Here is a 72,089-nt window from a genome sequence, read left to right on the forward strand (position 1 = left end):
CAATCGATGTTTCCTCCATACATCGACAGCCAATCCATACCCAGAATTACATCCAAACCTTGTGATTCCAAAATGATCAAATCCGAGGGAAACACAAGCCTACCTATACTCAATGGCACTTGAAAACATCCTTGGCTGGCCATATACTCCGCTCCTGGCGAGCTTACTAGCATAGGTGTTCTAAGAACTTTGGTGGACAAGTTATACTTATCCACAAATCCCCTTGATATGTATGATGCGATGCACCTGTATCGAAAAGAACGATTGCAGTAAATGACTTAACCAAAAACTTACCGATTACTGCATCCGGCTGCTCTTCAACCTCCTCCACGTTAACATGGTTCACCTGTCCCCTGTTGAAAGGGTTCGGCTTCTTCCCAGAGCTTCCATTGCCATTTCCATTCTGGGATTCAGGATATTCATTGGCATAATGTCCGGTCTTCTGGCACTTGAAGCAAGTGACTTGGCTCAGGTCTCTCTTGGCTGGGGTTGATGGGTTGGTACGGTTATGGCTGTTGCTTCCTCCATTCCCATTACCATTCTTGGTGCCATTATGATTGTGCGAGCTACCTCCTCCATGGGTATGCTGAAAATGTCCTCCCGGTCTAGGGGTAAAACATGGCTTCTGCTGAGCTCCAGAATTGTACTTCCCTTGTCCATACTTCCTCTTGTGATTCTCAATCTGCTGCTGCTTCCCTTCAATCATGAGAGCATGATCTACCAACTCCTGCTAGTTGTTGAAGGTTGCTACCATCAATTTCATGCTCAACTCATCATTCAGTCCTTCCAGAAACTTCTCCTGCTTAGCTGCATCCGTAGCAACGTCATCTGGGGCATAACGTGCTAGCTTACTAAAGTCCTCCACATACTGGCCAACTGTCCACCCTTCTTGGCGCAAGTTGCGAAACTCTCGCTTCTTCATGGCCATAGCTCCTGCTGAAACATGGACAGTATGGAAAGCCTGCTGGAACTGGTCCCATGTGAAAGTGTCGATAGGGAAAGTGGCGGTGAAATTCTCCCACCATGATGTTGCGGGTCCTTCAAGCTGATGTGCGGCAAACTTCACCTTTTCCGCATATGTGCATCCTGCTGTGGCCAACTCCCTTGCTGTCTTGCGGAGCCAATCATTTGCTTCTATCGGCTCGGTGCTACTGGAAAACACTGGCGGATTCAGCCTAAGAAAACGGGCTAAGTGATCAACAGGTGGTGGTGGTGGTGGTGGGTTGTTGTTGTTGTTCCCCTGATTCTGATTCTGGACTAGCAACTGCATCAATGTGTTCTGCTGCTGGATCAACTGGGTGAGCTCCGGTGGGAAGGTAAATCCGGGGTCACGTCTCGGAGGCATCTGAGGGTTTAGAAAAGATGAGATTTAAGAATAGAGAGGGGTCTAGAGAGAAAACACTACCCATATGCACATGAGGCAAAAGCAAACAATTCACTTCATTCAATCAAACAAGGGCATACAATCGATCTAACTATCGCAAAAGTGCTCGGACTACTATATTTACATGGTGGACTACTACTACTGATGGGGTGGTCTACTAGAAATATTCTCCGGTTGCAGACTCCATGATATTTGCTCCAGCTTCATCAACATAGTCATCATTGCTATCATCTGGATCCGAGTCGGTGTCGTCGATGATGATGTAGTCTTCAGGGCGAATCTCCTTGGGCTCTTCGTCTTCTTCTACTGGTGTAGGGCCTCCCATAAATATTCCTATCTTCTTGATCAGGTCGTCATTCTTCTCCACTAGTACTTTGATTTCCTCTTCATAATCTTCACGTGTAGCCTTGAGTTCTTCCTCCAGTTCCTTGATTCTTGTCCTCGCCTTCTTCAGATCTATCATGTCGGCGCACATCTGGTTCTTCTAACGTTGAATGTGCTGGTTTAACTCCTGGATAAAAGCTGCAATTGATCTATCCTTCCTGGTGCTGATCATCTCCCAGTGCTCATCTCGGCGCCCACAAATCTGGTAGATAGTATCCTTAAGATCATTGCGGTAAACTTCTCCAATGCGTCCCATGGCGATGTGAGCTGCCATGCTCTTTCCTAGACTCCATGTTGGTGCATCAAAGGAAAACTCTATGGGTTCAGTGACTGGTGATAACCCACAAGTATAGGGGATTGCAACAACTTTCGAGGGTAGAGTATTCAACTCAAATTTATTGATTCAACACAAGGGGAGCCAAAGAATATTCTCAAGTATTAGCAGCTGAGTTGTCAAGTCAACCACACCTGGAAACTTAGTATCTGCAGCAAAGTGTTTAGTAGCAAAGTAATATGATAGTAGTGGTAGCGGCAACAAAAGTAAAGACAACAAAAGTAATGTTTTCGGTATTTTGTAGTGATTGTAACAGTAGCAGTGGAAAAGTAAATAAGTGAGAACCAGTATATGGAAAACTCGTAGGCACCGGATCAATGATGGATAATTATGCCGGATGCGGTTCATCATGTAACAGTCATAACATAGGGTGACACAGAACTAGCTCCAATTCATCAATGTAATGTAGGCATGTATTTCGTATATAGCCATACGTGCTTATGGAAAAGAACTTGCATGACATCTTTTGTCCTACCCTCCCGTGGCAGTAGGGTTCTATTGGAAACTTAGGGATATTAAGGCCTCCTTTTAATAGAGAACCGGAACAAAGCATTAGCACATAGTGAATACATGAACTCCTCCAACTATGGTCATCACCGGGAGTGGTCCCGATTATTGTCACTTCGGGGTTGTCGGATCATAACACATAGTAGGTGACTATAGACTTGCAAGATAGGATCAAGAACTCACATATATTCATGAAAACATAATAGGTTCAGATCTGAAATCATGTCACTCGGGCCCTAGTGACAAGCATTAAGCATAGCAAATTCATAACAACATCAATCTCGGAACATAATGGATACTAGGGATCAAACCCTAACAAAACTAACTCGATTACATGATAAATCTCATCCAATCCATCACCATCCAGCAAGCCTACAATGGAATTACTCACGCACGACGGTGAGCATCAGGAAATTGGTGATGGAGGATGGTTGATGATAACGACGGCGACGAATCCCCCTCTCCGGAGCCCCGAACGGACTCCAGATCAGCCCTCCCGAGAGGTTTTAGGGCTTGGCGGTGGCTCCGTATCATAAAACACGATGATTTCTTCTCTCCTATTTTTTTCTCTCCGAAAGCGAATATATAGAGTTGGAGTTGGCGTCGGAGGGTTTCCAGGGGGCCCACGAGGTAGGGGGCGCGCCCCCCACCCTCGTGAGAAGGGTGTGGGCCCCCTGGTCTTCATCTTTGGCAAGGATTTTTTATTGTTTTTTCTAAGATGTTCCGTGGAGTTTCAGGTCATTCCGAGAATATTTGTTTTCTGCACATAAAACAACACCATGGCAATTCTGCTGAAAACATCGTCAGTCCGGGATAGTTCCATTCAAATCATACAAGTTAGAGTCCAATACAAGGTCAAAAGTGTTTGGAAAAGTAGATACGACGGAGAGGTACCAACTCCCCCAAGCTTAAACCCTTGCTTGTCCTCAAGCAATTCAGTTGACAAACTGAAAGAAAGAAATAAAAACTTTTACAAACTCTGTTTGATCTTGTTGTTGTAACTATGTCAAGCCAGCATTCAAGTTTTCATCATAGATCATAACTAACCACTTTTGCAATAATTCTCAGGTCTCATAATTACTCATATCAATAGCATAATCAACTAGCAAGTCATAATAATAAATCTCGGATGACAACACTTTCTCAAAACAATCATAATATGATATAACAAGATGGTATCTCGCTAGCCCTTTCTGAGACCGCAAAACATAAATGCAGAGCACCTTTAAAGATAAAGGACTGACTAGACATTGTAATTCATGGTAAAAGAGATCCAATCATAGTCACACCCAACGTAAATTAATAGTGATGAATACAAATGACAGCTGTGCTCTCCAGCTAGTGCTTTTTAATAAGAGGGTGATGACTCAACATAAAAGTAAATGGATAGGCCCTTTGCAGAGGGAAGCAGGGATTTGTAGAGGTGCCAGAGCTCGGTTTTGCAATAGATATAAATCGTATTTTGAGCGATATACTTTCATTGTCAACATAACAACTAAGAGATGGCGATATCTTCCATGCTACACACATTATAGGCGGTTCCCAAACAGAATGGTAAAGTTTATACTCCCCTCCACCAACAAACATCAATCCATGGCTTGCTCGAAACAACGAGTGCCTCCAACATACATCAGGTCCCAGGGGGAGTTTTGTTTGCAATTAATTTTGATTTAGTTTGCATAAAGCATGGGACTAGGCATCCCGGTGACCAGCCATTTTCTCGTGAGTGAGGAGCGGAGTCCACTCCTCTTGAGAATAACCCGCCTAACACGGAAGATAAGGACAGCCTTGGTTGATACATGAGCTATTCGAGCATACAAAACAGAATGTTTATTTGAGGTTTAGAGTTTGGCACATACAAATTTACTTGGAACGGCAGGTAGATACCGCATATAGGAAGGTATAGTGGACTCATCTGGAATAACTTTGGGGTTTAAGGGATTGGATGCACAAGCAGTATTCCCACTTAGTACGAGTGAAGGCTAGCAAAAGACTGGGAAGCGACCAACTAGAGAGCGACAACAGACATGTACATGCATTAAAATTAATAAACATTGGATGCAAGCATGAGTAGGATATAATCCACCATGAACATAAATATCGTGAAGGCTATGTTGATTTGTTTCAACTACATGCGTGAACATGTACCAAGTCAAGTCACTTAAATCATTCAAAGGAGGATACCACCCCATCATACCACATCATTACCATCTTAATAGCATGTTGGCACGCAAGGTAAACCATTATAACTCATAGCTAATCAAGCATGGCACAAGCAACTATGATCTCTAATTGTCATTGCAAACATGTTTATTCATAATAAGTTGAATCAAGAACGAGGGACTCATCATATTTACAAAAACAAAAGAGGTCGAGTTGATACCAGCTTTTCTCATCTTAGTCAGTCCATCATATATCATCATAATTGCCTTTCACTTGCACGACCGAATGGTGTGAATAATAATAAGAGTGTGCGTGCATTGGACTAAGCTGGAATCTGCGAGCATTCAATAAACAGGAGAAGACAAGGCAATATGGGCTCTTGGGTTAATTCAACAATAATGCATATAGGAGCCACTTTAACAATTTAATTATGGTCTTCTCCTATTGACCCCCAAAGAAAAGAAAAGAAATAAAAACTATTTACACGGGAAAGCTCCCAACAAGTAAAAGAAGAACGGGAAATATTTTTGGGTTTTCTTTTTAATTATTACTACTACAGCAGAAAAATAAACTATTACTAAGTTTTTTGGGTTTTTCTTAAGGTTTAACAAACACACAAGAAGAAAGCAGGAAAAGGAAAATAAACTAGCATGGATGATACAATGAAAAAGTATGAGCACCGACATCTAGCAATGAGTGTGTGTGAACATAAATGTAATGTCGGTGAGAAATACGTACTCCCCCAAGCTTAGCCTTTTGGCCTAAGTTGGTCTATGGCCACGGCTGGCCTGGCTGATATCCATAATAATAGTTGTTGGGGTCGTACTATGATGAGAAAGAGTTGGGATCATACTGTTGTGCAGCGTTATCGCCTGTTGAGCTGCGGCGTGGAGTCGAGCTGCCTCCGCTCTCCTCTCATACTCTTCTGCCTCCTCTCTGGTAATAACATATCTTCCTTTTGTCTGTAAATCAAAGAAGGCAGGAGCAGGGAGAGTAATACGGAAGACACGTCGTTTATCAAAAATTAAACGATATAAGAGAGGCGATTCAGGCCTCTCGACAAACTGGTGCGAAGCCATAGAGTTATAATATAAATATGCAGGAGGCAACTCCGTATCACCCTCACGAATGTCTATCTCAAGAAAATGAGCTAAGCGGGTTGCATAAATTCCTCCAAAGAAATCTCCATTATGTCTATTATGATGCAACCTACGAGCTACAGTGGCTCCCATATGATAAGATTGGTCTCCTAACACAGCACTCCTAAGAATGCTAAGGTCAGGGACACACATGTGACATGCTTCATCCTTAGCATTTATGCATCTACCGATGAAGAGAGCAAAATAATGCATAGCAGGAGAGTGAATGCTTCCTATGGTAGCCTGCGTTATATCTCTAGATTCCCCCACAGTTATACTAGCAAGAAAATTTCTAAATTCAGATTTAGGGGGATCCCTGACACTACCCCATGATGGAAGTTTGCAAGCAGAAGTGAAATCCTCTAAGTCCATGGTATAAGATTTGTCATAGGGATCAAACATGACTGAAGGAGAATTACGCGAAGATGAATACTCAAACCTCCTCACAAATGAACTTGTGAGATCATGATACTGGGGGCATTTGTTAGCCTCAAAATCCTCAAGACTGGCATTGCGCAAATATGCTTTGAATTCTTATTTAATTCCCGCACGGTCCGTAAAATTTTCCGACGGCCATTCGCAAGGCCGTACTGGAGCGTCTCTTGGTGGATCCTCGTCAGGATCGCGCATAGCAATCCTGGGTCCTTGCTTCTTAGAGGAACCACCTTTGAATATCTTCCTAAGCATATTGTTTTTCTTTGAAAAATTCTAAAAATTTTAGTAACTTCAAAAAAAGTGAACCAAACTCAATAATATTGATAGAAACAACTCCTACAAGTGCCTAGAGCCTATATCATGCATCAGAACTACTTATAACCATATAAATTTGACATGCAAGCTCAAGAACATGGTCACCTATGCAACACAAATTTGCAAAGAATAAAGCACTAGAACAAAAACTAATTGGACCAATGGAGGATTCACATACCAAGGAACAATCTCCCAAAGAGTTTTGCGAGAGGTGCTTTGAGCAAGGAGATCGAAAATCACAGCAAAAGTGGCTGGAACTCGTGCTTGAGTCGGTTTTTCGGGTTTGTGTGAGACAGAGGAAGAAGATGGGTGCTGGGAAAAGTGGAGGAGGGCCACCGTGGGCCCACGAGGCAGGGGGTGCGCCCTAGAGGGGGGGCGCCCACCACCCTTGTGGCCAGGTGGCAGCTCCTCCCGCGGTAATTTTTGCATAGTAAATCCTCAAATATTCCCGAAAAAATCATATTAAATTGGCATGTCATTGTGAGGACTTTTATTTTCGGTATATTTTTATATTGCACGGATAAGTCAGGAAACAGACAGAAAAATACTATTTTTACTTTATTTCTACTAATTAATAGAAAATATAGAGAGGGTACATAAGGTTGTGCTTCTAGTTTCATCCATCTCATGCTCATCAAAAAGAATCCACTAACAAGGTTGATCAAGTCTTGTTAACAAACTCATTCTGATAATCATGAAACCGGAGAAATTTCGAATAACACTAAGTTACCTCAACGGGGATATGCACATCCCCAATAATAAGTATATGTAGCGACCCGACCTCAGACGGTCAAGTCTCTGTGCTTAAGTGTCATCCCTCGATCGGTATGCTGACACACACAGTACTCGAGGATTTATAACAGAGGTAAATCACATGTAAAAAGTAACATAAATACTATTACCTCAATCCAAATAGTGGAAGTAACAAGGTTGTGGATTCCCATCAACACCAACGGCAAAGTTGAGTGTAGAAATCGTAACCCTAACGTATCACTTACTCGTCGTAAGAAATCCTGTAACATGAGACATTGCAGCCACAAAGGGTCAGTACATTGAATGTACTGGCAAATTCACACCATAGAGAATGATGAACAATGGCTATCACTACATGCATATATGGCTGATGGAAAAGCTCTATGGTTATATGTTTTTGCGAAAAGCAAATTTTTCCCTACTGCAAAGGAATAAATTTTATTTAACTATCATGGTGGTTGTTGAACATTGAGAATGGTTGACAACATTCTCAATCCCAATTAAGTAACATCATTAAACCCAACAAAATTAATTTAAAGTAACATGATGAGATTCACATGATAATCCAAGTACTAGATACTCAAGATGTTCATAACCGGGGACACGGCTAACCATGATTAGTTTATACACTCTGCAGAGGTTTGCGCACTTTTCCCCACAAGACTCGATCTCCTCCGTTGGATTTCTCGCACTACATGGTGTTTGAGAAACGGATGACCAAGACATAGTCTTTCAGAAGCGTTTGCACCTTACGATGGGTAGACCGTACCACCTACAACCCCTACATCTGCTAGTCTACCACTGTAAGAGTTCACACGACTTAATCAACTATGCTAGAGCCCATAATAGCTTGTGGCTGCACACGGAAGTTTCTAGTATGAATAATCTCATGATCCCTTTGAGCCTGGGTGGCAGTCCATAAAAAAACTGGCAATCCTGGAATACACAGGTGCCTAGATAGGCAATCGCTGGAATACCCAGGTACCTCAATCCACCCAGATGTGTGTTAAAGTTGCCACCTTAAGTAAACCATTAATTAACAATCTCACATATGTCATGAAATACTCTCAAACCCAATCCACGTATACGAGCATAGCATGGCAATATAAGCATAACATAATAGTAACTCCCAAGGTCTGAATGCAGGGCAGTAGGTTCCTACCTCATCAACTACTTCCCAATACCCACATGTTATCAATCCTACTCATGCAATGTTTGAGGGTGAAACTAATGCATAAAAACTGGGTATGAAAGGGATATGATCAAATTTGAACTTGCCTGCAATGTTGATGAACATGATTCGCACTCAAAACTCTTGATAGTTCTACTCGTCAAACTCCGGTCAATCTATCGTAAGCAAGCAATAGTAACCACACATAAGCAATCACTCAGAAGATCGGGAAGAACAAAAAAGACAGTTCAGAAAACATCAAAATCAAGCAAATAACTATTGCAACATAAAACAATTTCTAACAGTACCAAAATTATATGAATTTGGCCTTATCAGAAAGTTTAGGTCAAGAGCTTCAATTTGCAAAAAGAATCGACTAAATCGGAGTTATAAAACTCAAGTTATGATCAAAAGAAGTTTGAATATAAATTTGAACAAAATTCGAAATTTGAAAATTTCAAAAAATTGATGTGACAGGTTCACTGGATAGGTAAAAACAAGAAGAAGCTATAGGTGTTGGTTTCATCTAATTTGGATGAACGAGTAAACAGTTATGGCTATTTGAAAAATCAGGGACAAGCTGTTTTACGGTAGAAAAATAGCTACGGCTAGGGTCTAATGTATAAATACGTAGACTAATTGATAATCTAATTATTTTATCGTATTAGTCTAAAAATAATAAACTACGGAAGTATAAGAAGAAAAAAAGAAAAATACCTTTATAAGGCAGAGAAAAGACGATTTTGAAGAGAAGAGACAATTTCCAGAGGTCGCGCAGGAGAGGAGAAATATATTTTTCTTAAATGAATGTAGTCAAACCAAAATATTGATTTAACCCGAATCGTATGATTTTTGGAGGCTCTATGGGTCTATATTTATTGATGGAAAAGAGGCTAATGGGTCAAAGGCTAGGCAATGTGGAACTAAACGTAGACGAAAATATACGAAACAGAGAAGAAAAGAGGCGGATGGGCCTAAAGGCCTTCGGCCGGCCGCGCACGCTGCGGCTGCAGTTTTTTTTAACAAAATTCGGCCTAAAAGTGAAAAGGCTAGCTGGGCCTCGCCCATTAAGAGAGAGAAAAACAATGGGGCGCCAGAAGCTACTATATTGCGCATGTAGGCGATAAATAAATATGGGCCGCATGTACAGTTTTTTTAAATAGAAACAGAAGGAAAACTGAATAAAAAATGAAATAAAATTTTTATATAGGCATATTATATATCAAAAAATTTAGAAAAAGATTTTCTACGACATGAACATTTTTCTAGCATTAAATAAAATACACACAAATTCTAATAATTCCAAGAGTGCTCCTCCTCTAATAAGATCCAACAAAAATCATTTTAAAAATACCTAAATGAAATCAAATTTATTTCTCTCCAATTTTCTGTTGTAGGGAATCATGTTACCCTATTTTCCATATATTTTATTTTGGAGAAAAATAATTTGAATAAAACTCGAATAACTTCAAATTGAAAATAATTTTAAAAGGACTTTGAATTTAATTCTTCTAAAACTTCCAACCCATATTTCATATATTTTGAAGAATTCATATTATCTTCTCTCATGAAAATCATCAAGTTGCATGAAGTTTATGAATTGGAAATATTTCCGAATGAAATTCAAATCTTTTCGAAACCGTTTTCATTTAAATAAATGGAAGAAGTCATGTCATCTTCTCTCCAGGGTTTTGTGGTGAAAATAATTTGAATTCACGGAGATCATAAATGCAAAAATGAAAGTTTGGGAAAGTCCTTTTATTCCCTCTCATTTAACTTTCAAAAAGTTTGAATTCACTCACTTTAAGTCAATCAATCAAACAACCAATCAAATCTATCTATTTAATATAACATTCCAAAATTTAGAATTTTGGGATGTTACAAACCTACCACCCTTAAAAGGAATCTCGTCCTCGAGATTTGGAGAGGCTAGAAAGAAATAGGTTAGGTTCGGGGTCTTCTCAAAATCCATGGATCGTCTCCGGGGTCTCGGGTGCTACCACCCTTAGAAAGATTGTTACGGTCCCATCAATACTCATATACTCCATCCTTATTCTTGACAGGGCCGGTCTTCTCAGATCTTCAGTATAATTCCTTTCTCTAGGCTCTTCCGGTAATGGCATAACCTTTTCCTCAATTCTTTTGTCCTTTCATCTTGGTAAGGTTATTCCGAGACTGGGTCTTCTTACCTGACGGGTCTGGCGCCAGTACTAAACAACTAATCGATATCTCATGGTGGTCAACAATTTATGGCTTCTCCTGCAGGAAATGGGTCTGGGTTGATCCTCACCGTATAACCTACGATTGGCAAAAGCTGCCTTATACAAGGGAAAAATTGCTATACCATTCTAAGGTTTAAACAGGATTTTGATCGTCGTCTCTCTACTATAGGTAAGTCACTCAGATTTACCATCCCATATAGCAAGGCGAATAATAAGAGTAAGTCGGTATGGTGATCAATCCATCCCGCACCCAAATCATTACCTTGTATATACTTTAGTGAATCTCGCATTCTAACACTCGGTCGTCCTCACAAGCATTGCAGAATTTCTCTTGTCGACGAACCAAGTTCGGATAAATCCATAGATTCTGCAAGCCAAACAACCATCTATCGTTCCTTCACAACTCTCAGGTTTTGCGTAACTCCTATAAGATCATTTGTCAATAAAATCGTAACTTCTTTCAGGGTTTTTCCTTCAGCAAGAATGTGCTTGCTTCTTGGAAGGTCCTGGGGCCTGTGGGTTATGGCCCATCTCATCACTTGTAGTCCTTTGAACTTATTTTCGGGCAACTGATCATTATTCCAACTTCCAACTTGCTAGTATTCTTAAATCCATCCAATTGTACTGTCTTCCTTCCTTCTATTGGCACCAAACTAGGACATGATTACTCAGACTCATCATGGAGTTTCCATTGATCCATATTTCCGACATCATACCTCCTTTATATCCAATAGTAATTTATCTATTCATCCTCGTGGGATATCCCTAATACCGAGATAAAAACTTATACTTATGAAGTCCATATTCACTTCGTGGAACATCATTATCCTTTCCAGGGTCAAGCGTCCTTACAGGGGAATATTGGCTATCTCTGCATGGCACTTCTTCAACTGGGAAACGTGAAACACATCATGAACTCCTGATAGTCCTTCGGGTGACTCCAACTTGTTGGCCACTTCTCCCATACGCTCCAAAACTCAGTATGGTCCTACAAATCTCGAGGCTAACTGTCCCTTAACTCAAAATCGTTTAACTCCTCGCAGAGGGGACACACGAAGACATGCTCTGTCTCCAATTTCATAGACTACCTCCTTGAGTTTTTGAGTCTACATAACTCTTCTGCCTGGACTGAGCTACCTTCAGTCTATCTCGAATAAACTTAACATTCTCTTCTGACTCCTTGATCACATTTGGTCCAAACAACTGACGGTCTCCAACTTCATCCCACACACTCTTGGGGTATCACACATATCGAGACAAAACCCGTATTCATTTTGTCCGAAATCCAGTCAGTGGAGTATCCTTATCTTTTCCAGGGGTCAACAGTTCTTACAGGGTACTACCACCCTTAAAATGCACAAATCTTCCATAGACCATATTTCTCATATCCTCAGAAATGGTCAAAATCCTTCTTCATAGAGTAACAACTCATAAAATCCATATCAGTTCCAACGATGCTAACTTTATTCACTCTCAATTGATTACAATCTCTCGCTTTTCCATTACATGTCTCAACTCAACACCTCAATATAAAAGAAAATGTTCTCTCTTCTACTACTCCATTTCTTTTGTTGCAAACTCAACTATCTAGCACAACTTTCCTTCTCCTTGGGGCATTCTCTGGCAAAGTGCCCTGCTCCATTACAACTAAAACATATTACTTCTGAAAAGTATCAAGGTTTCCTTTTTGGGCAACTGTTGAGGTAGTGCCCTGACTCCTTACACCTGTAACAGGTGATACGACTCAGGTCCCTCCTGGGCTCCAATCGGTTTCTCTTCCTGGACTTTTCCATTCCAATCAGGGCTTCTATTTCTTATGGGTCATACTCTACTTCCTCCGTCGGGAATTCTACTAGATCCCTATTCATACAATTCTAGGAGATGTGTCCTTCTTCTCCACATGAATAGCATGACTTGGTGCAGGGTTTAATTGGTTCTTCTTTGGGTGTGTCCCCGACATCTTCCTTCATCACGGGTTCTTCTAAAATTTCCATAAGGGCTCCTTTCTGTACTTCTTTCTTCTGCTGGATAGTTCTTTGTACCATAGGGTAAATGTGATACTGAGCAGGGTGGTGGGTAGTCCCTTCACACAAGAAACAAGTAATCTGCCTAGTTGGGCATTATTCAGCTGGGTGACTTTCTTCACAATTAGGGCATTCATCCTTGTGTTCTTTATGGGTGTGTCCTATTTCTCCACAAATCTTGCATGCACAAGGTTTCTTCATATCCTTTCCATAAGGCTTCAACTTCTGGGACACAAGATGAGATCTTTGTAGAGTCAACTTAAATTCTCTCCAAGTGGTTACTCCTTGCAATCCATTCATGGTTTGGTATATCCTCCACCAAGTAGCAGCACCTCTTTATAAGCACTGAAAAGCATGCTGGGTCATATCCTTTCCGACTACAGGGTTATTCTTCATGTGATCCTCCATGTTCTGAATCCATCGGTTCGTGTCCAATTGACTCATCGGTCCAGAAACTACAAGCTCATCTCCATTCATCCTCTATTGGGTCCAAGGGTTTTGGGGTGAGATGAGAGAGAGGGAGAGGGACACAATAAAGACAATGGTTTTGAAAAGACAGATTTTATCTGTGGCTGTCGGAAAAACATCAAACAAATGACATCTCACGAACATCGTATCTAACGTAGGTATATAACAGGGGTTTGGTCTTCTAGAGGTCAATAAATCTTCAATGTCTCCAAACTCTTCAAGCCTTGTTCATGCCTCCAATGGCTTCTTCCGATCATGCTTGTCTTTCTCAAGTTCTTTTGCCAGATCAACTCTATTGACGCGAAGTCTCTCGTGACCTCCTTTAATATTCTGGAGTTGTGTCCCAAACTTTTAGGCTTCATCATCCTTGGCATGAACCATGTCCTACTGTCCTTCAGTTCCCGACGAATCTCCGGTATCTCGAGGTTTTGCTCCTCCAGCTTGGCTACTTCAGCTTCTTGGACCTAAGTTCTCCATGAAATGCTCCTTGTCAAAATACGGCTTCCTGAAGGTCCATCTTAAACTTCTTGATGTACTACTCCAGATCCTAGTGATACACCGGCTAAGGTTAAAACTTCATCTTTTGCTGATAGGTGCTCCATCAGCCTTCTACCATCCAATCCTTCCGAAGAAATGCCTGCTTAACTCAGCCCTGTGACAAATAGCATAAGCGGGCGATGACATCACGGATAACCGTGTTTCTGCTCTTGTCATTTCCATGAGCTATCATTCCATAGTTGATATCTCCTGCCTTAGGGTTTTCTTGACAAAACTTTGAGTTCTCATGCTCCATGTTCCGGTCTTTCTCCGATACACCTTGATCTCGGGTATTGACGGCTTCCATAGTCTGAAAAATTCCAATAGGGTAGCCTTCCTAGGTCATACAAATCTAGAAATTCTACAGGGCCTTCAAATTCTCCTAGTCTTCGGAGTCTTCAACCGTTGCAGTTTCCATTATTATAATGCACGATAAAATCCTCTTCATTCCGAAATGATCTTGGTTGTCTGATATCTTGTACTTCCTGGAGTGGTCTCATCAGTTGAAACTTCGTGTGGTCAAAAAAGAGGGAAAGGGTATTTGGTCTCACTAAAAGGGAATATTTGAATAAGCTCAGAAGAGAAGAGAGGTAAAAGATCCTTTTGAAAAGAAAGTTGTAGAGAAAATATTTCCTATGGGCTTGCCAGTTTCTAGGGGTCACGTCCTACAGTCAACATGTGCTCTGATACCATCTTGTAGCGACCCGACCTCAGACGGTCAAGTCTCTGTGCTTAAGTGTCATCCTTTGATCGGTATGCTAACACACACAGTACTTGAGGATTTATAACAGAGGTAAATCACATGTAAAAAGTAACATAAATACTATTACCTCAATCCAAATAGCAGAAGTAACAAGGTTGTGGATTCCCATCAACACCAACGGCAAAGTTGAGTGTAGAAATCGTAACCCTAACGTATCACTTACTCATCGTAAAAAATCCTGCAACATGAGACGTTGCAGCCACAAAGGGTCAGTACATTGAATGTACTGGCAAATTCACACCATAGAGAATGATGAAAATGGCTATCACTACATGCATATATGGCTGGTGGAAAAGCTCTATGGTTATATGTTTTTGCGAAAAGCCAATTTTTTCCTACTGCAAAGGAATAAATTTTATTTAACTATCATGGTGGTTGTTGAACATTGAGAATGGTTGACAGCATTCTCAATCCCAATTAAGTAACATCATTAAACCCAACAAAATTAATTTAAAGTAACATGATGAGATTCACATGATAATCCAAGTACTAGATACTCAAGATGTCCATAACCGGGGACACGGCTAACCATGATTACTTTATACACTCTGCAGAGGTTTGCACACTTTTCCCCACAAGACTCGATCTCCTCCGTTGGATTTCTTGCACTACATGGTGTTTGAGAAACGGATGACCGAGACATAGTCTTTCAGAAGCGTTTGCACCTTATGATGGGTAGACCGTACCACCTACAACCCCTACATCTGCTAGTCTACCACTGTAAGAGTTCACACGACTTAATCAACTATGCTAGAGCCCATAATAGCTTGTGGCTGCACACGGAAGTTTCTAGTATGAATAATCTCATGATCCCTTTGAGCCTGGGTGGCGGTCCATAAAAAACAGGCAATCCTGGAATACCCAGGTTCCTAGACAGGCAATCGCTGGAATACCCAGGTACCTCAATCCACCCAGATGTGTGTTAAAGTTGCCACCTTAATTAAACCATTAATTAACAATCTCACATCTGTCATGAAATACTCTCAAACCCAATCCATGTCTACGAGCATAGCATGGCAATATAAGCATAACGTAATAGTAACTCCCAAGGTTTGAATGCAGGGCAGTAGGTTCCTACCTCATCAACTACTTCCCAAGACCCACATGTTATCAATCCTACTCATGCAATGTTTGAGGGTGAAACTAATGCATAAAAACTGGGTATGAAAGGGATATGATCAAAATGTGAACTTGCCTGCAATGTTGATGAAGATGATTCGCACTCAAAACTCTTGATAGTTCTACTCGTCACAGTCCGGTCAATCTATTGTAAGCAAGCAATAGTAACCACACATAAGCAATCACTCAGAAGATCGGGAAGAACGAAAAAAGACAGTTCGAAAAATATCAAAATCAAGCAAATAACTCTTGCAACATAAAACAATTTCTAACAGTACCAACATTATATGAATTTGGCCTTATCAAAAAGTTTAGGTCAAGAGCTTCGATTTGCAAAAAGAATCGACTAAATCGGAGTTATAAAACTCAAGTTATGATCAAAAGAAGTTTGAATATAAATCTGAACAAAATTCAAAATTTGAAAATTACAAAAAGTTGATGTGACAGGTTCACTGGATAGGTAAAAACAAGACGAAGCTATAGGCGTTGGTTTCATCTAATTTAGATGAACGAGTAAAAAGTTATGGCTATTTGAAAAATCAGGGCCAAGCTGTTTTAGGAAGAAAAATAGCTACGGCTAGAGTCTAATGTATAAATACGTAGACTAATTGATAATCTAATTATTTTATTGTATTAGTCTAAAAATAATAAACTACGGAAATATAAGGAAAAAAAACAAAGAAAGATACCTTTATAAGGCAGAGAAAAAACGACTTTGAAGAGAAGAGACAATTTTCAGAGGTCGCGCCGGAGAGGAGAAATATATTTTTCTTAAATAAATCTAGTCAAACCAAAATATTGATTTAACCCGAATCAGATGATTTTTGGAGGCTCTATGGGTCCATATTTATTGGTGGAAAAAAGGCTTTTGGATCAAAGGCTAGGCAATATGGGACTAAACATAGACGAAAATATACGAAGCAGAGAAGAAAAGAGGCGGATGGGCCTAAAGGCCTTCGGCCGGCCGCGCACGCTGCGGCTGTAGTTTTTTTTAACAAAATTCAGCCTAAAAATGAAAAGGCTGGCTGGGCCTGGCCCATTAAGAGAGAAAAAACAATGGGGCGCCACAAGCTACTATATTGCACATGTACGCGATAAATAAATATGGGCCGCATGTACAGTTTTTTTTAAATAGAACAGAAGGAAAACCGAATAACAAAAATAAAATAAAAATTTTATATAGGCACATTATATATCAAAAAATTTAGAAAAAGATTTTCTACGACATGAACATTTTTCTAGCATTAAATAAAATACACACAAATTCTAATAATTCCAACAGTGCTCCTGCTCTAATAAGATCCAACAAAAATCATTTTAAAAATACCAAAATGAAATCAAATTTATTTCTCTCCAATTTTCTGTTGTAGGGAATCATGTTACCCTATTTTCCATATATTTTATTTTTGGAGAAAAATAATTTGAATAAAACTTGAATAACTTCAAATTGAAAATAATTTCAAAAGGACTTTGAATTTAATTATTTTAAAACTTCCAACCAATATTTCATATATTTTGAAGAAGTCATATTATCTTCTCTCGTGAAAATCATCGAGTTGCATGAAGTTTATGAATTGGAAATATTTCCGAATGAAATTCAAATCTTTTCGAAACCCTTTTCATTTAAATAAATGGAAGAAGTCGTGTCATCTTCTCTCTAGGGTTTTGTGGTGAAAAGAATTTGAATTCATGGAGATCATAAATGCAAAAATGAAAGTTTGGGAAAGTCCTTTTATTCCCTCTCATTTAACTTTCAAAAAGTTCAAATTCACTCACTTTCAGTCAATCAATCAATCAAATCTATCTATTTAATATAACATTCCAAAATTTAGAATTTTGGGATGTTACAGTATATCATATTTCTTCTTGACAGTAGGAAGAGGAAATTCGAAACCTCCAATTATAATCGATGGAATTTTTCCAATGGAGTTGATACTATGAACTTGAGGTTGTTTCCTCGGAAAGTGTACCGTATGCTCATTACCATTAACATGAAAAGTGACATTACCTTTGTTGCAATCAATAACAGCCCCTGCAGTATTAAGAAAAAGTCTTCCAAGAATAATAGACATACTATCATCCTCGGGAATATCAAGAATAACAAAGTCCGTTAAAATAGTAACGTTTGCAACCACAACAGGCACATCCTCACAAATACCGACAGGTATAGCAGTTGATTTATCAGCCATTTGCAAAGATATTTCGATAGGTGTCAGCTTATTCAAGTCAAGTCTACGATATAAAGAGAGAGGTATAACACTAACACCAGCTCCAAGATCACATAAAGCAGTTTTAATATAATTTCTTTTAATGGAGGAAGGTATAGTAGGTACTCCGGAATCTCCAAGTTTCTTTGGTATTCCACCCTTAAAAGTATAATTAGCAAGCATGGTGGAAATCTCAGCTTCCGGTATCTTTATTTTATTAGTAATAATATCCTTCATATATTTAGCATAAGGATTTTTTTTGTGCACATCAGTTAATCGCATACGCAAAAAGATAGGCCTAATCATTTCAGCAAAGCGCTCAAAATCCTCATCATCCTTTTTCTTGGATGGTTTTGGAGGAAAAGGCATGGGTTTCTAAACCCAAGGTTCCCTTTCTTTACCATGTTTCCTAACAACAAAGTCTCTTTTATCATAACGTTGATTCTTTGATTGTGGGTTATCAAGATCAATAGCACGTTCAATTTCCACATCAGTGTCCTTACTAGGTTGAGCATCATCATGAACATCATTATTAACATTTTCATTAGGTTCATGTTCATTACCAGATTGTGTTTCAGCATCAGACATAGATATATCATTTGGATTATCAGTTAGTTCAGCAATAGGTTCACTAGACGTTTGCATAGTTCTATCATTTTTCTTTTTCTTCTTTTTAGAAGAACTAGGAACATCAATATTATTTCTCTGAGAATCTTGCTCGATTCTCTTAGGGTGGCCTTCAGGATACAAAGGTTCCTGAGTCATTCTACCAGTTCTAGTAGCCACTCTAACAGCATAATCATTTTTCTTACTATTCATTTCATCAAGCACTTCTTTTTGAGCTTTAAGCACTTGTTCTACTTGAGTGGTAACCATAGAGGCATGTTTGCTAACAAGTTTAAGTTCACCTTTAATATCAGCCATATAATCACCCAACCATCTAATCATATAAGCATTTTCTTTTAATTGTCTACCAAAATAAGCATTGAAGTTGTCTTGCTTATACATAAAGTTATCAAACTCATCCAAGCACTGACTAGCAATTTTAGTAGGAGGGACTTCAGCTTTATTATATCTATAGAGAGAATTTACCTTTATTGCATGTGTTGGGATATCGGGGTCAGGAGGTTCTTCAATAAATAAAGAATTGAGATCATAAGTTTCTTCAATAGGCGGTATATTAAGACCATGTATTTCTTCAATAGGAGGTAAATTCTTAATGTCTTTAGCTTTAATACCTTTCCCTTTCATAGATTTCTTTGCCTCTTGCATATCTTCGGGGCTGAGAAATAGAACACCTGTCTTCTTCAGAGTTAGTTTAGGAATAGACTCAGTAATTGGAGCAGGAGCTGGCTCAGGAACTGGCTTAGGAGGTGGCTCAGGAGGTGCCCAATTATTTTCATTTGTCAACATATTATTCAATATAATTTCAGCTTCATCCGGTGTTCTTTCCCTGAAAAGAGAATCAGCACAGCTATCCAGGTAATCTCTGGAAGCATCGGTTAGTCCATTATAAAAGATATCAAGTATTTCGGGTTTTTAAGAGGATGATCAGGCAAAGCATTAAGTAACTTGAGAAGCCTCCCCCAAGCTTGTGGGAGACTCTCTTCTTTAATTTGCACAAAGTTGTATATTTCCCTCAAAGCAGCTTGTTTCTTATGAGCAGGGAAATATTTAGCAGAGAAGTAATAAATCATATCCTGGGGACTACGCACACAACCAGGATCAAGAGAATTAAACCATATCTTAGCATCACCCTTTAATGAGAACAGAAATATTTTGAGTATATAAAAGTAACGCGATCTCTCATCATTAGTGAACAGGGCAGCTATATCATTTAACTTAGAAAGATGTGCCACAACAGTTTCAGATTCATAGCCATAAAACGGATCAGATTCCACCTAAGTAATTATATCAGGATCAACAAAGAATTCATAATCCTTATCAGGAACACATATAGGTGAAGTAGCAAAAGCAGGGTCGGGTCTCATTTTATCTCTAAGTGATTCTTTGTTCCATTTAATTAATAACCTCTTAAGCTCATATCTATCTTTGCAAGCAAAAATAGCGGCAGAAGATTCCATATCAAAAAGATAGCCCTCAGGAATAACATGCACATTTTCATCATCACTATCATCATCGTATTCAGATTCAATAATTTCTTTTTCTCTAGCCCTAGCAATTTGTTCATCAAGAAATTCACTAAGGGGCACAATAGTATCAGGCATAGAAGCAGTTTCATCATAAGTATCATGCATAGCAGAAGCGGCATCATCAATAACATGCGACATATCAGAATGAATAGCAGAAGCAGGTGTAGGTGTCGCTAGCTTACTCATAACAGAAGGTGAATCGAGTGCAGAGCTAGATGGCAGTTCCTTACCTCCCCTCGTAGTTGAGGGATAGATCTTGGTTTTTGGATCTCTCAAGTTCTTCATAATGATAAGCAGATATATATCCCAAGTGACTCAAAGAATAGAGCTATGCTCCCCGGCAACGGTGCCAGAAATTAGTCTTGATAACCCACAAGTATAGGGGATCGCAACAGCTTTCGAGGGTAGAGTATTCAACCCAAATTTATTGATTCGACACAAGGGAAGCCAAAGAATATTCCCAAGTATTAGCACCTGAGTTGTCAATTCAACCACACCTGGAAACTTAGTATCTGCAGCAAAGTGTTTAGTAGCAAAGTAATATGATAGTAGTGGTAGCGGCAACAAAAGTAAAGACAGCAAAAGTAATGCTTTTGGTATTTTGTAGTGATTGTAACAGTAGCAGCGGAAAAGTAAATAAGCGAGAACCAGTATATGGAAAACTCGTAGGCACCGGATCAGTGATGGATAATTATGTCGGATGCGGTTCATCATGTAACAGTCATAACATAGGGTGACACAGAACTAGCTCCAATTCATCAATGTAATGTAGGCATGTATTCCGTATATAGTCATACGTGCTTATGGAAAAGAACTTGCATGACATCTTTTGTCCTACCCTCCCGTGGCAGCGGGTCCTATTGGAAACTTAGGGATATTAAGGCCTCCTTTTAATAGAGAACCGGAACAAAGCATTAGCACATAGTGAATACATGAACTCCTCAAACTATGGTCATCACCAGGAGTGGTCCCGATTATTGTCACTTCGGGGTTACCGGACCATAACACATAGTAGGTGACTATAGACTTGCAAGATAGGATCAAGAACTCACATATATTCATGAAAACATAATAGGTTCAGATCTAAAATCATGGCACTCGGGCCGTAGTGACAAGCATTAAGCATAGCAAAGTCACAGCAACATCAATCTCAGAACATAATGGATACTAGGGATCAAACCCTAACAAAACTAACTCGATTACATGATAAATCTCATCCAACCCATCATCGTCCAGCAAGCCTACGATGGAATTATTCACGCACGGCGGTGAGCATCATGAAATTGGTGATGGAGGATGGTTGATGATGACGACGGCGACGAATCCCCCTCTCTGGAGCCCCGAACGGACTCCAGATCAGCCCTCCCGAGAGGTTTTAGGGCTTGGAGGTAGCTCCGTATCGTAAAACGCGATGATTTCTTCTCTCCTATTTTTTTCTCTCCGAAAGCGAATATATAGAGTTGGAGTTGGCGTCGGAGGGTTTCCAAGGGGGCCACGAGGTAGGGGGCATGCTCTAGGGGGGCGCCCCCCACCCTCGTGAGAAGGGTGTGGGCCCCCTGGTCTTCATCTTTGGCAAGGATTTTTTATTGTTTTTTCTAAGATGTTCCGTGGAGTTTCAGGTCATTCCGAGAATATTTGTTTTCTGCACATAAAACAACACCATGGCAATTCTGCTGAAAACAGCGTCAGTCCGGGTTAGTTCCATTCAAATCATACAAGTTAGAGTCCAAAACAAGGGCAAAAGTGTTTGGAAAAGTAGATACGATGGAGACGTATCAACTGGCATGAACGTCCTTCCTGGAACTTGAACTTGAATCAACCAGCGCTCTTCTTCACGTAAAGTGGCGTTGTAAGTCCCGGTGAAGCTTGGTACTCCTATGTTTAGATATCTAGTGACTTCCTCCAAGTGACGTCCAAAGGGTGTATCTTCATCCGGTTGCGTGAACTAGTTCCTTGCATCCACCATCCTAAAAGAGTAGAAAAGATGAGAAGTCAGAATGAGAAGAGAGAGTAGTGATCTAGGGCTTTAGCTTAGTGGTCGTGTCCTACATTCAGTGTGTGCTCTGATACCATCTTGTAGCGACTCGACCTCAAACGGTCCAATCTCTGTGCTCAGGTGTCATCCCTGGATCAGTAATGCTGACACCACACAGTACTTGAAGGATTTATAACAGAGTAGCAATCACACACTTATTACATCGAGTGTCTCAAAAGAGAACTTACTACAATAAATATGGCTTAAGGCCATCTAATAACGATAACAGCAGACGGCTTGGAAGATAAGTGAGTCCATCAACTCCAACGGCATCATTGAGTATAGAACCACGACCTAAAAGCACCTTACTTGTCGTCTGAGAAGTCTACAACATGAACGTTGTAGCCCGAAACGGGTCAGCACATGGAATATGCTGGCAATGTAACACATAGAGAGCAATGAAAGAATAAGGCTATTATATATGCATATTTGGCTGGTGGAAAGCTCTATGGTTACAGTTTTGCGTAAAGCCAATTTTTCCCTACTGCAAAGGAATAAATTTTATTTAACTATCAAGGTATTTGTTAAACATTGACAGTGTAGACACGCTCTCAATCCCAATTAAACATCAACATTACAAACCCAACAAATTAATTAGAGTAACATGATGAGATTCACATGATAATCCAAGTACTAGATACTCAAGATGTCCATCACCAGGGACACGGCTAACCATGATTAGTTTATACACTCTATAGAGGTTTGCGCACTTTTCCTCACAAGACTCGATCTCCTCCGTTGGGATTCTCGCACTACATGGTGTTTGAGAAACGGATGACCGAGACATAGTGTTTCAGAAGCGCTAACACCTTACGATCGGGTAGACCGTTACACCTACTTTCTCCTACATCTGCTAGTCTACCACTGGAAGAGTTCGCACAACTTAGTCAAGTATGCTAGAGCCCATAGTAGCTTGTGGCTGCACACGGAAGTTTCTAGTATGAAATAATCTCATGATCCCTTTGAGCCTGGGTGGCGGTCCAAAAGAAAACAGGCAATCACTGGAAGACCCAGGTGCCTCAATCCACCCAGATGTGTATTTAAGTTGCCACCTTAGATAAACCATTAATTTAACAAACTCACATCTGTCATGGATTTCACTCACCCAATCCATGTCTACTAGCATAGCATGGCATAATAAGCAAACATAGAAGTAACTCCCAAAGGTTTGATAATAAACAGGTAATAGGTACTACCTCAACTACTTCCCAAACCCACAATTTAATTTGATCCTAAACATGCAATGTGTGAGGGTTGATCTAATGCAATAAAAACTGGGTAGTAGGAGGTATGATCAAAGTGTTACTTGCCTTGCTGATGATCCGCAAAACCTAGCGATTCGAAGTAGCAAGCGGCGCACTCCGGATACTCTATCGCAAACAAACAAGCATACAATAAGTACTGATCTAATGCACAGGTAAAACTCAAATAAGAGATCTAACCAGAAAGTCCAACTTAAGAACTTCGGTTGGCAAACAGAATCAAATCGAACGAAGCAACAAAAGACAAACGGCAAAAGAAACAGGCTTCGTTTACTATTCTGGATCTAGGGCAATTTTTACAGAGGCAAAATCTTGTTTGAGTTGGTTAAACGGAAAGAGGGTTTCGAGACAAAACTCCAGGCGCTTGAATCGCCTGATTCCGATAAACGAGCGAAAAGTTACACTAGAACAAAAATCGGATCAGGAATCGCGATCAGAAAAATCGCGGATTTAATCCAAGAAAAAGAAAAACGACGAACAGATTAACGAACGAACGCTCGTTATCTGGTTCTAAATGATGAACGTGTTCGTTAAAACGAACGAACGAGCGAACGCTCGCTAATTAAATAAACCGAAAAAACCGATCTATCGAAAAAAATGGATCTAAAAAACCCGACGAAAAAACCGAACAGTTTTTCTAAAAAACGGCGGCGGGGCAACCTCGGCATGCGGGTTCGGCGACGGCGGCTCCGGCGGCGACGGCGGCGCGGGCGACGGGTGGCGGCGGCGCGGGCGGCGGCGGCGCTATGGTTGGGCGGCTCGGGCGGCTAGGGTTGGGCGGCTCGGGCTGGGGCCTTGACTTATAAAGGCCGGCCGGGCCGAGTGTCCTGGTCGGACACGGCCCGGTAGGTCGGTTCGACTTTTTTTTAAACATTACGCTTAGAAAAAAACAAAAGGAACACTAAACGGACTCCAAAAATCTCGAAGTAAATTTTCCCCGGCTTCTAAAATCAAGCCGCACAGGATGAACATTTATTTGGGGCCTAAATGCAATTTTGAAAAACGTGCATTTTTCCTAAATTCAAATAAAATAGCAAATAAAACTAAAATAAAATCTTATTTGATTTTACTATTAAATCCTCAATATTTTTTTTATTTTGGGAAAGTCATTTTATTCCCTCTCTCATATTTTCGTAATAGAAATAATTGAAGATAAAATAAATAAAATCAAATGATCCTATTCCCAAAATTTGAGAAAACTCAAATATGAAAATGACGAAATCCCCAACTCTCTCCGAGGGTCCTTGAGTTGCGTGAAATTTCTAGGATCAAGCAAAATGCAATAAAATATGATATGAAGTGATGATCTATTGTTACATGAAGTTGGCAAGTCCCGTAGCATGCACGTATGGTAAACGTTGTGTGACAAATTTGAAGCATGGGGTGTGCTTTGATTGCTTTCCTTATGAGTGGCGGTCGGGGACAAGCGATGGTCTTCTCCTACCAATATATCCCCCTAGGAGCATGCGCCTAGTGCTTGGTTTTGATGACTTGTAGATTTTTGCAATAAGTATGTGAGTTCTTTATGACTAACGTTGAGTCCATGGATTATACGCACTCTCCCCCTTCCATCATTGCTAGCCTCTTCGGTACCGTGCATTGCCCTTTCTCACCTTGAGAGTTGGTGCAAACGTCACCGGTGCATCCAAACCCCGTGATATGATACGCTCTATCACACATAAGCCTCCTTATATCTTCCTCAAAACAGCCACCATACCTACCTATTATGGCATTTCCATAGCCATTCCGAGATATATTGCCATGCAACTTTCCACCGTTCCATTTATTATGACACGCATCATCATTGTCATATTGCTTTGCATGATCATGTAGTTGACATCGTATTTGTGGCAAAGCAACCATGCTTAATTTTTCATACATGTCACTCTTGATTCATCGCAATCCCGGTACACCGCCGGAGGCATTCACATAGAGTCATATTTTGTTCTAAATATCGAGTTGTAATTCTTGAGTTGTAAGTAAATAAAAGTGTGATGATCATCATTAGAGGATTGTCCCATGTGAGGAAAGAATGATGGAGACTATGATTCCCCCACAAGTCGGTATGAGACTCCAGACAAAAAAAGAGGCCATAAAAAAGAGAAAAGAAGGCCCAAATAAAAAAATGAGAGAAAAGGAGAGAAGGGACAATGTTACTATCCTTTTTCCACACTTGTGCTTCAAAGTAGCACCATTATCTTCGTGATAGAGAGTCTCTTATTTTGTCACTTTCATATACTAGTGGGAATTTTTCATTATATATCTTGGCTTGTATATTCCGATGATGGGCTTCCTCAAATGCCCTAGGTCTTCGTGAGCAAGCAAGTTGGATGCACACCCACTTAGTTTCTTTGATGAGCTTTCATATATTTATAGCTCTAGTGCATCCGTTGCATGGCAATCCCTACTCCTTGCATTGACATCAATCGGTGGGCATCTCCATAGCCCATTGATTAGTCACGTCAATGTGATACTTTCTCCCTTTTTGTCTTCTCACACAACCTCAATCATCATATTATATTCCACCCATAGTGTTATGTCCATGGCTCACGCTCATATATTGCGTAGAAGTTGAAAGAGTTTGAAAAGGCTAAGTATGAAACAATTGCTTGGCTTGTCATTGGGGTTGTGCATGATGGGAGCATTTTGTGTGACGAAAATGAAGCATGGCCAAACTATATGACTTTGTAGGGATAAGTTTTCTTTGCTATGGTATTTTGATAAGACATAATTGCTTGATTAGCATACTTGGAGTATTAGTATTTTTATCTCAAAAATAAACTTTTATCTTGAATCTTTCGGATCTGAACATTCATGCCACAATAGAGAAAAATACATTGAAGAACATGCTAGAAAGCATTGCACATAAAAAATTATGTTTTTATCATTTACCTACTCGAGGATGAGCAGGAATTAAGCTTGGGGATGCTGATACATCTCCAACGTATCTATAATTTTTTATTGTTCCATGCTTTTATATTATCTGTTTTTGGATGTTAATGGGCTTTATTTTACACTTTTATATTATTTTTGGGACTAACATATTAACCCAAGGCCCAATGCAAATTGCTGTTTTTTGCGTATTTCAGTGTTTCGCAGAAAAGGAATATCAAACGGAGTCCAAACGGAATGAAACCTTCGAGAGCGTGATTTTTGGAACAAACGTGATCCAGAGGACTTGGAGTGGACGTCAAGAAACCTACGAGGATTCCATGAGGCAGGGGGCGCGCCTACCCCCTGGGCATGCCCTCCCCCCTCGTGGGTCAACCGACCTACTTCTTCCTCCTATATATGTTCACATACCCTGAAAACATCCAGGAGCACCATGAAACACTATTTCCACCGGCGCAACCTTTTGTACCCAAGAGATCCCATCTTAGGGGCCTTTTCCGGATCTCCGCCGGAGGGGGAATTGATCACGGAGGGCCTCTACATCAACTCCATGGCCCCTCCGATGATGTGTGAGTAGTTTAATTCAGACCTTCAGGTCCATAGTTATTAGCTAGATGGCTTCTTCTCTCTCTTTGCATCTCAATACAAAGTTATCCTCGATCTTCTTGGAGATCTATTCGATGTAACTCTTTTTGTGGTGTGTTTGTCAAGATCCGATGAATTTTGGGTTTATGACCAAGTCTATCTATGAACAATATTTGATTCTTCTCTAAAATCTTTTATGCATGATTGGTTATCTTTGCAAGTCTCTTCGAATTATCAGTTTGGTTCAGCCTACTAGATTCATCTTTCTTGCAATGAGAGAAGTGCTTAGCTTTGGGTTCAATATTGCGGTGCTCGATCCCAGTGACAGAAAGGGAAACGACACGTATTGTATTGTTGCCATCGAGAATAAAAAGATGGGATTTATATCATATTGCTTGAGTTTATCCCTCTACATCATGTCATCTTACCTAAGGCGTTACTCTGTTCTTATGAACTTAATACTCTAGATGCATGCTGGATAGCAGTCGATGTGTGGAGTAATAGTAGTAGATGCAGGCAGGAGTCGGTCTACTTGTCACGGAGGTGATGCCTATATACATGATCATGCCTAGATATTCTCATAATTATTCGCTTTTCTATCAATTGCTCGACAGTAATTCGTTCACCCACCGTAATACTTATGCTATCTTGAGAGAAGCCACAAGTGAAACCTATGGCCCCGGGGTCTATTCTCCATCATATAAGTTTCCAGTCTATCTTACTTTGCAATCTTTACTTTAAATAGATATCATAAAACACCAAAAATATTTATCTTATCATTATTATCTCTATCAGATCTCACTCTCGTAAGTGATCGTGAAGGGATTGACAACCCCTTTATCGCATTGGTTGCGATGTTCTTATTTGTTTGTGTAGGTACGAGGGACTTGTGTGTGGCCTCCTACTAGATTGATACCTTGGTTCTCAAAAACTTAGGGAAATACTTATGCTACTTTGCTGCATCACCCTTTCCTCTTCTAGGGAAAACCAACGCAATGCTCAAGAGGTAGCATAGAGCAACTTTATGATCACCCAGTAATGTTGTGACGTTTGATAGCACAAAAGGTATTCCTCTGGTATCTAGGAGTTGCATAATCTCATAGTCGAAGGAATAAGTATTTGACATGAAGAAAGCTGTAGCAATAAACTGAACAATCATTATGGTAAGCTAATGGATGGGTCTTGTCCATCACATCATTCTCCTAATGATGTGATCACGTTATCAAATGACAACACATGTCTATGGTTAGGAAACCTTAACCATCTTTAATCAATGAGCTAGTCTAGTAGAGGCTCAGTAGGGACACAGTATTTGTTCATGTATCCACACATGTATTAAGGTTTCCGATCAACACAATTGTAGCATGAACAATAATCCTTTACCATGAATAAGGAAATATAAAATAACAACTTTATTATTGCCTCTAGGGCATATTTCTTTCATATATATGTGGGAGGGGGCTCCACACAATGCCATGACAATCTCTTAGCCGTGTGCGGTGCCCCTCTCCACAGTTTCGTACCTTGGTCATATTTTTGGAGTGCTTAGGCGAAGCCCTGCGGAGATAGCTGATACGTCTCCAACATATTTACAATTTTTTATTGTTCCATGCTATTATATTATCTATTTTGGATGTTTTATATGCATTAATATGCTATTTTATATTATTTTTGCGGCTAACCTATTAATCTAGAGCCCAGTGCCAGTTCCTGTTTTTGAGTTTCGCAGAAAAGGAATACCAAACGGAGTCCAGATGGAATAAAACCTTCGCGATGCTTTTTCTTGGACCAGAAGACAACCATGAGACTTGGAGATGAAGTCTGAAGAGCCACTAGCGGCCACAAGGACGGAGGGCGCGCCTAGGGGGGTAGGGCACGCCCCCACCCTTGTGGGCCCCTTGTGCAGCTCATGACTTAATTCTTTCACCTATATATTCCCACATATCCCCAAACTACCAGAGGCATCCACCAAAACACTTATCCACCGCCGCAACCTTCTGTACCCTTGAGATCCCATCTAGGGACCTTTTCCGGCACCCTGCTGGAGGGGGATTCGATCACGGAGGGCTTCTACATCAAATCTATTGCCCTTCCGATGAAGCGTGAGTAGTTTACCACAGACCTACAGGTCCATAGCTAGTAGCTAGATGGCTTCTTCTCTCTCTTTGGTTCTCAATACCATGTTCTCCTCGATGTTCTTGCGGATCTATTCGATGTAATACTTTTTTGCCTTGTGTTTGTCGAGATCCAATGAATTGTGGATTTATGATCAGCTTATCTGTGAATATTATTTGAATATTCTCTAAATTCTTTTATGCATGATTTGATATCTTTGTAATTCTCTTCGAACTATCGTTTTGGTTTGGCCAACTAGATTGGTTTTCTTGCAATGGGAGAAGTGCTTAGCTTTGGGTTCAATCTTGCAGTGTCCTTTCCCAGTGACAGTAGGGGCAGCAAGGCATGCATGTATTGTATTGTTGCCATCGAGCATAAAAGATGGGGTTTTCATCATATTGCTTGAGTTAATTCCTCTACATCATGTCATCTTACTTAATGCATTACTCCATTTTTTATGAACTTAATACTCTAGATGCATGCTGGATAGCGGTCGATGTGTGGAGTAATAGTAGTACATGCAGAATCGTTTCGGTCTAATTGACACGGACGTGATGTCTATATTCATGATCATTGCCTTAGATATCGTCATAACTTTGCGCTTTTCTATCAATTGCTCGGTAGTAATTTGTTCGCCCACCTATTATTTGCTATCTTGAGAGAAGCCTCTAGTGAAACATATGGCCCCCGGGTCTATTTTCCATCATATAAGTTTCCGATTTACTATTTTTCATCATATTAGTTTCTGATCTACTATTTTGCAATCTTTTACTTTCCGATCTATAAACCAAAAATACCAAAAATATTTACTTTACCGTTTATCTATCTCTATCAGATCTCACTTTTGCAAGTAACCGTGAAGGGATTGACATCCCCTTTATCGTGTTGGGTCCAAGTTGTTTGATTGTTTGTGCACGTATTCGGTGACTTGTGTGTTGTCTCCTACTCGATTGATACCTTGGTTCTAAAACGGAGGGGAATACTTATCTCTAATTTGCTGCATTACCCTTTCCTCTTCAAGGGAAAAACCAACGCAAGCTTAAGAAGTAAAAGGAAGAATTTCTGGCGCCGTTGCCGGGGAGATCTACGCCAAGTCAAGGCATACCAAGTACCCATCATAAGCTCTCATCTCTTGCATTACATTATTCGCCATTCGCCTCTCATTTTCCCCTTCCCCACTTCTAAAACGATTTTCGAAAAGATTTTCCTTTTCTTCGCCCCTTCTTCCGTCTGTCTTCTTCGTTCGCTTTTGGTTTGCTCGTTTGCTAGGTTGGTTTGTTGCAATCATGTATGAATCTGGGGAGGTTATCGTTGAAATATTGAGTAAAAACTTGAATCTTGTTCTTTGGATCATGAAACTAAAACTCCTCCTAATTACAAAACAAAAATCTTTCATGTGGGGGACGGTAATATTATTGGGAAGAGTGTTATCCAATAATTCTTTGATTGTATGGGATCTATGCCTATTAATAAAAGATCTATTCTTCTTGATACAAACTGTTATGCGGATGCCATTGTTATGCTTGTTGAGAAATTAGAAAGAAAATTTGTGCATATTCATCCTGCTTTGAAAAAGGTGTTTCTATGAACTTCCCAATATTAATCATCCAATAGATAAAAAGATTGCCACCATCATCCTTATGCGTGAATTTGATTTTATAATACAAGAAGCTAGGGATATTTTTGCTTTTTATCAAAAGGATGTTGAACACCCTCCAATTGAAGATACCCTCCATGATAAAGAAACTATGCGTAGCTTGGAATCTAGGGATTATCAATCTTATAGTGAAAATCTTAGGAGGATAGTTCCCTATTCAGAAATCTCTCAATCTTTGTACCTCGAGGCTTATGAGGAGTTTGATTGAATTGCAAGGGGAATTTATGTAGGATTTAATTGGGATTGGTTGAATAAAATGATGAAGGAACCCGTTAGAAACGAGATACATATTTTATATGATGATATATCTGGTGATGATCCCGACTATGGATTTATGAATGTTAAAATTACCAATCAAAGTCCTTTTCATGATTTAAGTTCATCTACTAGGAGGGAAAATAAAGGAAATAATAGATTTTCTAAGACAAGATTTGGAGGATTTGATGAGAAAAGAATTGCATACCAAAGATGACAATACCTAGATCTTTTGGTGGTTTTATGCCTAGCTAAGGGCGTTAAATAAAAGCATTTGTTGGGTGCAACCCAATTTTATTTTTGTTTTTGTTTTTAGGTTCTGTTTTGCAATAAATAATTCATCTAGCCTCTGGTTAGATGTGGTTTTGTGTTTTAAGTAGTGTCCGTGCCAAGTAAGACCTTTGGGATAGCTTATGGTGATAGTTAATTTGATCTTGCTGAAAAACAGAAACTTTCGCGCCCGGGAAAATAATTTTCATTTTTAACAAAAGCGCGATAAAATACTGATTCTTTTGAAGAAGATTAATAAACAAACTGCTTAGGTCATCCTAATGTTTCAGAATTTTTGGAGTTACAGAAGTATTCGAGAGTTATAGATTACTACAGACTGTTCTGTTTTTTACAGATTCTGTTTTCTTTGTGTTGTTTGCTTATTTTGATGATTCTATGGGTAGTATCGGGGGGGGGGGGTTATTAAACATGGATAAGTTGGAATACAGTAATTATTACACCAATATAAATAAAGAATGAGTTCATAATAGTACCAAAAGTGGTGATTTATTTTCTTATACTAATGGAGCTTATGAGATTTTCTTTTGAGTTTTGTGTTGTGAAGTTTTCAAGTTTTGGGTAAGGATTTGATGGACTATGGAATAAGGGGTGGCAAGAGCCTAAGATTGGGGATGCCCAACGCCCCCCAAGGTAATACTCAAGGACAACCAAGAGAAGGCATCCCCTCTTTTGTCTTCGTCTATTAGTAACTTTACTTGAGGCTATATTTTTATTCACCACATGATATGTGTTTTGCTTAGAGCGTCTTGTATGATTTGAGTCTTTTCTTTTTAGTTTTCCACAATCATCCTTGCTGTACACACCTTTTGAGAGGGACACGCATGAATCATGATTTATTAGAATACTCTATGTGCTTCACTTATATCTTTTTAGCTAGGCAATTTTGTTGTAGTGCTTCACTTATATCTTTTTAGAGCACAGCAGTGGTTTTGTTTTATAGAAATGGACGAACTCTCATGCTTCACTTATATTATTTTGAGAGTCTTTACACAACATGGTAATTTGCTTTGGTAATAAATTTAGTCCTAATATGATAGGCATCCAAGAGGGATATAATAAAAACTTTCATATAAAGTGCATTGAATACTATGAGAAGTTTGATTCCTTATGATTGTTTTGAGATATGAAGATGGTGATATTAGAGTCATGCTAGTAAGTAATTGTGAATTTGAGAAATGCTTGTGTTAAAGTTTTTGATTCCCATAACATGCACGTATGGTGAACCATTATGCGATGAAGTCGGAGCATGATTTATTTATTGATTGTCTTCCATATGAGTGTCGGTCGGGGACGAGCGATGGTCTTTTCCTACCAATCTATCCCCCGAGGAGCATGCACATAGTACTTCGTTTTGATAACTAATAGATTTTTGCAATAAGTATGTGAGTTCTTTATGACTAATTTTGAGTCCATGGATTATACGCACTCTCACCCTTCCACCATTGCTAGCCTCTCTAGTGTCACACAACTTCCGCCGGTACCATAAACCCACCATATACCTTCCTCAAAACAGCCACCATACCTACCTATTATGGAGTTACCATAGCCATTCCGAGATATATTGCCAGGCAACTTCCCACCGTTCTGTTTATTATGACACACTTCATCATTGTCATATTGCTTTGCATGATCATGTAGTTGACATCATATTTGTGGCGAAGCCACCATTCATAATTCTTTCATACATGTCACTCTTGATTCATTGCACATCCCAGTACACCGCCGTAGGCATTCACATAGAGTCATATTTTGTTCTAAGCATCGAGTTGTAATTCTTGAGTTGTAAGTAAATAAAAGTGTGATGATCTTCATTATTATAGCATTGTCCCATGTGAGGAAAGGATGATGGAGACTATGATTCCCCCACAAGTCGGGATGAGACTCCGGACGAAAAAAAAAGAGGCCAAAAAATGAGAGAAGGCCCAAATATAAAAATGATAGAAAAGAGAGAAGGGACAATGTTACTATCCTTTTACCAGACTTGTGCTTCAAAGTAGCACCATGATCTTCATGATAGAGAGTCCCCTATGATGTCACTTTCATATACCAGTGGGAATTGTTTTTCATTATATAACTTGGCTTGTATATTCCAATAATGGGCTTCCTCAAATTTCCCTAGGTCTTCGTGAGCAAGCGAGTTGGATGCACACCCACTTAGTTTACTTTTGAGCTTTCATAAACTTATAGCTCTAGTGCATCTGTTGCATGGCAATCCCTACTCACTCACATTGATATCTATTGATGGGCATCTCCATAACCCATTGATACGCCTAGTTGATGTGAGACTATCTCCTTCTTTTTGTCTTCTCCACAACCACCTTCTATTCCACCTATAGTACTATGTCCATGGCTCATGCTCATGTATTGCGTGAAAGTTGAAAAAGTGTGAGAACATCAAAAGTATGAAACAATTGCTTGGCTTGTCATCAGGGTTGTGCATGATTTGAATATTTTGTGTGATGAAGATGGAGCATAGCCAAACTATATGATTTTGTAGGGATAAGCTTTCTTTAGCCATGTTATTTTGATAAGACATAATTGCGTTATTAGTATGCTTGAAGTATTATTGTTTTTATGTCAATATTAAAATTTTGTTTTGAATCTTACAGATCTGAACATTCATGCCACAATAAAGAAATTACATGGATAGGTATGTTAGGTAGCATTCCACATCAAAAATTCTGTTTTTATCATTTACCTACTCGAGGACGAGCATGAATTAAGCTTGGGGATGCTTGAGATACGTCTCCAACGTATCTATAATTTTTGATTGTTCCATGCTATTATATTATCTGTTTTGGATGTTTATATGCATTAATATGCTATTTTATATTATTTTTGGGACTAATCTATTAACCTAGAGCCCAGTGCCAGTTCTTGTTTTTTCCCTATTTTTGAGTTTCACAGAAAAGGAATACCAAACGGAGTAAAATGTTTGCGATGATTTTTCTTGGACCAGAAGACAACCAGGAGAATTGGAGATGAAGTCGGAGGAGCCACGAGGCAGAAAAAAGGATGGAGGGCGTGCCCCCACCCTTGTGGGCCCATCATGCACCTCCTGACCTAATTCTTTTGCCTATATATTCCCGCACACTACAAGAATCAGGAACTTTGCCGTCAGCCATGGCGGATGGCAAAGGCACGCATGGCGGACGGCAAAGACCTTTGCCGTCAGCCAGCTGACGGCAACACGTCTGGTTGAATAGGCTATGGCAAAGGCTTCTTTGCCGTCTACTGGCGGACGGCAAAGGTACAAAGCCTGGACGGTGCACGTGTCAGCTTAGGTTAATTAAGGGGTTAACGGCGTGCATTGTCGTCGGCTGGCGGACGACAAAGACCTTTGCCAATTTGCCGTCCGCCAGCGGACGACAAATAGCATTGAATCATTACCGTCGGCCAGCCGATGGTCAAGCGTGCCACGTGGCAGCACCTGGGGGCTGGCCTATTTGGTAGCTTTGTCGTCACCTGGCTGACGGCAAATATTAAACATTCTTTGCCGTCCACTGGCCCATGGCAAAGCAACAAAATAGCCAGCCTACTGGCCCAGGTTGCACAGGTAGCTGACACATGGCATGTTTGCCATCCGCTAGCTGATGGCAAAGCTTGTTGCCATCCGCCAGCAAACAGCAAAGAGTCTATATAGCCCCTATTTTTCTGTTTTTTCTTGAATTCATTCAATTTGATAGAATTTCACATATATATACACACATATGAAAATACTTTCACAAGCATACCAACACATATACATACCAAATCATATCCCTGCCATATGGATATGATCATCCAACACATATACATAGCAAATGGTTTCATCCAACACATATGCATAGCCAACATATACAACAACAAGCATACAATGGTTTCATCCATACATACATATATAGGTAGCAAGTTTGACATTGTTCATCGTAGAAAATCAAAACAAGAAGGAAGCATAAAGAGATGAGTAGACTCCATCAATGCAAGCTTCCTCATCTAAAGCAAATCTGCAAATTGGGAAAGAAGCAAGTTAGAAGAAGAAGAAGAAGACTATCTAGAAAAAGAAGAAGAACAAGAACAAGAAGAAGAGGAAGAAAAGGAGGAAGAAGAAGAAGAAGAAGATTTTTTTTTCTTCTCTTTCTTTTTCTCCTCTCCTCTATTTTATATTCTTCTTCTAACTAAGGTAGGTAAAAATGCCATTTTATTGCTAAGCTAGGTAAAAATGCTAAGTGTAGGTCATTTTAGAGCTAAGCTAGGTAAATAGGTCATTTTGGAGCTAAGGTAATTATGTCATTGTCGAGGAAAGTAAGGTAAGTCTATATCATTTTGGAGGTAACAAAGATTATCATGACATTTTTTAGGAAAGAAAGCTAAGTATAGCTCATTTTTTGTCTAACTTAGGTAGTTATGCCATTTAGGAGGAAAGTAAGCTAAGTATGCATTTGTTAAGGAAAACACTAGAGAATACTTACCCTCGGACAACAAATGCGATGAAGATCGCAACTAAGGTAACAATTGATCCAACGGAATAATGATACCAAGCCTCATTATTAATGGCATACTTTCTAATCTTCTTAAGCTTCAGGCGCATTGCATCCATCTTCAAGCGCGTTGCATTCATCTTCATCTTGTGATCATCGACGACATAGGCAACATAAAACTCCAATACCATCTTCTTCTCAATTCTTTTAATTTTTTCTTTCAAATACTCATTTTCTTTTTCAACTAAATTTAACTTCTAGACAAGAGGGTCGGTTTCAAATTCCGGTTCACATACCTCATAGATTAAAATATCTCCATGTCAATAATAGTCATAAATGAGAAATGCAACAAATAGTTATGAAAGAGAATTTACCACATCTGAATCATAAAGCAAGCGAGGGCCGACGGGGACGAACATCAAGACCATGGCACTATGTATAAGAAACAATCATACAAAGTAAGAAAATATGAAAGTAACTATATAAATCATACACTCATACAAGTAACTATATAAATCAAGTACAACATAAAAAATTGAATACCTAGTCATAATATGGCTTAATAAATGCTTCGGGATCAATAAATGCATCATCATCACTATCAGAAATGACATGCTCATCATCATCATTAATAAATGCATCATCATCATGTGGAAGGCCACCTCTACGTAATCTGTCAAGCATTGACAGGTCATCCACAGCAGTAACCTCTTCTAGTTCAGGCTCTTCTTGTTCCAGCTAAGGGGTGAAGTACAGTTCACTTTCGCTGTCTACTTCAATGTTCTGGGGTGAAGTAGAGCGGTTCTTGAAACATTTTTTTGGAAAGATGCGTTTCTTGGAAGAATTCTCCTTCATATGTGTCTGGGTTAACATGAGGTGCATAATCATCTTCATTGGGGGAGGTGGTCTAACATGTGGTGGCACTTCAATAACAACATCCCAACCTTTGAGATTAGGATCACTTTGACAGGCCCATGGTAGATAGAAAACTTGGGTTGCCTGTTGAGCCATAATATAGACATCGGGAACATCCAAATGGGTGCTTTGATTGATTTCCACTAGCCCTATATGTTCATGAGTCCTTCTAGTCTCCTTCGGCTAGAACTAATAACATTTGAAGACTACGACGTTTGGTGGGTTTGCACCATAGAATTGAAGTTCATAAATTACTTCAACTCTTCCATAATACTCGGTATCTCCTTCGCTGATAGCAGAGACACAACAATTTGTAGACTTTCAGTCGGCCATAGATAGCTCTTTGCCATAAGTACGAAAGTGCTACCCGTTGATGTCGTATTTGTCAAATGAACGGTTCTTATAGTCAAAACCATTAGCGACTTGTCTCAATTCGGCGTCTGTAACATCCCAAATTTTCAATTTGGAATGTTATACAATAGATCATCATTGCATATCATATTTTATTGCATTTTGGTTGATCCAGAAATTTCACGCAACTCAAGGACCCTTGGAGAGAGTTGAGGATTTCGTTATTTTCATATTTGAGTTTTCCTCACATTTTGAAAATAGGATCATTTGATTTTATTTATTTTATCTTCAATTATTTCTATTATAAAAATATGAGAGAGGGAATAAAATTACTTTCCCAAAATAAATAAATATTGAGGATTTAATAGTAAAATCAAATAAGGTTTTATTTTGGTTTTATTTGCAATTTTATTTGAATTTAGGAAAAATGCGCGTTTTCCGAGATTGCATTTAGTCCCCAAATAAATGTTCATCCTGTGCGGCTTGATTTTAGAAGGCGGGAAAAATTTATTTCAGGATTTTTGGAGTCCGTTTAGTATTTCTTTTGTTTTTTTCTGAGCGTAATTATTTTAAAAAAAGTCCGAACCGACCTTGGGCCATGATCGGCCAGGACTCCGCCTGGCCGGGGCTTTATATAGCCGCGCCCCGTGCCGCCCCAGCCCAAGCCGCACCCCGCCCGCAAACCCTAGCCGCCGCCGCCGCCCCGCGCCGCCGGAGTTCGTCGCCGACGAGGTCGAGCCGCCCCGGTTTTTTTAGAAAACCGTTGGTTTTCATCGGTTTTTCTTTGGTTTTTTTAGATTCGTTTTTTTAGATAGATCGGTTTTTTTCTCGGTTTAGTTAATTAGCGAACGTTCCCTCGTTCGTTAGTTTTAACGAACGCGTCCATCGTTTAGATCCAGATAACGAACGTTCGTTCGTTAATCTGTTCTTCATTTTTCTTTTTCTCGGATTAAATCCGCGATTTTTCTGGTCGTCATTCCTGATCCGATTTTTGTTCTAGTATAACTTTTCGCTCGTTTATCGGAATCAGGCGATTCAAGCGCCTGGAGTTTCGTCTCAAAACCCTCTTTCCATTTAACCAACTCAAACAAGCTTTTGCCTCTGTAAAATTTGACCTAGATCCAGAATAGTAAACGAAGCTTGTTTCTTTTGCCGTTTGTCTTTCATTGCTTCGTTCGATTTGATTCTTTTTGCCAACCGGAGTTTTTAAGTTGAACTTTCTGGTTAGATCTCTTATTTGAGTTTTACCTGTGCATTAGTTCAGTACTTATTGTATGCTTGTTTGTGTGTGATAGAGTACCCGGAGTGCGCCGCTTGCTACTTCGACTCCCTAGGTTTCACGGATCATCAGCAAGGCAAGTAACACTTTGATCATACTTCCTTTTACCCAGTTTTTATTGCATTAGATCAATCCTCACACATTGAATGTTGAGGATCTGAATAAATTGTGGGTTGGGAAGTAGTTGATGAGGTGGAACATATTGCCCTGTTATATTCAAACCCTTGGGAGTTGCTTCTACGCGTTGCTTATATTGCTATGCCATGCTCGTAGACGTGGTTTGGGTGAGTGAAATCCATGACAGATGTGAGATTGTTAATTAATGGTTCAACTTAAGGTGGCAACTTTAACACACATCTGGGTGGACTGAGGCACCTGGGTATTCCAGCGATTGCCTGTTTTTCTTTTGGACCACCACCCAGGCTCAAAGGGATCATGAGATTATTTCATACTAGAAACTTCTGTGTGCAGCTACAAGCTACTATGGGCTCTAGCATAGTTGACTAAGTTGTGCAAACTCTTACAGTGGTAGACTAACAGATGTAGGGGAAAGTAGGTGTAACGGTCTACCTGTTCGTAAGGTGTTAGCGCTTCTGAAATACTATGTCTCGGTCATCCGTTTATCAAACACCCTGTAGTGCGAGAATCCCAACGGAGGAGATCGAGTCTTGTGGGCAAAAGTGCACAAACCTCTGCAGAGTGTATAAACTAATCATGGTTAGCCGTGTCCCCGGTTATGGACATCTTGAGTATCTAGTACTTGGATTATCATGTGAATCTCATCATGTTACTCTAATTAATTTGTTGGGTTTTTAATGTTGATGTTTAATTGGGATTTAGAGCGTGTCTACACTCTCAATGTTTAATAACCACCATGATAGTTAAACAAAATTTATTCCTTTGCAGTAGGAAAAAAATTGGCTTTACGCAAAACTGTAACCATAGAGCTTTCCACCAGCCAAATATGCATATAGTATAGCCTTATTCTTTCATTACTCTCTATGTGTTACATTGCCAGCATATTCCATGTGCTGACCCGTTTCGGGCTGCAACGTTCATGTTGCAGACTTTTCAGACAATGAGTAAGGTGCTTTAGGTCGTGGTTCTATACTCAGTGATGCCGTTGGAGTTGATGGACTCACTTATCTTCCAAGCTTCCGCTGTTATCGGTTTTAGATGGCCTTAAGCCATATTTATTGTAATAAGTTCTCTTTTGAGACACTCGATGTAATAAGTGTGTGATTGCTACTCTGTTATAAATCCTTCAAGTACTGTGTGGTGTCGGCATTACTGATTCAGGGATGACACGAGAGCACAGAGATTGGACCGTTTGAGGTCTGGTCGCTACAAGATGGTATCAGAGGACACGCTGACTGTAGGACACGACCACTAAGCTAAAGCCCTAGATCACTACTCTCTTCTCATTCTGACTTCTCATCTTTTCTACTCTTTTAGGATGGCGGATGCAAGGAATAAGTTCACGCAACCGGATGAAGATACACCCTTTAGACGTCACTTGAAGGAAGTCACTAGATATCTGAACATAGGAGTACCAAGCTTCACCGGGACTTACAACGCCACTTTACGTGAAGAAGAGTGCTGGATGATTCAAGTTCAAGTTCCAGGAAGGACGTTCATGCCATTCACTAAGCCCATAGAGTTTTTTTTGATGCACCAACCTGGAGTCTAGGAAAGAGCATGGCAGCTCACATCGCCATGGGACGCATTGGAGAAGTTTACCACAATGATCTCAAGGATACTATCTACCAGATTTTTGGGCGCCGAGATGAGCACTGGGAGATGATCAGCACCAGGAAGGATAGATCAATTGCAGCTTTTATCCAGGAGTTAAACCAGCACATTCGATGTCAGGAGAACCAGGTGTGCGCCAACATGATAGATCTGAAGAAGGCGAGGACAAGAATCAAGGAACTGGAGGAGGAACTCAAGGCTACATGTGAAGATTATGAAGAGGAAATCGAAGTATTAGTGGAGAAGAATGACGATCTGATCAAGAAGATTGGAATATTTATGGGAGGCCCTACACCAGTAGAAGAAGACAAAGAACCCAAGGAGATTCGCTCGGAAGACTACATCATCATCGACGACACCGACTCAGATCCAGATGATAGCGATGATGACTATGTTGATGAAGCTGGAGTAGATATCATGGAGTCTGCAACCGAAGAATATTTCAAGTAGACCACCCCATCAGGAGTAGTATTCCACCATGTAAATATAGTAGTCCGAGCACTTTTGCGATAGTTAGATCAATTGTATGCCCTTGTTTGATTGAATGAAGTGAATTGTTTGCTTTTGCCTCATGTGCATATGGGTAGTGTTCTCTCTTTAGACCCCTCTCTATTCTTAAATCTCATCTTTTCTAAACCCTCAGATGCCTCCGAGATGTGACCCCGGATTTACCTTCCCACCGGAGCTCACCCAGTCGATCCAGCAGCAGAATACATTGATGCAGTTGCTAGTCCAAAATCAGAATCAGGGGAACAAAAACAACAACCCACCACCACCACCACCACCTGTTGATCATTTAGCCCGTTTTCTTAGGCTGAATCCGCCAGTGTTTTCCAGTAGCACCGAGCCGATAGTAGTAGATGATTGGCTCTGCAAGACAACAAGGGAGTTGACCACGGCAGGATGCACATATGCGAAAAAGGTGAAGTTTGCCGCACATCAGCTTGAAGGACCCGTAGCATCATGGTGGGAGAATTTCACCGCCACTTTCCCTATCGACACTATAACATGGGACCAGTTCCAGCAGGCTTTCCGTACTGCCCATGTTTCAGCAGGAGCTATGGCCATGAAGAAGCGTGAGTTTCACAACTTGCGCCAAGGAGGACGGACAGTTGGCCAGTATGTGGAGGACTTTAGTAAGCTAGCACGTTATGCCCCAGATGACGTTGCTACGGATGCAGCTAAGCAGGAGAAGTTTCTGGAAGGACTGAATGATGAGTTGAGCATGCAGTTGATGGTAGCAACTTTCAACAACTACCAGGAGTTGGCAGATCATGCTCTCATGATTGAAGGGAAGCAGCAGCAGATTGAGAACCGCAAGAGGAAGTATGGACAAGGGAAGTACAATTCTGGAGCTCAGCAGAAGCCATGTTTTACCCCTAGACCGGGAGGACATTTTTAGCATTCCCATGGAGGAGGTAGCTCTCACAATCATAATGGCACCAAGAATGGTAATGGGAATGGAGGAAGCAACGGCCAGAACCGCACCAACCCATCAACCCCAGCCAAGAGAGACCTGAGCCAAGTCACTTGTTTCAAGTGCCAGAAGATCGGACATTATGCCAATGAATGTCCTGAATCCCAGAATGGAAATGGCAATGGAAGCTCTGGGAAGAAGCCAAACCCTTTCAACAGGGGACAGGTGAACCACGTTAACGTGGAGGAGGTTGAAGAGCAGCCGGATGCAGTAATCGGTAAGTTTTGGGTTAAGTCATTTACTGCAGTCGTTCTTTTTGATACTGGTGCATCGCATTCATACATATCAAGGGGATTTGTGGATAAGTATAACCTGCCCACCAAAGTTCTTAGAACACCTATGCTAGTAAGCTCACCAGGAGCAGAGTATATGGCTAGTAAGGGATGTTTTCAAGTGCCATTGAGTATAGGTAGGCATGTGTTTCCCTCGGATTTGATCATTTTGGAATCACAAGGTTTGGATGTAATTCTGGGTATGGATTGGTTGTCGATGTATGGAGGAAACATCGATTGCGCCAGTAAGTCAATTTTGCTTACCACCCAGAAGGAAGAAGGATCAAGTATGTATCCCGGCATGTGCCGAAGAGGACTCAAGTAAATTCGTTAACAGGAGTTGTGCAGGAGGAAGTACCAGTAGTGAAGGATTTCCCTGATGTATTTCCAGAGGAGTTGCCAGGCATGCCACCGGATAGAGACATTGTGTTTTTTATTAAGCTTTTGCCAGGCACAGGACCAATATCTAAGAGACCGTATAGGATGCCCACAAAGGATTTGGAATAGATTAAGAAGCAGATTAAGGAGTTACTGGATAAAGGTTATATTCGCCCAAGTTCTTCGCCTTGGGGATCGCCAGTACTTCTAGTGGAGAAGAAGGATGGATCGTTAAGGATGGTTGTTGATTATCGAGGATTGAATGAAGTAACCATCAAGAACAAGTACCCACTAACGATGATCAATGATCTGTTTGATCGATTGCAAGGAGCTAAGGTATTTTCCAAGATCGATCTGCGATCAGGATACCATCAATTGAAGATTCGAGAACATGATATACCTAAGACAGCTTTTACCACCAGGTATGGACTGTACGAGTATACGGTTATGTCATTTGGTCTGACTAACGCCCTTCCTATTTTATGAACATGATGAACAAGGTGTTTATGGATAAGTTCGTCGTAGTGTTCATTGATGATATCCTAGTTTACTCGAAGAATGAAGAGGAGCATAAGGAACATTTGCGTTTGGTACTTGGTAAGCTCAGAGAACATCAGTTATATGCCAAGTTTAGCAAATATGAGTTTTGGTTGAAGGAAGTTGGATTTCTCGGACACGTTATATCCGGAGAAGGTATAGCAGTAGATCCCACCAAGGTTGACACCGTGACAAATTGGGAAGCACCAACAACAGTTGGAGAGATCCGGAGTTTTCTTGGACTCGCAAGATACTATCAGAGATTTATTGAAAATTTCTCGAAGATTGCAAAGCCTATGATGGAGTTGTTGAAGAAGGATACCAAGTTCATATGGACTAAGGAATGTGAGGCCAGTTTCCAGGAGTTGAAGAAACGTTTGGTTACATCACCAGTGTTGATTTTGCCAGATCAGACCAAGGATTATGAGGTGTATTGCGACGCTTCACGTCGAGGACTTGGAGCAGTACTTATGCAGGAAGGAAGAGTTGTTTCATATGCCTCATGACAGCTTAAGCCTCATGAGTTGAATTATGTCACGCATGATTTGGAGTTAGTAGCCGTAGTGCATGCATTGAAGACTTGGAGACTTTCTCATTGGAAACCATTGCAAGGTGTACACGGATCACAAGAGTTTGAAGTATATTTTCACGCAGAAGGAGTTGAATCTCAGGCAAAGGAGATGGTTGGAGCTCATCAAGTATTATGATATGAGATTGCATTATCACCCTGGAAAGGCTAACGTAGTAGCTGACGCATTGAGCCGTAAAAGCCATGTCAACACCTTAATGACGGGATATTTACCAAGAGAGTTAGCCGAGAATCTTCGTGAGCTATGTTTGGAGATAGTCCCGAGAGGCTATGTAGCAGCATTGGAGATTCAGCCTACTTTGATGGATAAGATCAGAGAAGCTCCAAAGACTGACAAGGAGATTGCTTCTATTAAGGAGAAAATGAGAAAAGGAAAAGCTAAAGGATTTCGTGAGGATGAGCACGATACCTTATGGTTTGAAGACCGTGTTTATGTGCCCAATGACCCAGAGATCAGGAAGTTAATTCTGTAGGAGGCCCAGGATTCACCATATTCGATTCACCCAGGAAATACCAAGATGTATTTGGATTTGAAGGATACTTTCTGGTGGACCGGAATGAAGAAGGATATTGCGGAGTATGTAGCAGTTTGTGATGTATGTCAGAGAGTAAAGGCGGAGCATCAGAAGCCAGCAGGATTGCTACAGCCATTGCCAATACCCGAATGGAAGTGGGATAAGTTAGGAATGGATTTTATTATAGGATTGCCCAGAACTTGTTCAAGCTATGACTCGATTTGGGTTGTAGTCGATCGTTTGACAAAGGTAGCTCATTTCATTCCAGTGAAGACTACCTATACCAGTGCTAAGTTAGCAAAGATATACATGACCAGGATCGTATGTCTGCATGGAGTTCCAAGGAGCATTGTATCAGACAGAGGAACCCAGTTTACCTCAAAGTTCTGGAATCAGTTGCATGAAACTTTGGGTACCAGGCTAGAGTTTAGTACAGCCTTCCATCCGCAGACAGATGGACAGACCGAGAGAGTCAATCAGATTTTGGAGGATATGGTGAGAGCTTGTGCTCTAGATTACGGATCTAGTTGGGACGAGAATTTTCCATACGCAGAGTTTTCTTATAACAACAGTTATCAATCCAGTTTGAAGATGGCCCCTTTCGAAGCCTTGTAGGGAAGGAGGTGCAGGACCCCATTATCGTGGGATGAAGTTGGAGACTGTCAGTTGTTTGGACTTGATTTGGTTAAGGAGTCTGAACAAAAAGTGAAATTTATTCGCGGTAGGCTCAAGGTAGCCCAATCCAGGCAGAAGAGCTACGCAGATTCTAAATGCAAGGAGACAGTTTACGAAGTCAGAGACCGAGTTTATCTTCGAGTATCTCCACTTCGAGGAGTTAAGCGTTTTGGAGTTAAGGGAAAGTTAGCACCATGTTTTGTAGGACCATACAAAGTTTTGCAGCGTATGGGAGAAGTAGCCTACAAGTTGGAATTGCCCGAAGGATTGTCAGGAGTTCATGACATGTTCCACGTTTCCCAATTGAAGAAGTTCCATGCAGGGATGGCCTATATACCGCTGAGAGACACAGTGCCGCTGGAAGCGATTCAGTTGGACAGTGATTTGACCTATGAGGAGAAACCAGTTAAGATTCTTGAGTATGCCAGCCAAGTCACCCGCAGCAAGGTTATCAAGTTTTGCAAAGTTCAGTGGAGCCACCACACGGAGGATGAAGCCACCTGGGAACAAGAGGAAGATTTGCTGAAGGACCACCCTCACCTATTTTCTAGCCAAACCGAATCCCGAGGACGAGATTCATCTTAAGGGGGGTAGGTTTGTAACATCCCAAATTTTCAATTTGGAATGTTATACAATAGATCATCATTGCATATCATATTTTATTGCATTTTGGTTGATCCAGAAATTTCACGCAACTCAAGGACCCTTGGAGAGAGTTGGGGATTTCGTTATTTTCATATTTGAGTTTTCCTCAAATTTTGAAAATAGGATCATTTGATTTTATTTATTTTATCTTCATTATTTCTATTATAAAAATATGAGAGAGGGAATAAAATGACTTCCCAAAATAAAGAAATATTGAGGATTTAATAATAAAATCAAATAAGATTTTATTTTGCTTTTATTTGCTATTTTATTTGAATTTAGGAAAAATGCGTGTTTTTCAAAATTGCATTTAAGCCCCAAATAATTGTTCATCCTGTGCGGCTTGATTTTAGAAGCCGGGGAAAATTTATTTCGGGATTTTTGAGTCCGTTTAGTATTTCTTTTGTTTTTTTTAGCGTAATTATTTAAAAAAAATTCTGAACCGACCTTGGGCCGTGACCGGCCAGGACTCCGCCTGGCCGGGGCTTTATATAGCCGCGCCCCGGGCCGCCCCAGCCCAAGCCGCGCCCCGCCCGCAAACCCTAGCCGCCGCCGCCAGCCGCCGCACCGCCGCCGCCGGAGTTCGTCGCCGACGAGGTCGAGCCGCCCCGGGTTTTTTAGAAAACTGTTGTTTTCACCGGTTTTTTAGATTCGTTTTTTAGATAGATCGGTTTTTTCTCGGTTTAGTTAATTAGCGAGCGTTCGCTCATTATTTCGTTTTAACGAACGCGTTCATCGTTTAGATCCAGATAACAAACGTTCGTTCGTTAATCTGTTCATCGTTTTTCTTTTTCTCGGATTAAATCCGCGATTTTTCTGATCTCGATTCTTGATCCGATTTTCGTTCTAGTATAATTTTTCGCTCGTTTATCGGAATCGGGCGATTCAAGTGCGTAGAGTTTCGTCTCGAAACCCTCTTTCTGTTTAACCAACTCAAACAAGTTTTTGCCTCTGTAAAATTTGACCTAGATCCAGAATAGTAAACGAAGCTTGTTTCTTTTGTCGTTTGTCTTTTGTTGCTTCGTTCGATTTGATTCTTTTTGCCAAACGGAGTTCTTAAGTTGAACTTTCTGGTTAGATCTCTTATTTGAGTTTTACATGTGCATTAGTTCAGTACTTATTTTATGCTTATTTTTTGCGATAGAGTACCCGAAGTGCGCCGCTTGCTATTTCGAATCCCTAGGTTTCGCGGATCATCAGCAAGGCAAGTAACACTTTGATCATACTTCCTTTTTCCCAGTTTTTATTGCATTAGATCAATCCTCACACATTGCATGGTTAGGATCTAAATAAATTGTGGGTTGGGAAGTAGTTGATGAGGTAGAACCTATTGCCCTGTTATATTCAAACCCTTGGGAGTTACTTCTACGCGTTGCTTATATTGCTATGCCATGCTCGTAGACGTGGTTTGGGTGAGTGAAATCCATGACAGATGTGAGATTGTTAATTAATGGTTCAACTTAAGGTGGCAACTTTAACACACATCTAGGTGGATTGAGGCACCTGGGTATTCCAGCGATTGCCTGTTTTTCTTATGGACCGCCACCCAGGCTCAAAGGGATCATGAGATTATTTCATACTAGAAACTTCCATGTGCAGCCACAAGCTACTATGGGCTCTAGCATAGTTGACTAAGTTGTGCGAACTCTTACAGCGGTAGACTAGCAAATGTAGGGGAAAGTAGGTGTAACGGTCTACCCGTTCGTAAGGTGTTAGCGCTTCTGAAAGACTATGTCTCAGTTATCCGTTTCTCAAACACCCTGTAGTGCGAGAATCCCAACGGAGGAGATCGAGTCTTGTGGGGAAAAGTGCGCAAACCTCTGCAGAGTGTATAAACTAATCATGGTTAGCCGTGTCCCCGGTTATGGACATCTTGAGTATCTAGTACTTGGATTATCATGTGAATCTCATCATGTTACTCTAATTAATTTGTTGGGTTTTTAATGTTGATGTTTAATGGGGATTGAGAGCGTGTCTACACTCTCAATGTTTAACAACCACCATGATAGTTAAACAAAATTTATTCCTTTGCAGTAGGAAAAAATTGGCTTTATGCAAAACTGTAACCATAGAGCTTTCCACCAGCCAAATATGCATATAGTATAGCCTTATTCTTTCATTGCTCTCTATGTGTTACATTGCCAACATATTCCATGTGCTGACCCGTTTTGGGCTGTAACGTTCATGTTGCAGACTTTTCAGACGATGAGTAAGGTGCTTTAGGTCGTGGTTCTATACTCAGTGATGCCATTGGAGTTGATGGACTAACTTATCTTCCAAGCCTTCCGTTGTTATCGTTTTTAGATGGCCTTAAGCCATATTTATTGTAATAAGTTCTCTTTTGAGACACTCGATGTAATAAGTGTGTGATTGCTACTCTGTTATAAATCCTTCAAGTACTGTGTGGTGTCAGCATTACTGATCCAGGGATGACACCGGAGCACAGAGATTGGACCATTTGAGGTCTGGTCGCTACAGCGTCCATAAGCTCTGGGTTAGCCTACAAGTTTAATACGAAAGGATTTTGCATCAGCCACAAATTAGACAAAGAAATGAAATTGTCTAATGGAAATTACCGTTTGTTTGAACCAAGAGATGAAACCGGGATAGCCGCGTCCATGCTTTGCTAGAAGCTCATACCCTTCGACGGAATCCTTTTGGATCACCGCTCCATACGATAATATGGCGACTTATCGAATGATCAAATTTATCTGGGAATAAGAGTAGTTCAATGGAATTAGAAGTTGCGAAACAATGTACCGAGAACTTACTCGATGTACGGCCGCACTTCTGTTAGGTTGGTGAAGATATACAACGAAATGATCTTCCATTCTTCGAAATCCAACGTTAAGGAATTAGAAGCACCGGCTGGTGCGAGATCCCCTTTGAATAGGCTGAGGTTGGATCCACCCTTTTTAGGTTCGTCAGCATTGTACCGAGGCTTCAGATTATGCAAATGACTATTTTTGGCTTCGTAGTGTGCTATCACGAAGTTTGCCACCTCCTTAGTAATGAATGCCTCAGCCATCGATGCTTCAATTCTATGTTTATTTTTACATTTTGCTCATAGCGTCTTCTGCATCCTCTCAGTGGCGTGGCACCAACGATTTTGCACGGGCCCCCCAATCTTGCCTCAGTTCGGAGATGCAAAATCAAGTGCTACATTGGATTAAAGAAGCCCAGCGGAAAGATCTTCTCTAACGTGCAGATCAACTCCGGCGCCAACTCTTCCATTTCTTCTAGCAGGGCAGGCGATAGTTCTTTCGCACAGAGAACACGGAAGAAATAGCTCAGCTTTGCCAGTACTAGCCATTCATCCTCAGGGATGAAGCCACGCAACATCACTGACATTACCCGCTCAATCCATATGTGCCAATCATGCTTGAGACCAAATATCTTCAATTTGTCAAGACTCGCTCCCCTCTTTAGATTTGCTGCATACCCATGGGGGAACATCAACTACTGTTGCACCCACAAGATAATTTCCCTCATAGCTGGCCTTCCAAGATTGAACCATGCCTTTGGCTTCGTCCAATTCTGCTTTCCTTTCGGTTCTTTCATGTTTTGTAACGGCCTATTACAGAGCGCCTCCAGATCGACTCTAGCCTTAGTATTATTCTTTGACTTCCCATCTATGACAAACAATGTACCAAAAAGTGCCTCGGCGATATTCTTCTTAGTGTGCATCACAGTGATGTTGTGTGGGCAAAGGAGGTCTTTGAAGTAAGGCAGATCCCACAAGCATGTCTTGTGAGTCCAGGCGTGTTTTGAATTATACCCCTTGAAATACCCTGGACGCTCTAGATCTGGCTTGAGAGCATTTAACTGAAGTGTCTCTTGGCCTGTCAATGCAGGTGGTGCAGAGTTTTTGACAACTCTACCTCTGATGAAGTTCCTCTTGTATTTCCTGAACTTATGGCGAGGATCCAGGAACTGTCTATGCATGTCGAAGCAAGAAAACTTGCGACCGGCCTAAAGCCAATGAAACTCAAGAGCTCCCTTGCATGTGGGGCACGGGAACCTTCCATGCACACACCAGCCAATGAATAGCGCATACGCCGGCAAGTCATGCATCGAGTACATGTACCAAACACGCATTATGAAGTTCCATTTGCTAAAGGCGTCGTATGCCTTGAACCCATTATCCCAGGCTTCTTGCAATTCGTCCTCAGCGGCTGCATATACACCATATTCTTCCCCGGATAGTTGGGCCCTGGAATTATCAACGTCAGGAAAATGTTCTTTCTTTGCATAATCTGTTTGGGGGGAGATTAAGTGGAAAGACAAATACGGGCCAACAACTGTATTGGGCTACCATCAGACCAAACACACTGAACCCATCTGTGATGATGCCGACTCGAGGATGCCATGGATCTTCCGCCTTGTCATCATGTAATGCATCGAAGCTCTTCCATGCTTCACCGTCCGATGTGTGCACCATCATCAGCTTCCCATCTGCATCTAGTTGGGTTCTTATGCCTGTTTTGTGACATGTCATCTATCTTGCCGTCTCTTCGACCATGAAAAGATGTTGAAGTCTTGGTACGACTGGCATATACCGAAGAACATTAACGGGGATTTTGGTCTGTGTCTTCTCACCCATACCGTTGTCTACCACAACATACCTGGATGACTTGCAAATGGGACAATAGTTCAAGTCCGCATACTGAAGCCTAATAAGGCACATCCTTTCTCACAGGCATGTATCTTCTCATAGGGCATCTTAAGAGCATGGAGGATTTTGTCTGTCTGGTACAGGTTTGCAGGTAGTACATGGCCTTTGGGTAGAAAACATCCAAATATTGTCATAATTGTGTCATAGCACTCTCTGCCTAAGTTGAATTGAGCCTTAAGAGCCATTATTTGTGAGATGTGAAAGCACAAGTGCTCCCTGGGTGATTTTGGTAATTATTGTCAACATATCTTTTGTTGGACTAATACTTTTACCAAGTTTATTTCAGATGAGTTCAACAGTGGAGTGGCATGGACAAGAGGATGTGGAACCCCTTCAAGATGCTAAGGAAAGAAGATTGGCAAAATCTCAAAAGCTCAAGACTCTAGATCTTTCATTTTAGTGATCCAAGATCACATTGAGTCCATAGGAAAGCCAATACTATTAAAACGGGATGAGGTGTTGCTTAATGGCTTGCTTGCTCAAAGTGCTTAGTGATATGCTCCAAATCCCTCAACCACTTTCTCATATCCACATATGTCCCAAACCAAAAGTCAAACTTGGCCCCACCGATTTGATCTATCCGGCGCCACCAAGTTCACTTGACATAGCCACTGCCAAAAACCCTAATCTGTTCGGTCTCACTGATGGGATCTTGGTCTCACCGAAATGGTCTTGCAAACTCTCTAGTTCCTATTGCAATAATTTTTGTCTCACCGAGATATGTAATCGGCCTCACCGGGTTTTCTTGACCAACTGAGTTGATCATATCGGTCCCACTGAAATCGGCCCCACCGAGTTTGTGTAATCGGTCAAACCTATATGAGGTTTTACCCTAACCCTAGCACATCAGTCCCACTGAGTTGATCATATCGGTCCCACTGAAATGCCTAACGATCACATTATGAACTGAATCGGTCTGACTGAGTTTTCTGATTCAGTCCCACCGAGTTTGGTAAATTGTGTGTAACAGTTAGATTTTGTGTGGAGGCTATAAATACCCCTCCATCCACTCTTCATTTGTGGAGAGAGCCATCAGAACGTGCCTACACTTCCAGCATACATTTTCTAAGAGAGAACCACCTACTCATGTGTTGAGACCAAGGTATTCCATTCCAACCACAAGAATCTTGATCTCTAGCCTTCCCCAAGTTGCTTTCCACTCAAATCATCTTTCCACCAAATCCAAATCTGTGAGAGAGAGTTGAGTGTTGAGGAGACTATCATTTGAAGCACAAGAGCAAGGAGTTCATCATCAACACACCATCTATTACCTTTTGGAGAGTGGTGTCTCCTAGATTGGTTAGGTGTCACTTGGGAGACTCCGTCAAGATTGTGGAGTTGAACCAAGGAGTTTGTACGGGTAAGGAGATCGCCCACTTCATGAAGATCTACCCTAGTGAGGCAAGTCCTTCGTGGGCGATGGCCATGGTGAGATAGACAAGGTTGCTTCTTCGTGGACCCTTCGTGGGTGGAGCCCTCCGTGGACTCGCGCAACCGTTACCCTTCGTGGGTTGAAGTTTCCATGAACGTGGATGTATGATAGCACCACCTATCGAAACCATGCCAAAAATCTCCGTGTCTCCAATTGCGTTTGCATACTCCAATCCCATCCCTTTACATTCTCGCAAATTGCATGCTTTACTTTCCGTTGCTCATATACTCTTGCCATGCTTGCTTGAAATGTATTGTGAATGTTTAAACTTGTGCTAAAACTCCACCTTAACTTGAAGAAACTAAAAACTGCTACTTTTCTTTGTTAAGAGTCTATTCACCCCCCCCCCTCTAGACACCTCTTCTCGATCCTTTCAATTGGTATCAGATCATTGGTCTCCATTGCTTTGGTTTAATCACCATTGGAGGAAGATGGATGAGTCTACATTGGGGAGTCTTAGACGTAGAGTGCCTATACTTGATGGAGAGTTCTTTCATGAGTGGAAAAATGAGATGTTTGAGATTTTCAATGAATATCATTTGAACAAGTACATTACTAGCCCTTGTGCACCTCATGTTGATCCTTTGCATCCTACCCTTTGATGAGTCTATTGACATGATCCGTAATCTTAGAACTGTCAATTTAATCACTAGAGGATTACCTAGAAACTTGACTGCTAGCTTGCCTGCTCTTGATCGTGCCTACACTATATGGAGATTTCTTAAGGAACGATTTCCAAACTATTCCTTGCAAAACTTAGATGAAATTCTTCATAAGTCTATTGCTTTGAGTAAGATGAAGTCCAATGATCCTAAGTTTGGTGATTGTCTATTTGAGATTACTAATCTCATGCGTGCCAAAGGAGATCTTGGAATCATTAGCAATATCATCTCCGAAGCCATTAGAATTCATAAAGATGGATATTGTGATGATCATTTATCTAATGAATCACTCTCTCTAGGAATTGATCAATCACAAGACGATGTTGAAAATGGATACTATGATGAGGATGATGATAGTGACTTTGATCTCGACGAGTCTATGAGACACTTTAGTCTTATGGCAAATCTTCGTGGCTACATGGCTAGAGGAAAGGAATGGGTCCTTGATAGTGGATGTACCGATTAGATGACCGGAGATAAGGATATGTTTCGTGAGCTTACTGAAAACAACGGCCCTCGAAAGTATGTCACTTTTGGTGATAACTCAAAGGGTAAGGTGGTTGGCCTTGGTAAGGTGGCCATCTCACATGATAGCTCCATACAAAATGTTATGCTCATTGAATCTCTTGGATATAATCTAGTTTCCGTATCTAGACTTGCTGACTTTGGTTTCAATGTCCTATTTACTGAAGTAGATTGCCAAGTGTTTCATAGAGATAACCATAATATGGTCTTTACCGGTATCTGTAGAGGTGATCTTTACATTGTTGATTTCACTAAAAAAAGGGTCAACCTAGAACTTGCTTAATTGCTAAATCTTTTAAAGGTTGGTTGTGGCATAGAAGGTTAGGTCATGTGGGCCTACGGAATCTTGATAAGCTAATTAAAGGTGATCATAGCGTTGGAGTAAAAGATGTTATATTTGACAAGGATAGATTGTGCAGTGCTTGTCAAGCAGGAAAACAAGTTGGAGGGAGTCACCCCGTGAAGAACATCATGACCACGAGAAGACCGCTTGAGCTACTTCATATGCATCTCTTTGGTCCCAATTCTTACAAAAGTCTCGGTGGAAACTCATTTGGTCTAGTCATAGTCGATGATTTTTCAAGATTTACGTGGGTGTTCTTTCTTGATGATAAATCGCAGGTCCAAAAGATCTTCAAGAACTTCGCTATGAAGGCCCAAAATCAATTTGAAGTGAAGATCAAGAAGGTTCGCAGCGACAACGGAACAGAGTTCAAGAACGCAAATGTGGATACCTTTCTTGATGAAGAAGGCATTTCACATGAGTTCTCAGCTACATACACATCTAAACAAAATGGAGTTGTTGAGAGGAAGAACCGGACTCTTATTGAGATGGCGAGCACAATGCTTGATGAGTACAAGACGCCAAACACTTTTGGGCGGAAGTGGTTGAGACAGCTTGCCATGCAACAAATCGCTTGTATCTACACAAGCTACTCGACAAGACGGCATATGAGCTTCTCACCGGTAACAAACCCCAAGTTGGATACTTTCGAGTATTTGGCTCAAAGTGCTATATTCTTGATAAGCATCGTCGTTCTAAATTTTCTCCTAAATCTCATGAGGGTTTACTACTTGGTTATGGCTAAAACTCTCACACTTACCGTGTCTACAACAATTTCACCCGAAAAGTTGAAGAGACGGTAGATGTGAAGGTTGATGAATCTAACGGCTCGCAAGTAGAGCAATTGCCAATTGATGTAGGAGACAAAGACCCTTCGGAAGCAATCCAAGACTTGTCTATTGGCAAGATTCGTCCAATGGAGGTGAAGAAGAGTACCTCATCTGTCCAAGTGGAAGCTTCTACCTCACAACAAGGTGAACCAAGAGTTGACATGGAAGCATCTACAGGTGGGACACGCCAAGATGAAGAAAACGAGGAAGTACACCAAGATGAACCTCATCAACCTCCTTCTCCACCATGACAAGAGAATGACAATGCCAACAATGAAGAAGGCCAAGAAGAGGAACAAGATGATGAAGAAGATGTCCCACCCCTACCCAAACAAAAGCTCCCACGAGTTCGAGCAAGAGTTTCACGAGACCATCCTGCTGAACAAATCTTCAACGATATCCAAACCGGGAGAATCACTCTCTCTAAAACTCGTTCGGATAATTTTTGTGAACATTATTCATTCATCTCTAGCATTGAACCTATGAAGGTTGAAGAAGCTTTGGAAGATCCAGATTAGATAAATGCCATGCACGAAGAGCTACACAACTTTGAGAGAAACCAAGTGTGGACATTCGTCGAGAAGCCCGACAACTGAAGGAAATATGCCCTAGAGGCAATAATAAAGTTGTTATTTATATTTCCATATATCATGATCAATGTTTATTATTCATTCTGGAATTGTATTAACCAGAAACTTAGTACATGTGTGAATACATAGACAAACTGAGTGTCACTAGTATGCCTCTACTTGACTAGCTCGTTAATCAAAGATGGTTAAGCTTCCTAGCCATGGACAAAGAGTTGTCATTTAATTAACAGGATCACATCATTAGAGAATGATGTGATTGACTTGACCCATCCGTTAGCTTAGCATGATGATCGTTTAGTTTGTTGCTATTGCTTTCTTCATAACTTATACATGTTCCTATGACTATGAGATTATGCAACTCCTGAATACCGAAGGAACAATTAGTGTGCTATCAAACGTCACAATGTAACTGGGTGACTATAAAGATGCTCTACAGGTGTCTCCGATGGTGTTTGTTGAGTTGGCATAGATCGAGATTAGGATTCGTCACTCCGTGTATCGTAGAGGTATCTCTGGGCCCTCTCGGTAATGCACATCACTGTAAGCCTTACAAGCAATGTGACTAATGAGTTAGTTACGGGATGTTGCATTATGGAACGAGTAAAGAGACTTGCCGGTAACGAGATTGAACTAGGTATTAAGATACCGACGATCGAATCTCGGGCAAGTAACATACTGATGACAAAGGGAACAACGTATGTTGTTATGCGGTTTGACCGATAAAGATCTTCATAGAATATGTAGGAGCCAATATGAGCATCCAGGCTCCTCTATTGGTTATTGACCGGAGATGAGTCTCGGTCATGTCTACATAGTTCTCGAACCTGTAGGGTCCACACGCTTAACGTTCGGTGACGATCGGTATTATGAGTTTATGTGTTTTGATGTACCGAAGGTAGTTCGGAGTCCCGGATGTGATCACGGACATCACGAGGAGTCTCGAAATGGTCGAGACAAAAAGATCGATATATTGGATGACTATGTTTGGACATCGGAAAGGTTTCGAGAGAGTTCGGGCATATACCGGAGTACCAGGGGGTTACCATAACCCCCCGGGGAGTATTGTCAGGACCCCGACTCAATGCCACATCGATCTAGCATGTAACACCTCATATCACTTTGCGGCCTCACGCACGGTATTCCCACGGGTGTCGCATTACCTTTGCCCGGGACCGTTTGCGCCTTTTGGCACACGTATATGACAGTGTCGCTAGCATCCATATGATAAGGAGCCCGGGCTGACATGGCTAGTCGTAAACCCAAAGTGGCACAAACTTACAGGGATAGGCATCCACGACCCAACATCGAACGTGTCAGTCATCAGCGAGTGAATCCAGGTTGTAGCACTAGGCTAGCAGGACTCCGGTGAACCGGGCTGTAGCGGGCTAACAGGACTCCGGTATTCATCGCGTGACATTTCCCCGAAGGGACAGACACAGGAACGAAGAAGGACACATGCCGGCCAGCCTAAGTGTTCCGGAGCAGCAGCAAGCTACCATGGCTCAGTGGAAACACTAGGAGACATTTCCCGGTAAGAGAGGCTACTAAGGATAAACAACTAGATAGCCAGATCCCACACATACCAAGCATTTCAATAACATACACACAATATGCTCGATATGTGCAAATACAACATGGCATCACAACATGACTCTACGACACAAGTAAATATTCAATAGGCTCCGAGGAGCGAGATATTACAAACATGGGTCTTATGACCCAACAATCAGAGCATACAAGTCAAAGCACATGCGGAAGCTTAACATGTCTGAGTACAGACATTTATAAATGAAAAAGGCTGAGAAGCCTGACTATCTACCAATCCTGCCGAGGCACAAGATCGTAGCTGAGGTAACAAGCTAAACGTCGAAGACCACGCGGAATTACTAGTGAGACTGAAGTCTCTCTGCAAAAACATAAAATAGGCAAACGTGAGTACAAATGTACCCAGCAAGACTTACATCAGAACTATCTACATATGCATCATTATCAACAAAGGGATGGTGGGGTTTAACTGCAGCAAGCCAGCTTTGACTCGGTGGCTATCCTGAACTACGACTGCAAGTAACTCTTTTGAGGTGGCGCGCACGAGTCCACATATTCACCATATCAATACACCACTATGGATCCGCTCCCGTCTCCCTACGAGAACGCCATCCATAGCACTCACGCTTATCTTGCGTATTTTAGAGTATCCACTTTCACTTGTCTATGAACTGATATAAGCAACCCAGAAGTCCTTTTCCGCGGACACGGCTATTCGAATAGATGATGTTAACCCTGCAGGGGTGTACTTCTTCACACACGCTCTCACCACTTACCGCCGTTTACACGACATGTACTCGGCAACCTTCAAGCGGAATCCCAACGTGGGTGTCGGCCACGGCCTACCTAAACACTCAAGTCTCTAGTCCAGGTTTATCGCCTATTCGGGTTCCATCCATGAGGAGATCCGGCCGGAGTTTCGCTCACAGCCCCAAACGATGTGAACAGGGTTCCCGAGACACCAAACGGGGGCCCGGTACACCGTGCCACGTGCCTACCACATCACAGCCCACCCCTACGGTCAGCGCTGCGCACGGCCTCCAGCATACTACAAACACCAGAAACTACTTGCAACTCCTGGACAGAGGACAAGGGTGATCAAGAAGCCGAGAGGGTCCATTGGTTTCGGGCCCAATGCGTGGTAGTAGCTGAATCATGGATCACAAACACAGAACTCAGTTCCTGAGGACGGCTGCAATGAGACAACCCACCATGTACTCCTACATGGCCTCTCACCGCTACCTTTACCAAATCGTGTTCACACACTTAGCTCACACACAGTAGGACATGTTCACACGCCTCTGATTCATCCCCGATGAATCAGACCTGACTCAACTCTAAGCAGTAGCAGGCATGACAATAAACATGAATGAGTAGGCACAACAGGGCTCAAACAACTCCTACTCATGCTAGTGGGTTTCATCTAATTACTGTGGAATGACAGGTCATGCAGAGGATAAAGGGGTTCAGCTACCGCAGCAAGTAACAGATGAATCGTTGTTGTCCTAATGCAGTAAAAGAGAGCAGGAGCGAGAGAGTGGGATTGTATCGGAATGAACAAGGGGGTTTTGCTTGCCTGGCACTTCTGAAGATAACATTGAGTCTTCATCAGTGTCAACGATCACAACGTCGGAACATCGTCTACCGGGAGGGAACAGATACCGGCAACAAGGAAGAAATACAATCAATGCAATGCACAATATGATGCATGCTCATGACATGGCAATATGAATGTGTTTTGAGCTAATGCAACTAGCAACAGATTAAATGAAGTTGGTTTGAATACAAGATTCAAATTCAAACTCCATATGTGATTATTTAAATGCCCTTTAAAAGTTTTGTCCAAAACAGAGGACAAACATTGTTCAAACATGCATGAAAATGGTACAGATGGATTCCTTGAATTTTTCTGATAATTTTTCATATATAAATTATTTAATTTGGAGTTACGGTTAATTTTCTATGATTTATTGAAGTTTTAGCTATTTTCTGAAATTCCTGAAATAATAATAAATCCAGAAATGATTTATGGCGTCAGCCCCACGTCACTGTGACGTCAGCAGGGTCAACTGGGCGCCCCAGGTCAAACCTGACGTGTGGGGGCCACACGTCAGTGACACAGGAGCTAATCCCGGTCAAACCCAGCGCTGACTGGGGTTTGACCAGGGGTGGGGCCCACTGTCAGTGGCTGTGGGTTTAATTAGTGGGGCCATTAACACTGATTAAGCGTGCCCCGTCGGCAGTCACCGGAGTATCGCCGGCGGCGACCATTCCGCACGGCGGCGCGGCTCGGATTTGAGCTAGGGGCGATGGTTTGGCGCGCGGTTTGGCTCATTAGAACGTCCGCGACGCGGCGCGTCCAGCGGTGGCTGTGGCCGCGGCTGGGGTGACCGGTAGCGGCAACTACGGCGAGAGAGGCGGTGACCGAAGCTCGGGCATCGCCTAAGACGATGCTATGGTGCGGCTACGGACGAACCGATGGGAGTTTTCGGCTCCTGGGAACATCTCGAGCCCGAGGGCGTGCTCAGACGCGAGCTAGGACACCTGTGGCCACGGCGGTGCCATGGCCGGCGGCGAGGAGCGCTCGGCAAGGTGGTTAGGGTGGCTAGAGTACGGGAACGAGCGCGAGGAGGAGGGGGAATGGAAGAGTAGCTCACAGCGGATCTGGTGGAGGCAACGGCGAGGCCGGGGAGGGGCTGGAGCTCGCGAATCCTCGAAAGTTCGCCGGCGGACGAAGGTTGGGGGCGAGCTTGAGGGCGACGCTGCAGGGCTTCCGGAGGGCCGTGGATCGGTGGGGAGGAAGAGGGGGTCGGGGCGGAGCTTCCTGGGGCGTCGGTGAGGCGTGGGGTGGCCGGTAGCCACGGTGGCTCTCGTCGGTGGCGGCGGCTCCGTTCGGGTGAGGAGAACAGAGGAGGGGGAGAGTGTTCCGGGGAGAGGATGAGGACGCGGGAGAGTGAGGAAGAGAGGCAGGGAGGTGCGTGGCGTCTCCGGGCGTGGAGGAGGAAGCAGGAGGTGGCCGAGGCCTCTCGGGCGCGCGCCACGCCTCGCCTCTGTCCTTCTGGCGAGGGAGGAAGACGACAGGGGAGGGGGTGGAGATGGGCTGGGCCGGCTGGGCCGGTTGGTGGCGCCAGGTAGGCTGCGGGTAAGTGGCCCAGGTAGGTTTCCTCTCTCTCCTGTTTTATTGTTCTGTTTGTTTTATTTTTATTTAATCTTTTGCCACTGTTTTGAATTTAAAATAATTCAAACAATGCCAAAAGCTCCTCTGAATATTTTTATTTTGCTATATGGACTTTTCCAAAAGCTCATAAAATATTTCAGGGGTATTTGAAATTATATTCTAGTTATATGAATATAATTCAAATTCAAATAGCTAATGATTTAAATTCAAAGTCCCAAAAATAAATCCTTAAAAATGTTCAATATTTTGGTTGGGACCAGAACCCTTACCAAAATTATCAAACATTTAAGAAGAGCATTTTGGAGCAATGAATGAGATTTTTTAGGGTTTTTGCCCTTCTTTTATTTAAGTTTTTGAGGCTTCCAAAATTCCTCAGTTCAGGTTTCAAAAATTTAAACATGATGCTCAGATGGAAGCAGGCATAGGACATGCCAGAACTAGGGATGTGACAAGTATATGGGCCCTAATGGGCATTAGTGGAGAGAGAGAGAGAGAGACGCAGCCAGGGCAGGCCGCGCGCCCCCTCCCCCTCTGGTCCGAATTGGACTAGGAAGGGGGGTGGCACCCCCCTTTCCTTCCTCCCTCTCTCCCCCTTCCTTCTCTCCTAGTCCAACTAGAGAAGGGGGGAGTCCTCTCCTCCAGGGCGTGCCATAGAGGGTCGGCCCTCCCCCCTCCTCCATTCCTTTATATAGGGTGGAGGGGGCACCCCATAGACACACAAGTTGATCATTGATCTCTTAGCCGTGTGCGGTGCGCCCCTCCACCATAATCCACCTCGGTCATATCATAGCGGTGCTTAGGCAAAGCCCTGTTACGATAGCATCATCATCACTGTCATCACGCTGTCGTGCTAATGAAGCTCTCCCTTGACACTCTGCTGGATCATGAGTTCGTGGAACATCACCGAGTTGAACATGTGCAGATCGCGGAGGTGCCGTACTTTCGGTACTAGGATCGGTCAATCGTGAAGACGTACGACTACATCAACCGCGTGGTCATAACGCTTCTGCTTACGGTCTACGAGGGTACATGGACAACACTCTCCCCTCTCGTTGCTATGCATCACCATGATCTTGCATGTGCGTAGGAATTTTTTTGAAATTACTGCGTTCCCCAACAGTGGCATCAGAGCCAGGTCTATGCATAGATGTTATATGCACGAGTAGAACACAAAGGAGTTGTGGGTGTGGGTATATACATATTGCTTGCCGTCACTAGTTGATTCTTGATTCAGCGGTATTGTTGGATGAAGCGGCTCAGACCGACATTACGCATACGCTTACGCGAGACTGGTTCTACCGACGTGCTTCGCACACAGGTGGCTGGTGGGTGTCAGTTTCTCCAACTTTAGTTGAACCAGATTCAATGAACAGGGTTCTTTCTGAAGATCAAAAAGCAATCACTATACCGCATTGTGAGTTTTGATGCGTAGGTAAGAACGGTTCTTGCTCAACTCGTAGCAGCCATGTAAAACTTGCAACAACAATAGAGGACGTCTAACTTGTTTTTGCAGGGCATGTTGTGATGTGATATGGTCAAGACATGATGCTAAATTTTATTGTATGAGACGATCATGTTTTGTAACACAGTTATCGACAACTGACTGGAGCCATATGGTTGTCGCTTTATTGTATGAAATGCAATCACCATGTAATTGCTTTACTTTTATCACTAAGCGGTAGCAATAGTCGAAGAAGCAATAGTTGACGAGACAACAACGATGCTTCGATGGAGATCAAGGTGTTAAGCCGGTGACAATGGTGATCATGACGGTGCTTTGGAGATGGAGATCAAAGGCACAAGATGATGATGGCCATATCATATCACTTATATTGATTACATGTGATGTTTATCCTTTATGCATCTTATTTTGCTTAGTACAACAGTAGCATTATGAGATGACCCCTTACTAAAATTTCAAGGTATAAGTGTTCTCCCTGAGTATGCACCATTGCGACAGTTCGTCTTGCTGAGACACCACGTGATGATCAGGTGTGATAAGCTCTACGTTCACATACAACAGGTGCAAGCCAGTTTTGCACATGCAGAATACTCGGGTTAAACTTGACGAGCCTAGCATATGCAGATATGGCCTCGGAACACCGAGACCCAAAGGTCGAGCATGAATCATATAGTAGATATGATCAACATGGTGATGTTCACCATTGAAAACTATTCCATCTCACGTGATGATCGGACATGGTTTAGTTGATATGGATCACGTGATCACTTAGATGATTAGAGGGATGTCTATCTAAGTGGGAGTTCTTAAGTAATATGATTAATTGAACGTAAATTTATCATGAACTTAGTCCTGATAGTATTTGCATAACTATGTTGTAGATCAATAGCTCATGATGTAGCTCCCCGTTTATTTTTTATATGTTCCTAGAGAAAAATAAGTTGAAAGATGTTAGTAGAAATGATGCAGACTAGATCTGTGATCTGGGGGTTATCCTCAATGCTACACAGAAGTATTATGTCCTTGATGCACCACTAGGTGACAAAACTGTTGCAGGAGCAGATGCAGACATTATGAACGTTTGACAAGCTTGGTATGATGACTACTTGATAGTTTAGTGCACCATGCTTTATGACTTAGAACCGGGGCTTCAAAAATGTTTTGAACGACATGGAGCATATGAGATGTTCCAAGAGTTGAAATTGGTGTTTCACGCTCATGCCCATGTCGAGAGGTATGAAACCTATGACGGTACTTTGCCTACAAAATGGAGGAGAATAGCTCAACAAGTGAGCATGTGCTCAGATTGTCTGGGTACTACAATTGCTTGAATCAAGTGGGAGTTAATCTACCAGATAAAATAGTGATTGACAGAGTTCTCTAGTCATTATCACCAAGTTACTGGAACTTCGTGATGAACTATAATATGCAAGGGATGACGAAAGTAATTCTCAAGCTCTTCGCGATGTTGAAATCAGCGAATGTAGAAATCAAGAAAAGCAGCAAGTGTTGATGATTGACAAGACCACTTGTTTCAAGTAAAATGGCAAGGGAAAGAAAGGGAACTTCAAGAAGAATGGCAAGCAAGTTGCCACTCCCATGAAGAAGCCCAAAGCTAGACCCAAGCCTGAAACTGAGTGCTTCTACTGCAAAGGAAATGGTCACTGGAAGTGGAACTGCCCTAGATACTTGGCGGATAAGAAGGATGGCATACCGAACAAAGGTATATTGGATATACATGTTATTGATGTGTACTTTACTAGTGTTTATAGCAACCCCTCGGTATTTGATAATGGTTCAGTTGCTAAGAGTAGTAACTCGAAACGGGAGTTGCTAAATAAATGGAGACTAGTTAAGGGCGAGGTGATGATGTGTGTTGGAAGTGATTCCAAGGTTGATAAGATCACCATCGCACACTCCCTTTACCTTCGGGATTAGTGTTGAACCTAAAATAAATGTTATTTGGTGTTTGCGTTGAGCATGAATATGATTGGATCATGTTTATTGCAATACGGTTATTCATTTAAGTCAAAGAATAATCGTTGTTCTATTTACATGAATAAAACCTTCTGTGGTCATACACTCAATACAAATGGTTTATTGAATCTCGATCATAGTGATACACATATTCATAATATTGAAGCCAAAAGATTCAAAGTTAATAATGATAATGCAACTTATTTGTGGCACTTCCGTTTAGGTCATATTGGTGTAAAGCGCATGAACAAACTCCATGCTGATGGGCTTTTGGAATCACTTGATTATGAATCACTTGATGCTTGCGAACCATGCCTCATGGGCAAGATGACTAAGACTGCGTTCTCCGGAACAATAGAGCGAGCAACTGACTTATTGGAAATAATACATACTGATGTATGCGGTCCAATGAGTGTTGAGGCTCGTGGTGGGTATCATTATTTTTTGACCTTCACAGATGATTTGAGCATATATGGGTATATCTACTTGATGAAACATAAGTCTGAAACATTTGAAAAGTTCAAACAATTTCAGAGTGAAGTGGAAAATCATCGTAACAAGAAAATAAAGTTTCTACGATCTGATTGCGGAGACGAATATTTGAGTTACGAGTTTGGTATTCAACTAAAACAATGTGGAATAGTTTCACAAATTCATGCCACCTGGAACACCACAGCATAATGGTGTGTCCGAACGTCATAACCGTACTTTATTGGATATAGTGCAATCTATGATGTCTCTTACCGATTTACCACTATCGTTTTGGGGTTACGCTTTAGAGATAGCTGCATTCATGTTAAATAGGGCACTATCTAAATCCGTCGAGATGGCACCTTATGAACTGTGGTTTGGGAAGAAACCCAAGTTGTCATTTCTTAAAGTTTGGGCTTGTGATGCTTATGTGAAAAAGTTTCAGCCTGATAAGCTCAAACCCAAATCGGAAAAGTGTGTTTTCATAGGATACCTAAAAGAAACTGTTGGGTACACCTTCTATCACAGATCCGAAGGGAAGATATTTGTTGCTAAGAATGTATCCTTTCTAGAGAAGGAGTTTCTCTCGAAAGAAGTGAGTGGGAGGAAAGTAGAATTTGACGAGGTAATTGTACCTTCTCCCTTATTTGGAAAGTAGTTCATCACTGAAATCAGTTCCAGTGATCCCTACACAAGTAAGTGAGGAAGCGAATGATGATGATCATGAAACTTCTGATCAAGTTACTACCGAACCTCGTAGGTCAAGCAGAGTAAGATCCGCACCAGAGTGGTACGGTAATCCTGTTCTGGAAGTCATGTTACTTGACCATGACGAACCTACGAACTATGAGGAAGCGATGATGAGCCCAGATTCCACGAAATGGCTTAAGGCCATGAAATCTGAGATGGGATCCATGTATAAAGAACAAAGTATGGACTTTGATTGACTTGCCCAATGATCGGCAAGCCATTGAGAATAAATGGATCTTCAAGAGGAAGACGGATGCTGATAGTAGTGTTACTATCTACAAAGCTCAAATTGTCGCAAAAAGGTTCTCGACAAGTTCAAGGTGTTGACTACGATGAGATTTTCTCACTCATAGGGATGCTTAAGTCTGTCCGAATCATGTTAGCAATTGCCACATTTTATAAAATCTGGCAAATGGATGTCAAAACTGCATTCCTTAATGGATTTCTTAAAGAAGAGTTGTATATGATACAACAAGAAAGTTTTGTCAATCCTGAAGGTGCTAACAAAGTGTGCAAGCTCTAGCGATCCATCTATGGACTGGTGCAAGCATCTCGGAGTTGGAATATACGCTTTGATGAGTTGATCAAAGAATATAGTTTTATACAGACTTTTGGAGAAGCCTCTATTTACAAGAAAGTGACTGGGAGCTCTGTAGCATTTCTGATATTATATGTGGATGACATATTGTTGATCGGAAATGATACTGAATTTCTGGATAGCATAAAAGGATACTTGAATAAGAATTTTTCAAAGAAAGACCTCGGTGAAGCTGCTTACACATTGAGCATCAAGATCTATAGAGATAGATCAATACGGTTGATAAGATTTTTCAATGAGTACATACCTTGACAAGATTTTGAAGTAGTTCAAAACGAAACAGTCAAAGAAGGAGTTCTTGCCTGTGTTGCAAGGTGTGAAGTTGAGTAAAGACTCAAAACCCGACCACATCAGAAAATAGAAAGAGAATGAAAAGTCATTCCCTATGCCTCAATCATAGGTTCTATAAAGTATGCTATGTTGTGTACCAGTCATATTGTATACCTTAGCATGATTCTGGCAAGCGAGTAATAGTGATCTAGGAGTAGATCACTAGACAGCGGTCAAAATTATCCTTAGAGGACTATGGAAATATTTCTCGGTTATGGAGGTGATAAAAGAGTTTGTCGTAAAGAGTTACGTCGATGCAAGCTTTTTACATCGATCTAGATAACTCTAAGTCTCGATCTGGATACATATTGAAAGTGGGAGCAATTAGCTAGAGTAGCTCCGTGTAGTGTATTGTAGATAGAAATTTCCGAAATACATACGAATATGAATGTTGCAGACCCATAGACTAAACTTCTCTCACAAGCAAAACATGATCACTCTTTGGGTATTAATCACATAGCGATGTGAACTAGATTATTGACTCTAGTAAACCCTTTGGGTATTAGTCACATGAAGATGTGAACTAATCACATAAATATGTGAACTATTGGTGTGAAATCACATGACGATGTGAACTAGATTATTGACTCTAGTGCAAGTGGGAGACTGAAGAAATATGCCCTAGAGGCAATAATAAAGTTGTTATTTATATTTACTTATATCATGATAAATGTTTATTATACATGCTAGAATTGTATTAACCGGAAACTTAGTACGTGTGTGAATACATAGGAAAACTGAGTGTCACTAGTATGCCTCTACTTGACTAGCTCATTAATCAAAGATGGTTAAGTTTCCTAGCCATGGACAAAGAGTTTTCATTTGATTAACGGGATCACATCATTAGAGAATGATGTGATTGACTTGACCCATCCGTTAGCTTAGCACGATGATCGTTCAGTTTGTTGTTATTGCTTTCTTCATAACTTATACATGTTCCTATGACTATGAGATTATGCAACTCCTGAATACCAGAGGAACACTTAGTGTGCTATCAAACGTCACAACGTAACTGGGTGACTATAAACATGCTCTACAGGTGTCTCCGATGGTGTTTGTTGAGTTGGCATAGATCGAGATTAGGATTTGTCACTCCGTGTATCGTAGAGGTATCTCTGGGCCCTCTCGGTAATGCACATCACTATAAGCCTTGCAAGCAATGTGATTAATGAGTTAGTTACGGGATGTTGCATTATGGAACGAGTAAAGAGACTTGCCGGTAACGAGATTGAACTAGGTATTGAGATATCGGTGACCGAATCTCGGGCAAGTATCATACCGATGACAAAGGAACAACGTATGTTGTTATGAGGTTTGACCGATAAAGATCTTCATAGAATATGTAGGAGCCAATATGAGCATCCAGGTTCCGCTATTGGTTATTGACCAGAGATGAGTCTCGGTCATGTCTACATAGTTCTCGAACCCGTATGGTCCGCACGCTTAACGTTTGGTGACGATCGGTATTATGAGTTTATGTGTTTTGATGTACCGAAGGTAGTTCGGAGTCCCAGATGTGATCACGAACATGACGAGGGGTCTCGAAATGGTCGAGACATAAAGATTGACATATTGGATGACTATGTTTGGACATCGGAGGTTTCGAGAGAGTTCGGGCATATACCGGAGTACCGCGGGGTTACTGGAACCCTCCAGGGAGTATATGGGCCCTAATGGGCTTTAGTGGAGAGAGAGAGGCAGCCAGGGCAGGCCGCGTGCCCCCTCCACCTCTAGTCCGAATTGGAATAGGAAGGGGGGCGCCCCCCTTTCCTTCCTCCCTCTCTCCCCCTTCCTTCTCTCCTAGTCCAACTAGGGAAGGGGGAATCCTACTCCCGGTGGGATTAGGACTCCTCCAGGGCACGCCATAGAGGGTCGGCCCTCCCCCCTCCTCACTCCTTTATATACATGGGAGGGGGGCACCCCATAGACACATAAGTTGATCATTGATCTCTTAGCCGTGTGCGGTGCCCCCTCCACCATAATCCACCTCGGTCATATCGTAGCAGTGCTTACGCGAAGCCCTGTTCCGATAGCATCATCGTCACCGTCATCACGCCATCGTGCTGACAAAGCTCTCCCTCAACACTCTGCTGGATCCTGAGTTCGTGGGAAGTCACCGAGCTGAACGTGTGCAAATCACGGAGGTGCCGTACTTTCGATACTAGGATTGGTCGATCGTGAAGATGTACGACTACATCAACCACGTTGTCATAATGCTTCCACTTACGGTCTATGAGGGTACGTGGACAACACTCTCCCCTCTCATTACTATGCATCACCATGATCTTGCGTGTGCGTAGGAATTTTTTTGAAATTACTGCATTCCCCAAAAACAACAACCACAACATCATCAGTACCAAATGGGTGTTTCGCAACAAGCAAGACGAAGATGGACAAGTCATTCGCAACAAGGCATGTCTCGTCGCCCAAGGCTACACTCAAGTCGAAGATATGGACTACGGTGAGACATATGCCCCCGTTGCTAGACTTGAGTCCATCCGCATCTTACTTGCCTATGCTAATCACCATGATATCACCTTATACCAAATGGACATTGAAAGTGATTTTCTAAATGGTGAAATTGAGGAGGAAGTTTATCTTAAACAACCTCCCGGCTTTGTTAATCCTAAGAAAGCCGACCATGCATGTTTACAAACTTCACAAAGCTCTTTATGGTCTTAAACAAGCTCCTAGAGCATGGTATAAATTCTTGACCAAGTTCCTTATTGAGAAAGGCTTTGAGATTGGAAAGATTGATTCTACTCTTTTTACTAAGAGGGTTAATGGTGAATTATTTGTGTGCCAAACTTATGTTGATGATATCATATTTGGTTCAACTAACGCCCATTTTAGTGAAAAGTTTGGAAAGCTAATGTCGGAGAAGTTTGAGATGTCTATGATGAGTGAACTCAAGTTCTTTCTTGGTTTGCAAATCAAGCAAACTAAGGAGGGCACCTTTGTTTCTCAAACAAAGTACACCAAGGACTTATCCAAGAAGTTCAACATGCAAGAATGCAAAGGTATGAAAACACCCATGCCTACTAGTGGGCATCTTGACTTGACTAAGGATGGCAAATCGGTTGACCAAAAGGTTTATCATTCTATGATTGGTTCATTGTTATATATATGTGCCTCCCGTCCCGATATTATGCTAAGTGTGTGCATGTGTGCACGATATCAAGCGGCCCCCAAAAAATGTCATCTTAAGGCTATAAAAATGATAGTGAGATACTTAATTCACACACCAAATTTTGGCATTTGGTATCCTAAGAGGTCTTCTTTTGATCTTGTTGGCTACTCCGATGCGGACTATGCCGGAGACAAGGTTGATAGAAAGTCCACTTCGGGTACTTGTCAATTTCTTGGTATATCTCTTGTATCTTGGTCCTCCAAGAAACAAAACTCGGTATCCTTATCCACCGCCGAAGCAGAATACATTGTTGCCGGTTCATGTTGTGCTCTATTACTTTGGATGACCCAAACTCTTAAAGATTATGGGATCTATGTGAAACATGTTCCATTGCCTTGTGACAATGAAAGTGCTATTAAGATTGCTAATAATCTCGTGGAACATTCTTGAACTAAGCATATTGAAGTTCGTCATCATTTCATTCGAGATCATGTTGCTAAAGGGGACATTGATCTTAAGCATGTTCGTATCGATAAGCAATTGGCGGATATATTCACCAAACCACTTGATGAGAAAGTATTTTTGCCGTTTGAGAGGTGAATTGAACATCATTGATGCCTCAAACTTGGAGTAGAAACTCCATTCCGATACATGCAAGGCATGAGCCTTTGACTATTCCTTGATGTTTCTCTTATGATGATAATCATATGTCTTGGATATATTTGCACCCTTGCATGCTATCTAACCCTTGTAGGTACTTGGATGAATCTAAATCTATGAGATTGCAACTTACTCACATATTGAGCAATCTCTACATCACCAAGTCTCTACAACATGGTGGTTGAAGACAAGGAAGCATGAAACCTTTCGACATATCCTTTGACAAAATCTTTATATCAAACTTCATTTGATATCAAATTTCATGATTGTCATTTTGAATACACAAGTGCTTTCCCTTGCAAGACTAACTCATGTAGGTAGATGAACTCAAACTACAAGTAGTGCTACCAACCATTGATGAGCTACATCAATCTTGAGCATCCCACAGAAGTTCAACTACATGATCAAGTTCAACACCACCACCCAAGGTATGTTATTCCATCTTAGAGAAGCTTTACCCCAAGTCATGGGTCAAAGTATCTCAATGAGATGTGAATACATCAAAATGCTTAAACAAAAAATGGTAACCCCATTTTGAGCTTAAACAATGAGTATGGCCTACGATCAAGTGTTCTCGCTTGACTCCTCAGTCAATATACTCTAACATAGGTGACTTTGTCGCCGACCAACTCTAGATGAAGTGTCTTCTTGCATTTATCTCTTGCATATTTGTTCCCCTTATTCTTTTCAAAAAAACTTCATCTAGATTTCTTTACTTTATTTTCTATTCTGCATTCCCTGCATCTAATTCAATGCAAATCCTTCTATTAATTCCTTGCAAATCTTTGTGAGATCTTATCTGCCTAGTGAGCTGAGGTGACAAATTGTTGTCTCTGTGTTGAACTCGTACACACCGGATTGCTACCTTCGGTCAAACCATTTTGGTGCTACTGAAGTAAACAACTCGGTGTTACCGATTTCAGTGCTGAGAAGAAACTTTTTCACTTGCATCCTTCATATTTGCTCCAGTACCACTCAATGATTCTTGTCCTCTACCAGCATCACACTCTATATGTTGCTTTGCTTTGTAACTCAAGGACCAAACCTATATTGACTCACAATCCAAAAGATCCCTTCTTGGAAATTGATGTCAAAGGGGGAGAGAGAGAGATCACATCAAAGCCTAATCACTTCAAAAGGGGGAGAATACTTCAAAGGGGGAGAGTGCTTAATCACATCAAAGAGCCCCAGATGTTTGGTATTCAAGAGGAGAGATGTCACATGTCTTTAAGAGGGGAAAGACATGTTAGTTTGTGTTATGTTTTTTTGTTGTGCTCTGATTTTTTTGCTCTGATTCTCCTTTCCCTACATTCTCCCATTATCCAATATAAGATTCAAGGGGAGAAAGACTTCTGAGGGAAGGAAATCTTTGAATTCATTGCATATCTTTACCTTTGGGGACATGTCTATATCTAATAGAGTACCTAGTACTCACTTACTACATGTCATCCCAATCTTGGCACTCTTGTGGTTTGCAGTTATTGCTTTGTCTAGTAGATGTATCTGTGTTATCTAACATTGTTTACTCACGATCATCTCTTCCTAAGCCAGCTCAAGACCACAAGGTAAGTATATGCATCACACTCATCTGCATGATGATCTCTTGCTGATGTACATATTGTTTTCAAGAAAGACTCATGAACATGAAGGTACAATTCCTATATTCACATCATTTGCTCTAATGCATATAGCCATGATACATGTAACTCATTGCTTGCTCTGTCATGCTTATGCATTCACATGTTATTATACCTTATATTTACATGATTGCATACATGTAGGGGGAGCCAATGCATGTTACATGTCTTTCCAAAGCTTTACTTGCTATTCTATTTATCTTTATATAAAGCTTTGATGTATGTTGTCATCAATTACCAAAAAGGGGGAGATTGAAAGCACAAGTGTTCCCTGGGTGATTTTGGTAATTAATGTCAACATATCTTTTGTTGGACTAATACTTTTACCTAGTATATTTCAGATGAGTTCAACAGTGGAGTGGCGTGGACAAGACGATGTGGAACCACTTCAAGATGCTAAGGAAAGAATATTGGCAAAAGCTCAAGACTCTACATCTCTTCATTTTAGTGATCCAAGATCACATTGAGTCCATAGGAAAACCAATACTATTAAAAGGGGATGAGGTGTTGCTTAATGGCTTGCTTGCTCAAAGTGCTTAGTGATATGCTCCAAAGCCCTCAAGCACTTTCTCATATCCACATGTGTCCTAAGCCAAAAGTCAAACTCGGCCCCACCGAGGTTCCTGTTGCAATAATTTCGGTCTCACCAAAATATGTAATCGGCCTCACCAAGTTTGCTTGACCAACTATCTGGTTAGATTATTACCAAAATCGGTCCCACCGAGTTTGTGTAATCGGTCAAACCGAGATGAGGTTTTTCCATAACCCTAGCACATCAGTCCCACCAAGTTGATCATATCGGTCCCACCGAAATGCCTAATGGTCACATTATGAACTGAATCGGTCTGACCGAGTTTTCTGATTCGATCCCACTGAGTTTGGTAAATTGTGTGTAACAGTTAGATTTTGTGTGGAGGCTATAAATACCCCTCCACCCACTCTACATTCGTGGAGAGAGCCATCAGAACGTGCCTACACTTCCAGCATACATTTTCTGAGAGGGAACCACCTACTCATGTGTTGAGACCAAGATATTCCATTCCAACCACAAGAATCTTGATCTCTAGCCTTCCCCAAGTTGCTTTCCACTCAAATCATCTTTCCACCAAATCCAAATCTATGTGAGAAAGTTGAGTGTTGAGGAGACTATCATTTGAAGCAAAAGAGCAAGGAGTTCATCATCAACACACCTTCTATTACCTTTTGGAGAGTGGTGTATCCTAGATTAGTTAGGTGTAACTTGGGAGCCTCCGTCAAGATTGTGGAGTTGAACCTAGGAGTTTGTACAGGCAAGGAGATCGCCCACTTCGTGAAGATCTACCCTAGTGAGGCAAGTCCTTCGTGGGCAATGGACATGGTGGGATAGATAAGGTTGCTTCTTCATGGACCCTTCGTGGGTGAAGCCCTCCGTGGACTCGCGCAACCGTTACCCTTTGTGGGTTGAAGTCTCCATCAACGTGGATGTATGATAGCACCACCTATCGGAACCATGCCAAAAATCTTCGTGTCTCCAATTGCGTTTGCATACTCCAATCCCATCCCTTTACATTCTCGCAATTTGCATGCTTTACTTTCCGCTACTCATATACTCTTGCCATGCTTGCTTGAAATGTATTGTGAATGTTTACACTTGTGCTAAAACTCCACCTTAACTTGAAGAAACTAAAAAGTGCTACTTTTCTTTGTTAAGAGTCTATTCACTTCCCCCCCCCCCTCTAGACACCTCTTCTCAATCCTTTCAAGATGGCATCCAGCTAACAAAGCTCGGTGTGCTCGTGGAGAGGATGTTTTGAAGACTCCAACATTTCATTGAAGGCCTTTGCAGATTCCTCCATCTCATCGTCCGAGTCCCGAGCATCATCAAAGTCTTGCACCATGTATTTCATCCCGGTACCATGCTCGTCGGTGCGACAATGAAGCACCTCAGCTCTGGCACGTTGGGAAGACTTGCCATGAGATGTCCACACCGTATAATCTAGCGTAAAACCCCACTTTTGCAGGTGTTTGCCCATTTCATCCTCTGTCCTCTTGTGCCAATTATTACACCCGACGCAGGGGCACCATGTTGTCCTCTGGCCATTTGCAAATGCGGCTATCAAAAACCATTGGTTTTTGTTAACCATTCAATGGTCATGTCTTTCTGACTAGTGTGACCGGTGTACATCCACACATGATCAGTCATCTTTCCTAGCTACTGGACACATAAGAAATATAAATCAGCATGTATATATTCATCAGTTCATGGAGTTTGTCACTTTTATTACGTCCATGCAACCTAG

Source organism: Triticum dicoccoides, chromosome 5A (assembly GCF_002162155.2).
Source record: "Triticum dicoccoides isolate Atlit2015 ecotype Zavitan chromosome 5A, WEW_v2.0, whole genome shotgun sequence".
Lineage (NCBI taxonomy): Eukaryota > Viridiplantae > Streptophyta > Magnoliopsida > Poales > Poaceae > Triticum > Triticum dicoccoides.